At 32.0% G+C, this 72,089-nt stretch overlaps 1 protein-coding gene and 2 non-coding genes across 3 annotated transcripts; 2 read left to right on the forward strand and 1 right to left on the reverse strand.

The window, feature by feature from the left end:
• The first annotated feature begins 18,219 nt into the window (after positions 1–18,219).
• LOC123656957 (tyrosine-protein kinase Drl) lies at positions 18,220–27,248 on the forward strand. The gene is made up of 6 exons (XM_045592597.1): positions 18,220–18,253; positions 19,483–19,610; positions 23,673–24,359; positions 24,449–24,762; positions 25,185–25,481; positions 25,911–27,248. The coding sequence occupies exons 1-6, from the start codon at positions 18,220–18,222 to the stop codon at positions 26,020–26,022; spliced, it is 1,572 nt and encodes a 523-aa protein (XP_045448553.1). The 3' UTR covers positions 26,023–27,248.
• Positions 27,249–31,408: 4,160 nt separating this feature from the next.
• Trnat-agu lies at positions 31,409–31,482 on the reverse strand. Its single transcript has one exon. It is a non-coding gene; the product is annotated as a tRNA-Thr (tRNA).
• A 2,782-nt stretch (positions 31,483–34,264) lies between these two features.
• On the forward strand, positions 34,265–34,346 carry Trnas-aga. The gene has a single exon. It is a non-coding gene; the product is annotated as a tRNA-Ser (tRNA).
• Positions 34,347–72,089: the final 37,743 nt, after the last annotated feature.

Here is a 72,089-nt window from a genome sequence, read left to right on the forward strand (position 1 = left end):
CAAATATTGTAACTTAATACAAACATAAGTAACTTTGAACGTATTTTGCAGTTGCTATTTAAATAATCTCCATTTATATTAGGCATTCAAGAAAGTGATTGATGGAGAAGAAACTTGTCGTACAAGACTTTCTAGTTCTTACTTTCCGGAACCTCATACAGCAGCGATTGCATTTATGGAAGCAACTGATTTCTCTATAATGAATTTTTCAAATAAAAAGAAGGAAGTTTAATAACCCTATGACTTCGCAGTTTGGACGTCCGTCTCTCAGGGCTGTACCTTTGTTATTATTTTGTTAATGACTGGCTACTGCTTCTATGAGTCATATCGTGACGTGTTTACGCTTAAAACATTTGTTCAATAAACAATATTTCTAATATAAAAAAAATCTTGTTTAGTTAAACAAATAAAACAAATTCTTTAGCTTTAACTAAACGGTACATTTTACAAAATCGTAAAGTAATTTGGTTGACTACAATATTCATCATCTAAAGATAAGACCCAAAACGACTGGCGCAAGAAGTGTGACATGTTTATAAGTTGTGACTTTTTGTGCGTTATTGTGAAGCGATTTATTTTTCCTTTCTTTAAACTCGTTAGACTCCTTGAAAGTGTGGACGGTGAGCATGCGGTTGATACGCAGATTGTATGGGAATGAACTATCTTTCTATTTACCCACTGACTTTAATTTAGCACATCGTTTTTCAATAAAACTACATTTTAGCATTTATCAAAATTCATCTTAAGTGTGTAAAAATGTGAAATTGCGATGATATGCGGCTACTATATATAAAACAGATACTAATAATAATAATATAAATATGTACATACATTACATTTGAGATTTATTATTATTAAGGTATTTGTGTTTAAAGCAGAAAAGTTGTTCAGACAACATAGCATTTTAAGAACATTCAATATTTATTACTATTCTACTACCTACTATTTTTTACTTTTACTAATTTATGATTATAGATATATTAAATGCGTCTCAATAAATAAAACTAATACAAGCATTGACAAACCCATATCCAGGTCAGACCGTTCAGCTGAATAAATAGATCTTTATAAATAACGCGAAAGCCACCGTCCAGAGACGGCCAATTTGTTTACAAAGCTGGCTTACCCTCGGCCGTATTAAATTATTTTCAACACTAATTGGTTTTTAAGCTACTTTATTCAGACCATTGTTTGTTATGAGGTAACTTTTTGCCGCTTGATTAAGAATTTTTGTACCTATTTCTCGTAGTATTTTACCTCATGTAGTATTTAATAACTTTTCAATAATATGTCTTGAGATATTCTTTAAATATTAGAAATAATTTGTCAATTTGTCAATTTTTTGTCCCACAGTTTTTATTTTGTATGTTCTTCAATTTAACATCAAGGTTGGCGCCAATGTATAGGAGTAGATGTTTTAAAATTAGTTTACACGTGATCGATAGTTTGGCTCATATAAAATAATGGTACGAGGGTCTTCACTCAATCACGACAACGGTTTCGTGTTAGATGGTCCTGTGCGGCAATTTGCTCGAGAATGGATAGAGACGTCAACGCGACAAAAAGCTTCGATCGATCAGCGACGCTGCGCGCACGCATACGGCATATGTCACGTTTTTGTGTTCGAATGTGAACACGGAGATGTGGGAGTAATGACCGATGAGTGTCTATAGAAATACCTGAAATACGCTTAGGCTTCCTAATGATATTTCCTCTTAACGAAATTTGATTATTGGTTTCAGTTTAAATATCATATTAGAGTAATAAAAAATATTCTTGTTTAAAACATTTCGCATGCCGACCTCAATATTACAAAGGTTACAGCAGTTACTGGGAATAGGTCAGACAAAACCCTACTCTACAAAACTGACGCTGACGGGCTGTCACGCCGTGTCCGTCAGCTGCCACCGGTGACGAGTCAGTTAGAATCCAGTATTCGTAGAACAAAATCTGACAGCCCCCAACAATGATCGATGGGTTTTCAAAAAGAAATTTAAGCGTAACTAAAATAGATATTCGTCATTACTTTCTTATAGCTCTCATTGTTTTAATTTTTGTTTGGGTGTAACGATGTTATAAGCGTGAGATGTCTAGATCAATATACGAAATCTCACGGTCATAACTAACGGTCGTTTTAATAATCCATGAAGTGGTTGTGTCTCTGCGTGACACCGTACCGAGTATAATAATATTTGAACTCCTGTTGTGATGCCACACGTCTGGTATTTTATTTACTGTCACTGTTTATTCAAAGCTCAAAACGTCCCATTAGGGATGATGCTGTGACTAAATTGCTGAGGTATAATTGAATAGGCGGACGGCGCTGCCACGCGACCCCAACGTAGAATGGCAAATAAATGTTTATTTTTATGTGTCTAAACCTACGCTTATTATTAAATAATTCAAAGCACTTATTCACCAGAGATATGGCACTAATATTTAATGTCATAACCGCGCCATGTTTTCACACTCCCCTGCATTATCTAAATTGTTAAATGCACTTAGCAGTTCTGAGTGGAAATTTTATAGCGTCATTTTATTTCATCTTATTTTTGATTAAATGTGTTAAAAAATAATTATTACTTGTTAAAGTTTTTGAAAATTAAATGTAATAAAGTATTGAGAGGGAGTGTAGGAGGAGACCACACACGTGCCTACCGACTCTCCCTACGCAAATATACGATACATGGGCTTTAACCACGCTTGTGGATACCTCCTACTATAGATGCTTATGTAAGTATTCACTTAGCACTTGTGGGTTTAATCAGTATTATACACGGTCTACCGCCATCGAATTCCCTTCTTTTCACTTATTAACATCTCGATAACCTTAAGTACTTTAATGGATCTAAGTAGGTGCTTTGTTTAGATATCTCATCCGATCGCCTAATAAATCCTAACTAGTTTTAGTCGAAATAACATCAATAAACGCTTATAAAAAGTAGTGATACTTCAATAGAAAACTTAACATTAGTAACAATGTTTACTTTTAAAAAGCTTAAATAGAAAATTTTTACACAAAAGTGAACAATGGATTTATTTTGAACTTAAATTCTAATATTGTCATTATTATGGACCATGAAATATGGCGCATTTTTTATCGACCCAACGCGACAATTCAATGTTTAGGGGACAAGGACTAAAATAAACAAACACGATACACAATTGGGAAAATAAAATATACCGGCACAATGTCCGGGCGAACCAGCACGTCATAATAAGGTAGTTGCTTTTGTGCCATTGGCCATAAATTATACTATCCTTTGAGGAGAATGGCGTATCATAAATAATGTCTCAAAATTTGAACGTTCTTTCGAAGGATTTTTGATCCCCGCAGAGAGAATTTTAATGACAGAACGAATTAATCAATAGGATTCAAGTTAAACTGTTTTGCTAAAAGGCCTTAATATACTATAAATATTTTGTATACAAAAAAATCTTCTAAGGTTGTGACGTAAGAAGTTTAAGTTTGAAACATAAATGTGTGCCCTTTTTTTCGAAAATAGATTGTACAGAGCAACTATTCATTTCATATAGAAAATAAATAGAAATAATAATAGTATTATGCCTATGTTAGTTATTAGTCTGGCGCGAACTTAGGGAGGCATATGTCCAGCAGTGGACTGCCATAGGCTGAAGTGAGTGTGAAGTGAGTGTGAAGTGATAGTATTATATGTTACAAGAAGCACAATTTTCAATTTAATAACGTTTCGGTTAAAATTGAAACCCAAGTCGTAGTAAAATGTTGAACTGGAGTCTACATTTTTATAGTTTCTTAAGAAAGCAATTAAAGTTGAGCATTATGATAGTATTGAAGAATTTAACGTGGTCGACGTTGTTACGTCTGAAGTAATGGTTCACTGCACCTCTGAATAAACAAGCCTATTCGAAGTTAAATTTGCTTGCACCGGATATGGCTGCCACTCGAACGAATCCATCATTTAAATCCTTCAATAAAGACTTGGTCGATTTAACTTATAGTCTGAATATAGCAGATAAAGAAACATTTACTACTTTTACTAAATCACAGCGTTATGAGCTTCTAAATAATAATGTTTTATTAGCTACGTCGCAGTCGGAGAGTTGAATGCCTACTGATCTACGGTTTATTGTTGATGTGCAAGTACCGAAGATTTATGAGTTTCCCTTAAGTTTTATTACTGACTTAGCGTCGTAAAATGAATTTAAAAATTCTTATTACTAATTTTTCTTAAATATAAAAACGTGTTATTATTATTAAACTTTATTTTGCCTTTAACGCACATGTCTATAAGACGAAGACCACCTAAATGCACACAGTAAAAAGTTATGTTTATGAAAAAAAAAATAATGTTCAGCATGTGTTTCAAAGTAAATTGATTGTAGGTCTATGAAAACATTTAAAGCGAATTCGCATGTCTCTCAGCGTGAAGTAGAAATGGGTCAAGTCAGGGTTCGGGTGACTTCTCTACCTCCTGGGGCGTCTTCTACTGCCTTGTGTACCCGCATGCTTCTTAATTTACATTTTAAAACTGAGTAAGTATTATGGCCTTTATAAACGAGTTTTAAAGGCAAATTTGACTGCATAACAATAGATATAACGGTATTATTATGTTTTAAGTTGATTGAATTGGATTAAACTTTTATTGTTATGCTTTTCAACGAATCCATATGAAAATAATAGGCGTAAGAAATTTCTCCGAAGTAGATACGTATTGACTTATTTCAAGTAGTGTCTGAACAAACATTGATACTATTTGAGGTCTCCTCACGAGCGTCGCGAACAGTAGAATTTGTTGAATAAGAAAATATACTTTCGGGAAACAGTCGTACAGTACAAATATTGGTTGAATCCGTTCTGAGGTGAGCGTCAACTAATATTTGAGCATACTTGTACTACCGAGGTTATTATTACTAAAGACGATCGCCCATAGTTTTAATGTAACCCGAATTATATTTATGCTTAAAATAAATAAATCCGCTCTGAAAGCGAGTCAGAATGCCCAGCGTTTCCTCGATTTGTAATGTCGCTACATTTCGTTTTCCCGTGATTGGTTCAAGCTTTATTTCTGGTTCAGTTAACATAGCTACGGTCCGCACACCAATAGCTTTAATGGGTAGCTTCGTTTATTTAACCGCTCGTAACTTGATTTGTAACGACCGTGTGGATTTTTAGACATGCTACCGTTTACGTTTATATTGTTTTGGAGAAAATACACATTTTGTTGTCATGATTAAGGTGACGATGAAACAGCAATTAATTTGTTTCTATAGCTACTATGAAAGCAGGTCGAATGGAATAACATCGTTCTAGAATTTATTAATAAAGGATTTTTACTCTCTTTTATTAACTCGATTTAATGGAGTACGAACAAGTTATAATTCGAAATCATATTTCCATTAAATCAGCTATATGTGATTGGATTAAAATTAAAATAATATATAAATGCAAAATTATGATAAAAATAAAAATTATTACATTGTTTCCTAATGTTTGCGCAAATTTCACTCATTACACAAAAACAGCTTTTTCGGATTTTATGGTGGTTTATTAAGTTTGGACGGGAGGACTCCCGTAACGTCGGGCATATAAAAATTTATGAAACCGCGGTAAAATCCGAAGGTTTCAATCTTTGGTTTCAATGTAATAAAAATTATTATATTAAATTATCATTTCAACAGTTGGCCCTGTAATCGGCCGTTAAGGTTTTTTTTAAGGTAGCGCTACATGTTTTGCCTGCTTTTTCATCATATGGCACAATGCCATCAAAAAAAAAAGATTGTAACATACGAAGTGCAGTCTGTCTTACGCGATCGTGATCAGAGCGAAATGCCCTGGCGTGTGGCAGAGTCACGTTTTTACCTGAACAAAAGAAAAGGTCATGAAAGTTAATGCAAATAATGTGCCATACGTCAAGACGGTGAAATAATATTTACAGCTGCAATTTTATGTGCATTATTGGTAAAACTTCTAAATTACATTTCTTATTGTCACATTAAAAATATCGTTAACGATTAAAAATTAAATAATAGTCCCTTTTTAATAATTCACGATTCATGTTAAAGTTTTTGGAATTCAATATAATAGGTATTTTTTTTTCAATTTTCTATTTTTCACTTCGTTAAAATCTAAACTTTTCTTATATTTTATTGTTAATGGCTTGGTTTCTTATAGAATTTTTATTTTTGTTTGTGTCAATCTCTTGTTTATTTTACGAAAGCCACTCCGAAACTGGTCGCTATCATTGAGTATAGTTTGCATCGCGTGACAGTGCCATTTTTATTCAGCTTCGGTGGCGTTGTCGTGACTTACAAGAAGGGAAAGAAGTAAAAAACCGTCAGTCGTGCCTCGTGAACTTTATCTAAATCCCTTAAGTCTAAACTATCCTTAATTATTGAAACGAGCCAACGAGTTGTGTTGTGTTTTAATGCTTCCTATAATAGGCGGTAGTTGTTTGTTTTAAAATAAACGTTAATTATTATCAAAAGATGAAACTCCGAAGATACGGCGTTCTTAATTCTGATTTATAGTCTCCGCACGCTGTTATTATGATGTAGTATTTACGTCTACCATAATAGCCGGATCCTTCTTAAAATTTTAGGTATGTAAGCCATATTTTCAATTAACTCATACTTTTAGGAAATAAAAGCTCCGTTGAGTTACAATAAAGATAAGAAACATTGCAGAAATCTTGGTTTATAACAAGATAAATATTTATACGAGTACATATATCTGCCATCTTGTATGGTAACGGCTAAAATAAATTACTTGTTGCAGATGTTTCATTTGTGATATGACTACAACGTGATTCTGGTTAAGAGGTATTATAGTCGGTTATTTTATGGAAAATGAGATTGGTGTTTGGTTAAGTCGGAGATGGCTTAGACTGATTGAAGGCAATTCAAATTCGAGAGCTTACCCGAAGACGCTTGTTCGGATAATGCGATCAATCTATCTCGCGGTAGTCGCCTCCATGATGGATCGGTGATGGGCTCACGACTCGTTCCGTTGTTGTTTTGCTTTATTGATAATATAAACGCCTGTTCAATCCTATTACAGTCTTGTTATCCTCTATTTTTTGTGGTAATAATAACGCTCATTTTTTGTGGCAAATTTTTTTGTGACTTTTTATAGCTACTAGTAACATAAGTAACAAGTGTATCTTGTATTCATGTATGTATATGTAAACGAAATCGAAAGAAATATTTCAAATCCGTGAAGTTTGTCTCTGATTTAATCGTGAGTCGTAAACATGGACGTTCAATCGGTATTTGGGAATTGACGATAACATACTACTTCGTGCGTAGGCTTCGAATGTACAAGATATAATCTAATAAAGTGTCCCAGTATTGAAGGGTATCTTTTCCAGCTTTCACCGACGCGTCAGCGTTTAACCAATAGGCGTTGTTGTGACAGCCTCCCACGATAAACTCGATGTTTATGCGCGCGCGCCGCCCGCCATGTTTGTTTTATCTGGATCCACTGTTCCTTCGTGTTAATAAATGTCTCTTATTGGAAAAAAATCTTATCGTCCTTTTTTATCGTTCGTAAGTTTTATTTAGACATCGATTATTAATAATGATGGATCCTTCAGGGTCGTAAGATCAAAATTTAAGATCTCCTACGTGTAGGCAGTTTTTACGTTTGTTTGTTTTTTGTGGACGTCAGTTGTGTGGGTCTTTTTATTGGTTTTTCGAACAGGGGACGCGCCGGTTCGTGTCTGTGCTTTATATTCAAAACAGATGCTAACCTATGACGATGACTGGAAATTAATTTAATTTTGTTTTTATTTCTTATTCTTCTTGTTTAAACATTCCTATTGAATTTATAACTTCTAACATTGCCGTGAGACTTTGATTATAAACCAAAGTACATTAAGACTTTTAAGTAAATAATTTCCTATGTGTGTTTATGAATTTTATCTAAATATGTAGTAGTTATAATCCTTTTAATTATTACAAGACACCTGTTAACAGAACACATTCGGTTCTGGTCTACTAAACGCGTATTACGGCTTGTTAGTGCAGCGCGTCGAATCCGTCTAGTTTGGGAACATCGACGGATACGCATTGTGCTTCATTCCATCACGGAAATTAGTTGAAAAGCGTGTAATTATCTAATCAACTATCACTGAAATATATTCTAAATTCATTCACGAATAATGATAACTTGTGAACTCAATATGTACGATTTTTTTATTTTTTTTTTATTTTTGTGTTACCCACACATTAGGAATTCTAAACATTTTTGAATATCATATCAAAAATGTTGTGAACTCAACTCGATCAGAACGATGTAACAACATTTTAATTTAAATTTTATTGTAATACGATGCAGACTCTTGATACGGTGTAGTTACAGGTTCGTATAATATAATATCGTTAGTATATTTACAATTCGTGATATGAAAGGAAGGTAACGCGAGCTCGGCGGGCGTAGCCTCGAGCACAGTCGTTTTCTTACTCTTTTTACCCATTGTTTACTTTACGGGCGATGTTAAATTTTTATGATTTTCATTATAACTGATGGCGGTGTAAATTATTTTCTGAACGCCTGCCAACTCGATAATTCTCGGTTGTGCATGCGATTCCTTACGAATGCTCCTTTATTTATGATACAGGTCGTTTTGGGCGTTCGATTTCATGATTAATACTAGGTCGCGTTTCGTTGCTCTGAGTCATGTATTTCATACATAAATACGGGCTACTTTAATAAAGTTAGATTTATTTTGTCTTTTTATATTTGAGCTACCTTTTTAATAGGAAATCGTAATGAAATTATCGCTATCTCTTAATATAAATATTTTTACACGAATGTTTTATATTATTATCTTAGAAGACTATTTTTGTTCGACAGACAGAGGGTGGGCGTTAACTAGACATAAACAGCGGGTTAAGCTTCGGCGTCAACGTCGAGAGCACTTAAAAACTCTTACAGAACTGCTTTCTTAGAACGATTTAACTTACTTCAAAAACTCTTTTTCCCTTTTAAAGTAAAATATTTTATGAGGTCTCAATGGTAAGTCAATACGTTTCTTAACATTATACGCAAGATTCTTTCTAAAAGAGTAAGTTGAAAACTTTTTATCACGTCCGCTTCTGAAGCGTATAACCTTTCTAAGTTGTAAATCAAACATATAACTTATGCTCCTGTGGACCTTGATGGTTTTACAAATCTGTCGCATAATGTGTACTGATATAACATTTGCTTGACGTTATTTGTCAAGCGTGTTCATATTTTGTTATTAGACATCTCTATTGGACCCAGTTTCTATTTGAATTACTGAAATGCCAGCCACGACTGTTTTCAGAAATACCTTAGTACATGATCAGGGTCATTAAGACTATTACTCTAACGCATGTTCTTGGTAGTGCTTAAGTTTTATTTATTTCTTGGAATGGTGACTGCCGGCGTAAGTAATATTGGTTACTTGCGTACGCTACATGCCGTTTCCGTAATAATATCCAGTTAATATATTTTGTGATTTTTAATTTAGAAGTTACTTATTCTATTAAAAATAGGATATAAACAAGACTTTTGTTCCAACTAGAAAACAGTTATTATAACGTTTTAAGTATGTAATAAAAAATGATAATATTTTTTAAAAATTATCTGTATCTTGTAATATATGCCGAGATTTTTGTAACATATACAATTCTACATTAACTATATCATACGTTCATAGTGGTCTGGACTATATATAATATAAACAGTTTAACTGACAATATCGTTAATTCTATTTACGGTGTACCTAATAAACATCGGTAGCCGGCGCGATAATGTACCGAAATATGTGTTATCGATTGTTGATAAACGGGTCGAAAATAAATCTCGTATCGTAATAAATATGTTTCTTTGATAACAAGTCGTTTTACATGAAGGGCTACCGTGCGATAACCTCGTCAAGATCTCCTTAATCCGACTGCCACTGATAAGCTGGTTCTGCTTGCTCAGTGCACGTGGGTCGACTTCATAATTGGGATTTAACAAGGCAGCAATTCGTGTTTAGGGTGTCTAGTTAATCTACCGTTTGAAAGCGAGTCACGGAAACTTTTTTTTTATTCGTTAACCGTGGAGTAAAATGATGATGAAAGATGCTTTTTTGTTGCTTTCGAAATTTCAAAATAAGAGTTTTTTTTATTCAAAGCACTCGTTTAACTACCGTTTGAATTTAAATACGTTTAACAGATAAAACTAGATTTAATACCTTTGTTACAGCTACAGCGGTGAGGCAATTTAAAAGCAAATTATTTCGAGTAATTAAACGTATCATTTAAACAACATCACACAAAATGACCATACATGCATTTAAAATGAAAACTATATTAATCCAACACTGCATTGCGCCATAATAATTAATTTCGCTTCGTTTAATCGTGTTGATAAACATTAACGATCACGTTGACACCTCCAGCGAGACGGGAACATAACTCCAGCCGACTTCATTTTCATCGTCATGTCGTATATTTCAATACTCCTGCACTCGATTTCGCGTCTTCGTAATTTGAATCTTAAGAACTTACCGATACAAAACTTAAATGATACCTTAAGACGTTGATATAAAATTTAAATTGCGATAACGCTTAGTCGCTCACGCTTCGATGTACAGAGTTCTTAATGTTATTCATAAACATAACAATTAATGCGATGCGAGTTTATTTTGATAGGTTCGTTCGCTCTATAAAATTGGAGTTTAACATCACAGTTCCTGTAATGTTTATCCATTCGCGATGCGATTCAGCGACAGGTGGATTATGTTTGCTTATAAAGAAACACTCGCCCGATACATAAATCCATCGTCGAAGCACTTGATGTGCTGAGTATCGTAAATAGTACGTGTTTGTTTTATTACCATACATTTCGTTTCGTTAGTGCAGATAACGTATTTAGTTGGACTTTCGGTGATTATACGTACGTTTTTTGTTGGGTTCGGATAATTTACGGTTTAAAATAAATATTTACATCTTTCCTATGTGAACTGATCTTAGCCGTAAACCATTGCGAGGTATACCTAAATTTTCCGTCAAGACGGTAATTAATTATGAAATAAGCTGTCGGTTTTCGTTTCGGTGCACATAATTAAGAGTGGCTTTCAATGAACATCTGTGTTCGGTGCGCAAAAAATCAGGGAAGATTCCAACTGTCAAACTAATTCGATGGGATTAGCCGGGCGACGGGAACGCGAGTAAAAAGGAGCATCAATCAACACGGAGCTCGAAGATATTTTTAAACGACACGGCGACACACGAAAGTTTCCCTTTAACCTATTCATTGCTGGTGACGTTCGATTGATATCAACATACTTCTAATTTTATCATCAATGTATACTATACACGGCGTTTAATTTGAAAAAAATCGCTGTAGAGATAAAAGAACTTTTCCTTGACTAATTTATCCGCTCGGTTGGATCCGGTATCACAGTGCAAGTGATTATATAGATTAATCACTCCTTTTCATTTGCATCATTTTATTTCTATTTTTGTATCACTTCAAGGGACACTATCTCATTTGTATTATTAAAATTGAAACGTTTCATTAACTAACTATCCAGGTTGACTTTTATAACTAATCAAATAAAGTTGCTATGGAACAGTTTAGATCGCCGAAATATATGTATGCGCATAACTTTCGAACGTCAGCACTAAATGAAATAATTAGTTTTTAGGTTCATAATTGTCACAAGGATTAAAAGAATCCATTAATTCAAGGAATAAAATGGCGGTAAAAAGTTAGCCGGGTCAGCCCGTATAAGACATTTTTTTTTGTAATGTACCCACTATCTGACTGGTATATAAAATTGTGAGTTTGAAACAATTAAGTAAGTACATCCCCAGTTTTTAGTTGATTTTTAGTACATCAAAATACAAGTTCGTAAAGTAACAATTAAATTGTGCAATTAACTCAGGGGATATTTGTAATTTCATTGCTGTCATTAATAGGGAGGCGCGTAATGGCATGTTGCGACGGTGAGGGATGACGATCATTACACGTATTACCCTCCTCAAGATTTTCCTCTTTTCCCTCCTAAACATTGCTTACATATAGAATAATGTTACTTATATCGATATAAGGTTTCGCATTTTTCACTTGTCTAATATTAAACGGAAACACTTACATAAAATTATATAAATAACATAAGAATTTTATTCTTAATTGAATTATTACTATCTTTCGTTCAATTAAATTTCATTAAAATGATACATTGTTGAAATTGTAAACAAATAACTAATTTACGATTGCACTGATATACAAATTTATAACCAATATCTATACATACAAATTAATAAAATTCTGTGTTAATTCTGTAATAATAAATTCTGTGTCTGTTTGTAATATTAAAATAACTGCTTTTTACTGAATGCACATTCATGTATACGCGTTATACTTACCGAAACAACATTTTTTTAAATTTTTATCTGTCTGTCTGTCTGTTTTTTTCGGTTAATTTCTGAAACGGCTGGAACGATTTTGACGGGACTTTAACTAGCAGATAGTTGATGTAATAAGGAGTAACTTAGGCTACATTTATTTCAAAATTTTATTTAGATAATTGAACAATAACTTTTTGTTAAATTCCACGCGGACAAAGTTGCGGGCACAGCTAGTTAAATAATACAATAACATCATAAATTTCGTTAATATGAATCATTGTAGTAACTGTTTTAGCGATAGCGGCAGTTATTAATTACAATTAAATATAATTACAATAACTTGCATGTGTCTTATCGAATCAACCGTCAAATATCACAATAATAATTGTGTTTTCGCAAACGAAAAAAAAAACTGACTTCAATTACATCGACGAGTAATAAATACAACGTAGATCGACGAAAAAATTGTCAAGTAACTACGCGTTATCAAAGATTACTCAAAAAGTAGTGATCAGATCTCAATAAAATTTATGTGTGACTGCATGATAAATATCAGCTTTTGATTAAATTAAAAATTATCAAAATCGGTACACCCAGTAAAAAGTTATTGCGGATTTTCGAGAGTTTCCCTCGGTTTCTCTAGGATCCCATCATCAGTGCCTAGTTTCTTTATCGTGGTACCAAACTACGGATATATCCTTTCCAACAAAAAAAGAATTATCAAAATCGGTACATACAGTAGAAAGTTATTACGAATTTTCGAGAGCTTTCCTCGATTTCTCTGGGATTTCATCATCAGATCCTAGTTTCGTTATCATGGTACTAAACTAGGGATATCCCCTTTCCAACAAAAAAGAATTATCAAAATTGGTACATCCAGTAGAAAGTTATGCGGTATAATACAACGTAGGTCGACGAAAAAAGCGTCAAGTAAAAACGCATTATTAGATATAACTCGAAAAGTAGTTGTTAGATCTCAAATATATTTAAATGGGATCAATTGGCACACACTATCTTTCGATTAAAAAAAAAAATTGTCGAAATCGGTCCACACGGGCAAAAGTTCTGATGTAACATACATAAAAAAAAATACAGTCGAATTGAGAACCTCCTCCTTTTTTGGAAGTCGGTTAAAAAGGTCAGATCGCATACGTCTCATCCTAATTGTTAAGTAAGCTAAAATATTATATTTATTGCAATATGTAGCATTATATTGTAAAATAGTATTTTATTTTGTATTACTAAATAGCATTAATCTTCTGCTCTAAATAACCTAGACAGTTCGAAACTAGACTAGCATAATCTTTGTATGCTATTATAGATATACTTTGCAGGTAGGTATACATTGTCTCAGATTTCCGAGATTTGATTATATACCTAATTGCGTTATACAACCATTGATGACTGTAATTATGGAGGATTGATTTGGTTAATCTTTGCACCTGTATGAGTTATAAGTGCCATTACAGTCTGATGATGGAGACAAAAGTTAGTCGAGGGAACTCTTTAACTATTTATAGCAATTACCTGCAGTTTGAACTTAATTCGTTTCTATTGATGAGAAATTTGCATATATATGAGTTATAAGTGCCATTTCAGTCTGATGATGGAGACGAAAGATAGTCGAGGGTACTTTTCAACGACTTATAGCAATTACCTGCTGTTTGAACTTAATTCGTTTCTATTGATGAGAACTTTGCACCTATATGAGTTACAAGTGCCATTAAAGTCTGATGATGGAGACGAAAGATAGTTGAGGGAACTTTTCAACGATTTATAGCAATTACCTGATGTGTGATCATCTGTGTCGCAGGACCAGGTTTGATGTATGAGCCCATAAGCACTCGAGGGAATTTCTCAACAATTTACAGCAGTTACCTTTTGCTGTTTGACGACCGCTTTGATATAATGGTGCATGTGCCGTGTCGGCGGCGCCTAAACACCGACGGTCGCGGGTTCTATTCCCGCTCGGAGTGGATATTAATGTTTACACAAATATTTATTTTCGGTCTAGTTGTTAATCCTTGTGGTTCTGGTTCTCCCAACCTAGCCTCGGAGAACACGCTAGGCTGTCAGTCCCGGTTGTTATTAGGTACACCTGATTGCGAACTTTACTCATAGTATGTCGACGCGTTAGCGCAGCGGTCACAGTACCGGCTGTTGCGCTGACGTTAGTGGGTTCAATCCCCAAACTTCAAAATTATAAAATATTTATTTAATCATTTCTGATTAACTAAATCAAAATACGAATTACTTTGTACTAAGTAAATTTATTTTTCACTTTTTAGTTTCCTTTTTGAAGTCGTTTTCTTTTTTGTTAAAAATTATTTTACTATAAGTTTATACCATTTCTTTTATTTTGTTATATTTTGAAACAATAATTTGAAAACAAAATTCAGTTTTAGATATCTGGAATTTTTTATATGATTTTAGGGGTAAACTTAAAATAAATTACGATATACGAAATCATTGAAAATCTTTGTGAGAAATAACTATTTAATGCTTTAATTATAATCGAAGTAACAAACTTTCTAGAAAAGTAGATACTAAAATAATATCAGTCTGTTTCGCACCAGTTCATTTTACTTCTGCCATTTATAAAGGGTTCAGTGACGGGTATTGTGCGGGTAAATCTCGTTAAGAGACAAAAACAGATCCTATTACCATGTTTCCAGGACACTTATTTTCAATGTTTTACTTACACACCTGACTACACCAAGTTTAGATAAATAGTAGAGAAATTTGAACGGTTCAATTGAGTCAACGAATTACTTCACAAACCGTTGAAATGCGGGTACTTTTTTTATCGAAGTAATGTTCCATTACTTTGAAATCGACGAACAATATTCTTTCTAAGTGGAAGCGTGAGTAGCTTTTAGTGTTAAACTTGTGTATTGAGGTTAATGTATCGTCGATAAAGTTAAATTGATTAAAACTCGACGCAAAAGATTTTTGCCACAAATGCTCTGAAAGAAAGATTTTTTTTACAGAAAAATTATAATTTTAAACAAACTTTAATTTTATACAATGAACGAAGAACTACAAGAGTAATGTATTAATAAATAAATAATAATAAACGCTTCACACTCAACGGATCCCCCAGTAGGATTTTCTCCTGTGTTGGAGGTTCGGAAACACACAATACACAAACACAACGCCCAGACCACGACCAACTTCTATATGGTCGATACAAATGTCTGTCGTGAGCGGGAATCGAACCACTGCGCCAACGCGTCGTCGAACATTAACAACGAGTACATATAAAAAAAATCCTTTTCTTATACTTTTAGTTTAAAAATGGTGTAAAACTCTTAACTGAAATTTAAATTAATTTATTTTCTTCGAAGCTAACGCTATAAAGCTATCTTATCTCATAAGTATTTCAGTCTAACCTCATATAGCGTAATATCTGTATAATGTGCTGTTACAAAGCATCAATTGTACAAAATGAAACGCCAGGCTATTTGGCAAGTGTTATTCGCACTTCGATATCTACATGAAATTGGAATCTTGCCGGTGAAAAGTACATACAGCGTTATGCAAATGTGTGATAATAAAAGAAATTCCGTTTTTATATCTTGTAAGTGTTACAGTAGTTATCTTTGATAATAACTGCAAAACGTTTTAACGTTGTTTTCATGAATACTGTTTATTTTACGTATTCAAATTACACAATTTTAGTTGCTTTCGACTTTTAGTGTCGAATCCGTTGTGTTGTGCCAGCGACTTTATTCGATAGTGTTTTATATAAAAAGAGCTATTTCTAATAAATATTTACGATTATTAAGCAGGTATTCAACAAACTGCCTCATAAAAAGTTATTATTATACAAAAAAAAAATCTATGATAACATAACTATAAGATTTTAATTATATATTTCGTTTTTTTTTTTTTTTTTTTAGTATAAATGACCAATGATAATTTATATTGTTAAAGAAATATTTAAACGTGACTCTTTAATACAGTCAATATCGAAGAATTAATTGAATTATTCAAATACTAGGCCGTGTCGGGCATTTTATACGGAAATTAAACAGAAATACTTGAAAAATGTACGTCTATAATTTCTTCAGCATCCCGATGTCGTTGACCCTATGTGAACAATTTGTTAATTCAACGTTCTGTTCGACGCCTTAGAACATTAAGACGATGTGTTCCGGTATCGGCCAATAAAACTGTCGCCATGTAGCGCCTAAATACACGTTTTTATGCACTCTCGAAGATTTTTACGGGACTCGAAATGCTATTCTTAGCACGTTATGTACATTTTTATGATAACCATTATCATTCGCTTATTGGATGTGGTAGCGGTGTAAAATGTTGAACATTTTGTTTAGCGGTTTCCCGGCGTACTCGAGCCGTTGGGTTATTGTGCATTCTCGGTCTATCGTGGAATATCTGGCGCGCATAATGCAGCAGTGCGGAAGAAATAATAAGCGGCACCGTTTTTCGCCCCCCACGAACCCTCGGCGGACTGAAGTGCATAACTCCGCACACCTTTATTTGCCGTCACCTCTGCACTTTGTTTTATTTCTTGAACGCCTCGTCCGCATAATTCCACAATGCCTTCGCTATGCCCTAAAATCCATCCATCGCCTCTGCAAAGGGGACGTTTTCTTTACGAAATATCAGCCGCTTTTGTCCTTTGCTCTATTTTGTTCATTCTTTATAAACGATTTTTTGCACGAATGTAATGAATGCTTTATTCGTAGGTGCGAATGCTGGAATTACGAAGATTTCACGCGGGCGCAATATCCTGAACTCAATGGCCTCTTCGAATGAATATTTTGTCATGGGTTTCGTTTTAGCTATTTCGAGCAAAAGAGGTTGCGATAGGCAACAGAAGTGGTTGCGTTAAAAAATTACGATAGTTTGTATAATGTAAAAAACAGGCGCCATTCGAGCAGCCTTGTTATCTCTGGTTATTTGTCGTATCAAGTGTTTCGTTTTTTTTACCGCCGCTGCATCAAAGGTGCCGCGCACGGTAGCAAACTCCCGAAATTGCTTCTTAATGCAGGACCATCTACGTATGTAAAATCAAAAGATGGATTAGAGTTTGAGGCCGCCATTAAAATTTTTAAGCTGATTTGGATTAAGATTTCAAATAATTTATTATTAAGCTCCAGTTACCTATTAGTTGCGACATCGCAGCATCAGATAAAGATTATTCCGAGGATCCCTAACCGGTTGTGAGCGTTTGTTATGAACTGTCGTACTGCTGCTACCTATTAATTATCAATGTTTGTATATAGTCAGCTCAATAATAAGCTTGAATAGACTCGAGTCTAATGTACGTCGGTTTAACCGTGAAACCAATTTGTCGCTGTAACATAAATAACCTCCCTGTTAACCGAAAATTTTGCTTACAAACTAACGGATGGATATAAGTTACGAATAGGACTCGTAAACGCATAATCGCCCTGATCGTGTACGGAATAAACAAATAACTATTAACGGTGTTAATATTATAAATTGGCTATTTCATTTGCATGTGCCGCGACGACGCCGACGAGCCCAAATTCTACAAACTTGTTTGCAGAGGGCACCCGTAATTTATTATTATAATGTTTAATAATGTGCCATAACCGGAGGAGCGACGGTCCTTAGTCCAAAATAATCAACGGAACCGGTCACAATATTTAAATTGTTAATTTTTTTAATAGAAAATGTATAATAATGTTATTATGTCACAATTTCGTATACGGAATTTATTATCGATTTTTAATACTTTCCACGAATAGATTTCAATAAAACTGGTATTAGTTTCGCTTTGTTAGTATTTATCGTTTTTTAATGGAAATGTTTACATACGTTTTATTTATAATTACCAAATTGGAATACAATTCAAATTTTAACTACCTATATGAAATGAAGAAGTTGATAATAAAGACAAATATTAAAGGTACGTACATATGTCAAAAATATCATTTCATATAATTTTAATGATGTAACACGATATAATCATAACGAGGCATGCTCGTGGTATGACTTGAACGACTTCACAGAAATCATACACTCATATCAGTTCACATTTTAGGTAGAAGTCACGGGTAGAGTCGTTAAAGAGTCTGAATTTGTAACTCGACCACATACTTAATTATGGAAGATTTAACAAGAAAGTCAAACAATTTCGTGGACACGAGCGTTTAAATATTTGTATGTTTTGATGGTAAACAAGTAGATAGTTAGTAGTAATCTGCGGTAGATTACCATATCTTTGTAGTTACGTAGGAACTTCTCGAAGTTGAATTAAAAAGGTTTTTAAGTTCCCATGATTCGTGGGCAGGTGGCGGTAGTCGGCGTCTTTGTGCTTTGATGTCGCCGCCATAAAACGCGTGCGATCTGATCTTTTTTGAACGATATTTTTTTACGTTATTGATGGGTATTGGTTTAATGCCGGTTGTACTTGAATAGATTCGGTTTCGACTTACGGTCAATTTTTTGTACACGCATCGTTGGAGAACATTTTGCATTTTGTAATCGGGTTTAGTTTCATTATTTATTCAAACTCATTTCCTGTTGTAGAGGAAATAATTTATGTTTACAATTGATCCTTTGCTCTTCGGAAATTCTGACATACGTACCTGTGAAACGGTAGCCTAGTATTTGCTCAGTCGTGAGAAATATTCAACTGTTTCTTAGAAAGTATGTACACCTTCAATATATGATCCCATATCCCTAGAATAACCTAACAACCCTAGAATAACCTCTCCTAAAACAAAAAAAGTAATTTATATGTAATTAATATATATGTTATGTACATTACATACCCTTATCCTTTAGTATAGGATTACCCTTTTAGTATAGGTACTATGTTATTTTGATTCTATGAATTACTAGCTACCCGAACTGGCTTCGCACGGTTGCATACATATAAATACATATAAACCTTTCCCTGGAATCACTCTATTTACTAAAGAAAACTGCATTTTGCCTAGTTTTAAAGATCTAACCATACAGACAGCGGCAAGCGACTTTGCTGTAATGAATAGTAATGATTAGACTGAGCCTTTTCTATTAAAATTAAGTTTTTCAAAGTCTGTTTTCAATAAAAAAAAAGAACACAGATTCTCTAAGTCTATTAATGCAATATGTAATAAATAATTAATAAATGTAACTGTTTGTTATCAGGATTAACCGCAGAACTTTTCTACGTGCGAGATGGACAGATCAACTTCTACGCCCTGAACTTTGTAGTCCCCGTGCCGGCGACCATCGGAGAACTACACTTCACTTGGCAGAGCCTTACCAGAAGACCGGTGAGAATAAACTGCATATCCATATGTAAAAGTAGCAATATGATGAATGTTTTTAAGGTTTTTTTTTTATTACCTTTATTAGGGACTTTTATACATATGTACATGACAGTCCTATACTAAACTTATCTATTATAAAACTAACAATTTTAACATTTTTAAATAAACTAAATTATAATACTAAATTATTACTAGATCTTAATTTAAAACTACTAATTACAAACTCTAGTATAAATTTGGCACATTGGGAAGTTGGTTCAGACAACATCTGATTGAACAAGCCGACTTCCAATAAATTGAGGCCTAACTTGGACACCAAGTCTCGTCTGCTCCGTTTGTAACGGACGCATTCCTTCAAAATATGTTGTACGTCTTACTCTCCTCGTCCTCGTCTACTTTTTTCATTAAATATGCGAATTTATTTAGAGGAATGTGTTCGCCCCCTTAGTCTTAGTGCCGTTACAACAAGAGTCCGTCTCATATTCGTCTTAGCAAACCATGGAATACGAGGAGGCTGACACTGGATCGTTTTATACCAAATACCTTTTTCAAGAGAGCGTTCGTCAAAATATTCTTTAAACTTTTTAATAATTTTATGTTTATATTTTGGTAAAATTTCCGAAAAGGTTGGTTTTATGCAAACAATTGTTCCATCGAAGTTTTAAGGTTGTACAGATGAATAGACCTTTTGTCAATTTAAAGCAAAAATTATCGACCACAGACCTAGCAGAAAAAGAAATCTCCAGTTACATATTCCTGACTCAATTATATTTGCTTTTTTTATTATAGTGATCTTCCCTTTCTTAATTCGAATATGATTCCTAAATTATATTTCATATAATTATATTTATTACATAATTATAATTTATTTTCATATAATTATAGTTATTAGTAGCTTAATAACGGTATCCAATTTAATTAAAAACTGTGTCTAAATTTTTATTGCCAATATTTCGATTTCTATACCCAAAAGAAAATGAATGTACGTATAAAATCGCAATAAGCCATAAAAGTCTAGTAAAATTCTTATCTGTATACGAAGTAATATATCACCTAATTACTTTATACCATTTAATGATAAATATCTATTAAGCCTCATTCCAAACACATACACTACCCATAAGTTACGTGACGGAATAGCAAACAGTGTTTTAATACACGCTTAAACCGCAAGCAGTAACGATAGCTATTAACCCCTAACAATAGATTGTATAATGTATATGGCTAAATGGCAACAGTGAGCTAACGGTAGAGGAATTTGTAATACATTAGTTGGTATTTCAATAGTAACGAGTCGACGGCGCCTATTTTCAATTTAACAATGGATTTGAGCACTAAAGGCGTTAGGGTGATCTTATGTTATATGAATGCGAAAATAAAATTACTCGTGTTACGATGAATCAATCCAGTACAAAAAATATTACCTATACAAAAAATATTTTTTGATATTTTGACTATTAATATTAACTAAAAGTAATTTTTGACATTAGTTTTATGTTATTATTTTTGCTATATTTATTATATCTCTGGTTTCATTTATCAGTGATAAATATTAGTTTTAAAAAATAAGTTTCACTAAAACCATTATTTCATTCATCACATCATCATCACATCATCACCTCAGCCTATTGCAGTCCACTACTGGACACAGCCTCCACAAGTTCGAGCCAAAAATGGCGTGAACTCATGTATTTTACCCGTAGTCACCACGCTGGGCAGGCGGGTTGTTTATATAATTATGACTTATTTCAATATTGTAAAGAAAATGTATACGCGCGGATTTAACTAATGGTAATAGGTTGAAAGTAGGTTTTCGCTGATTAATATACATGTTATCGCGCTCGTTTTTTCCGACTGAGTCGTAGAAGTTTCACATTTTATTACCCGGAAGCTCGGTGTGTTCGGTCTAACTAAGTTAGGGATTTTTTCAAACTCGCCTTTAGACGCCATGTTTGTTCGCTAACACCGCTATTCTTATGATAATTTCAGACCTTATTTGAATTTTAGATAGCTTGAATAAGTTCCGATAAGACTAACTTTTTCGTGTCGAAATAGTACCAGGTACTATAATTGTTGAAACTTTCGTCATTTACTCATTTGCATATTTTAGATGTTTCATTCGCCATTCATCAGATGTTTATTGAAATGTTTTTTTTTTCGTGTCAGTGAGATTGGTGCGTATTGACAACTTTTCATAACAATATAAGTAGTTGCGAATATATTTGAATTTAAAATAGCAATTTCGTATACAAAATGAAAATTTAATATAGCTATTTTTTTATTTTTTTCGTAAAAAAACGTACGCCTGCGATGCAAATGTTGTTTGTGCGACAGACGGGCAGTTCGTTTGTGCAGTACAAACGATCAATATACAAATAATATGTGCATTTATTAACTTCACCCGATACGAAATAAAACATGTTGAAGGTTTAAGGGATCAAATCTCACATCCGCTGCGAGACGAAGTCAGCTCAAGGTTAATACTTAAGTATGTGTAGGAAAACGTACCAAGCAATAAAAATATTATTTTAGATATATTTATAACTAGACAATGTATTAAAATGAAGTTTAAGTTAGACAAAGGTTTTAAGTTAAAAAACTTCGTGTAGCAGTTTTGCCTGACAACGGAACTTACAGAAACAGGAAGATTGACGGAAATTTTTGGTTTTAAATAAAAATTCTCTCTCTCTCTCTCTCTGTCTAAAAAGCTGCTGAAATTTATTTTTTTCTCGATATTTTACATGTACAAACAATCGGTGGGTTACAATTTTATTAGGTATATAGTATGTATGGAAATAACATTTTTTTTTTAAATTATATTCCAATCGACTTTTTTAGAACATGCATTTACTATCAAAAAATGTATCTATCTATTTCATTTGTGTTCAAATTAATTTCATTTTTCATAGTTGTGTATTATGTAACAACCCGTTTGTATGTGTTGAAATGTAAGCGTGCTTATCGACTGTAAATATTTTTATTCTTAGTAATTGTAAATCGATACGTAGACCACCTGCGTGTAGTACTGAATTTTCCACATCTCGCTTCGTAGGTACCTACTGTTATATGCAAGAGATAAAATTACTAAACATAATCACTAGCTTAATCGAATATCACAGAGTTACGGTGATTTGACTGGACGTATTGTTATGCTTCCCTTAAGCGTTCTGATTGGAAATAAATCTACCACTATACACGTTTACAGTACCAATATTTAAAAAAATGTCCACAAGTCGAGCATCGTACAGTACGTCCAATCCGAGCGCCGATCTAAGAAGATAATTGTATTCGGCTAGCTCTTTGTTAGGAGGCGGCATCTTTGACCAGTCAGCAAATGTTTATTAAACGGTTACTGGCAGCAATGAGTGGTTACTATTGTCTGAGCGCGCCGACTGCCGAGTGATAATGTTTAATTAGAGACCACGGTGTCGCACCTACGTTTACGAGCCTCCGCATGCCTGCTGAAGGCAAAGGGCCCGCGGCAGATCTGTTTGCCTATTTGTTTTACCATTCATGTGCCGCGCTATGATTAGGTAGATCGTAATGAGGGTGTTGATAACTACATGCGGCTCGTTACGCGGTATAACTTGTGTTTTTATTTCTAACAATGTTTGCTTTTGTGATAACAAGGTATATTTCGTAATATGTTAGTATCTACCGCTTAAATTTCCATCGAAGATGTGGTGGCACAAATTCGATGTTGATGAAAAATTAAGGTTGTTATAGGTTCCGTTTAAGATGGGGTCGTGATCGTGTTGGGTCAGCGACATGATCCGCTTGACATGACCGTGGGTCGCATCTCGTTTAGGTTCGCCCGTCTTTCAATCGCAGTGATACAGTTATGCTGGGCCGTTAGGTATGCACGATCGTTTATTGCCGCCATTTAGGGTAAACATGTCCCCACGTCTGGTTAGGTTTTTGTGTTATTTTTTATTTACCTATACGGATGCTTTGGAATTTTTTTAAACATATTAGGTAATGGTAACTTAGATGTGTTTGTAGACTTATGAGCAATGATATTTTCTTCTTAAGCACTTTAATAGTTTTTTTTTTACTTTGTTATAGTTACCTTACATACTACACGTTGATGTGGGAAAAAACGAAGACGTTCTACACACTCCAACACTTAATATTTCAAGCGTGGGCTTCGTACCGACGGAGCCACAAACGTGGCGAGTGGATTTACCATGTACGGGCACAGTCTCCGCTGAAGTACCAGTAACCATATCTCTCAATGTGTCTACCGGTTCCTCCTCGACCGCCTTACTTTTCCGCAGAAGAAAAATATGTCTTAAAGAAGCGCCCAGACCTGCTGTACGGGTTGACAGTGTACCTAACGCATCGACTTCTGCTGATATTTTCTACGCTGGAGCCGGATGCGCAGGGGGTGCGCTTCTTATTGCCGCTGTCGCCGCTGCTGCGTGTAGGGTTCGAGCGAGAAAGCTTCGTAGAGCACGAAGCGACGAACAAGACGGTCATGCATTTTTACCCGATTCGTCTTGCAAGTCTGCCGCTAGCTACACTAGTTATCGGCGTCCTACTTCCCTACCACCTGTCGCAGCGGAAGAGCGTGCAAGGGACTTACAGCAAAGAATAGCGGAATTAACAATACAGAGGTGCCGAGTAAGATTGCGTTCAGTGGCTATGGAAGGGACTTTTGGTAGAGTATACAAAGGAACGTATGCGGATGAAGAGGGTAGAGAACAGGATGTCCTAGTGAAGACCGTAGCCGAACATGCGTCTCAAGTTCAGGTAAAATAAAACAATCTAATTACATTTTAAGCAATTTTTTCAACTTCCTATAAAATATATCCTCTAATTGTATACATTTTTGTACGTAGGTATCTCTTCTTCTACAAGAAGGATGTATGCTTTATGGACTTCACCACGAGCGCGTCTTGTCTGTGCTCGGGGTCAGCATCGAAGACCAAACTGCGCCATTCCTGCTCTACCCCTGGAGTGGTGGATGGAGAAACTTGAAACAATTCCTCTTAGCTTGTAGAGGAGTAAATTTCGGTGTTGCAAATAACGGACCGCCTCCACCGCCTCTGACGACTCAACACGTTGTGAGAATGGCACTACATGCTTTAGATGGTTTGGCGTATTTACACTCGCAGCACGTACTCCATAAAGATATCGCAGCAAGAAATTGCATGTGAGTATAAAGTCATTAATTTTTATTTTATCGATTGTATCACAACGTGAAGCCAAATCAAGTTTTTAAAGACCGATATTTATTTTAAATTCGTTTTGGTTCTCCTTGGATTGGCGTACTTAATACTTGAATTACGATATAAAAATATAGAGTAGGCATTTGACTAACGAATTGTTTAATTACATCCGAACATTTAAGACGATGACAGTAAAATGAAGAAGCCAAATTCAATATCAAATTCAATTCTTTATTTTTAAATATGTTTATTATTATTATTATTATTATTGACCACAAATCTTAATATTATATTCATTTTGTATCGATACTAAATCAAACAGCACCAAATATTTACCAAGATCGATGTGTCAGATTGAAATGGTAAGTTTACAAAGGTTTTAAATATATATATATTTTGTTGCCAGCGTCGATGAGAATCTCCGAGTGATGATCGCAGATAACGCGTTGTCACGCGACCTTTTCCCCGGCGATTATCATTGCTTGGGCGACAACGAAAACAGGCCGATTAAATGGTTGGCCTTAGAAGCTTTAGCGAAGAAGCAGTTTAGCCCTTCAGCGGATATTTGGGCTCTTGGCGTGTTGCTATGGGAACTCACAACGCTGGCCCACCAGCCATATGCTGAAGTAGATCCTTTTGAAGTAGCAGCTTATCTGCGGGATGGTTACCGGTTGCAACAGCCGGCAAACTGTCCTGATGAATTGTAAGTATTTTTGTTACATCACAACAAGGGTAGGTAATCATAATAAAAATGTTGTTTTAGTAATAGACAATAAATAATAGTGATTGTTATTATGTGACAGTAGTATTTTTTTTAATAAATGTCACATTAAACCATAGTTTAATATAATAAATCATTTATTTGCAAGAAATGTAGTTTTAAATAAATCATTTGTGTATATTATCTTAGTTTGTATCGGATATGTATAATGAAAACGAATATTCTTGTTATTCCATAAATAAATTTGTCTAAATTTCTTAAAACTTTCCTTTAATAATAGTATTTTTTCACATTATTTTGTCTTATAATTTTTAAAATACTAGAAAACATAATGCGGCCAATATAATTAATATAGTATAAATAGCAATTGCAGGCTTAATATATTTTCTTATATTAACATTTTTCCCCTAGATTCGCCGTGATGGCCTACTGCTGGGCAATGTCACCAGACGACCGGCCCACGCTGCCGCAGCTACAAATATTCCTCCGAGACTTCCACACGCAGTTGACGAGATTCGTCTAAGACATTCCCCACACAGAAAATCCAAAGACGACAATAATTTAGTGAAATAGTGAAACAAAAAAAAAAAACTTAGTAGACGCACAAGGCCTCAATGTATGGGCCCTCGTGACATCCTGATTTAAATGTGGTGACGAGTATTGAAATGAAGCGCGGAGATGAAAGAGACTGATTTTATAGTGTTTATTGAATTGTAAATTATACGTGTTTATATCGTCGTCGCATATTTTTATTTCTATTTCTTTAAAATATTCCACAAACAATTAAATTCGAAGCTTTCACAGTATGCAATATTTTTTGCCGCGGAAAAATAAATCAACTTTACGATCGGGTTATCTGTGTCAGTTTCTTAAAACGTTTGGAAGAAATATTACGTAATGTCTACGACTTTTTGTACGTACGGTTAGCGAGAAATAAAATTAAAAATATGTGATGATATATGTGTACTGTAATTATTATTTTCAAACCTCACTACTGCCATATTAGTGTAAAAGATTATATGTAAATATTGTTAGTTAAATCATTTTGAATACGTATATTGAATGTGCCTCGGATTTTATGAAAGATTTAAAATTTTATTATTGTTCCGTTAAAGTATTAAATTTTTCGATTAAGACTGGATTTTGTATCGATTTAATTGTAAAAAATGATATTAAGTAATAATGTATTAAATGATATTATATTTAAAAAAAAAATATTTTCCTTTCGATAAAAATGTTGTCTCTTGATGTAGAGACCTGATAAAAATAGTTGTAAAATAGTGTCTAAAAATCACGAGTTTAAAGAAATATTAAAATTTTAATTTTATTAGGTCTCAATTTCAATTAAATTAAGAAAAAAAAAATAAGCATTCTCATTGGTTTTGAGGTGTGCCAAAGAAGATTATTTTGTGCCAATCTAAATTCTATTTGCGCATTATATATTTCAGCTAATAGTTTACACAATTTATTATGAAAAAAAAAAAAACAAATTATGCAATATCTACAATTATGTAATCGTATCTCGTACAAATTAATTTGATTGTTTATTAATTGTCCAATTGGCTGAAAATGAGATATAACCTCTTGTGATGACTAGACTATTATTTTTAATAATAAAAAATATCGATGACTCATAACAATAAAATATTTCAATTTGTTGATTTTAACAAAATTGAAATCAACTTGTAGGCCTAATATTTTTTTTGTTATGTAAGATTTAACTTGATTATTAAAAGAGATCATAAATAAGGAAGTATTTTTGACTTTGTTTTCAATAGTAAAAAAAAATGGTTTCGATTATTACTATTATCTATATAAGCATAATTGGTTGCAAAAAATGGCGCTAATTTTGTTCATGACGTTGCTTTAAACTTTAAAATAGTATTGTTATTTTGTAAGCACAATAAAGTATTGACGTAATAATAAAATTCAATTATGAGTGATTTTTTTTATATAGATACTAAATAGGAAGCAATATTGCAATCGGCTCATTTTTATAAATATAACCACAGACAAAATTATGTAACTGATTGACGTTTTTGTTACAAGGAATTCGAAGTACAATATAAAATAATTGACGTGAATAGTTGAAAAAGTATATCTTTGTGAGTTATTCTCTTATATATTTTATTAATCCGAACTCAGAATGAATTAGTGGAAAAGATTCGATGTACCGGTCATTTCATGTGTTATCAACTTTCAGTCTAACTGCTGGATATAGGTGTCTACAACTATACTGAAAATTAACGAGTTCCATTGTAATCTTAACAACCGCTCTGCTGTAGTAGTGAGTGTACCGTGTACGTGCCTAAACACCGGCGGTCTGTGGATTCGATTTCCGCTTGGGATGGATTGTTGTATTTGTACAAATATTTGTTTTTGCCCTTGTGGGTCTTCCTATCGTGAGTCGTTAAGCTGTCGGTCCCGGTTAATATCGTACACCTGATAGCGATTGTTACTCATAGCAGGAAATATACCCGTATTGGAGCAGCGTGGTGGATTAAGCTTCGATCCTTCTAGGCGGAAAAAGAGGCCTATGCCCAGAAGTGGGATGCTATACGCTGAATCGTGATCGTAATTGTAATCTACCAGGCTGTACTTCTGAGGATTAACAATCTGGTTCTTCCCTAATATTTTGTCTAAAACAAATAGTTTAGGTAAAGTTTTTTTCTCGTCATAATCATTGTTATTAAATTTTCTTCTGCTTAAGTATTAAACTCAAATTCACTTAATAACGATAGGCTGAAATTTATTTCCTCGAATCGTCTAAATTTTCTAAGTGAAAACGAATTTTTCGATCATTTGTTAATTTTGTCTGTGAGCCACGTAATATAACGTAAGTATTTCATTTGTGTATTTTGTAAAATATTTGATGATCTTACATATATAGAAATTTGTAAATTTGTAAATATCTATTATACAAATGATGTCAATATATGAGTGAAAATATTATGTGGTTTTATTTTTTTATTAACTTAAGACAACACAGAAAAAAAGAGAGATAAAAAAATATTTATCTTTAAATGACGAATGAATGAATGAGTGAAATATACTTTGTTGTATGCTAAAGGTTAACAAAAAATAAAAAGGTTAACAGAAAAAATACTAATAATTAGTATATATAGTATCGGCCGCCTTATCGCCAGTAGCTCTACGTCTCTACAATATTAACAATTAATAATAATGCTGAACAACACTGGTAAGGTACTAGGTACGCATTAATATATTATGATAAAAATAAAAAGCTTGATGACACTAAAAAGCGATAAAAAATTTAACCTTTAAATAAAAAAATATCAAAAATACCATTAATATACATAATATAACCTTAACATAAATTATACGAAACATACCATACATAAAATTATGCATATGTCGTATATGGTATATACTAATATTATAAAGAGGTAGTTTCTTACTTTGTTTGTAAGGAGGTAATCTTCGCAAATACTGATCCGATCATGAAAATTCTTTCACTAACAGAAAGCTACACTATTCAGGAGTGATATAGGCTATATTTTATTGTTATTGGACAAAAAAAAAATCAGTGAAAAATAATAGTATATTATAGTCGTAAGATGAAAACTACTATATATTCGCATCACAAAAATAATAGTTAACGCCTAACGAAGTAGTCACGGGTCGACTAGTATATTATATAACAAATTTAATCAATTAAAAGCAAGCAATCACTGTAATATTCATAATAAAACAAAGCTAAAAATATTTAGAGATTTGGCACGTACCTACTATTGCTAAATGAAGGGAGTCACATAAACTACATTCGTTGTATAGGAATTCGTATAAAAAGGAAGAAGTGTGTTGAGTAATGTTTAAGATTGGTTTATTATCGGGACTAAAGTGAATATCTGTGAGAAACACTTAAGAATCTAATTCTGTTTTTTTACTATAAAGAGGTATTTTAATTCAAAAGGATACAAAAAAGAGGAATGATAGAAAATACTCGCAAACAATTTATTAACTAAGAAAACCATCGGTCGTGGGTTATATATTAAAACAAATTAATTTTTATATCGAACTTTTGAAGCGTTTGATGAGTTATAAGTACATACATAGAATCTAAACAATTGCAACTTAATAATAGTAGTTTAACTTAATATTAGTATAAAAATAGTAGTATTTGTAACTCTTTGTAATTACTTATTTACAAAGATTATGAATAATTTCGGCAATAAATTTGTATTTAATTAATATAATGTAAAATTCTCCAAATCACGAGTTCTGTGGAAAATCTCATCTATTCATAAATCTTTATAGACGACATTAATCTCTACTTAGATAATATAAAAAGGTTTAATAATGTTATAGAATGTTTATGAATGTTTAACTTAAAAAATTATATAAACATAAATATTATTAAAATAAATCTGGGTCAAGTTGCGTAATTCTCTTTTTCTGAAAGTGGTCCACCACATTAATCCCGTAGAAATATGGTAATGATCATATGATGAAAGCCGTAGATTTATGGTAAAACAAACACCTTAATGGCTGTTACTAAATCACATGTGATTCAAGATTGTTTGTCATACATAGTTACTACTTTTGAAACATTCCTCTATTTTTTTTGACACAAAATCGTAACTGTTGAGATATTATAATTATTAATAAAGTTTTTTTTACAAAATATAGACAAATAAATGTGAAACGTATTTTGTGGTTATTTTATAAATATTTGTGTATAATTTATAAATACGTATTTACTTAATTTTAGTATTCGAATTATATTTCATTTTTACTATCCATCAAGCAAAACCCAGTAGTAAACGTCTGTAGTCGTCTTTCTTCAAACGATCGATTTGCCGAAGTTCATAAAATTTCAAAGTTTATCACTGATCTTATTATGAAAATAAGAGTCCAAGACGTGTTTACAGATTATGTAAATTCCACTCAGTCTTATCGTGGACTCAAAATATATAAAGTTAAGCATTATAATGAAAGTGTTATAGAATAATCCAGAATAGCAAACTAAACTACAATAACTAAAAAATGTGTCTATACAAACGCTGCAAGAGTTAATTTTTTACTATTATTTGACACATGTATCACATATTTATATAATTAAAAATTAATCGAAGGAAAGTATGTAATATGTACGTCCAAAACGAACGACTGCACCAAATTAGACAATGCTTTCTTTTTGTTCGTTATTGTCGGGACGAAATTTATATACTTATATAAAAATTTATATACAATATAAATTTTGATGCCTAAAGGAAAAAAAAACATAGTGGTAGCTACTAAGTTCCCCGGGTCAGCTAGTTAAATTATAATTCGATTATGAAAAAAAAACCGCGTAATTTCTTAAATGAATGACAAACGTATTTTAATTTACACTTTTTATTTCCATATATTTTTAAAACATGATATATTGTTATAATTTTATTACGTGAACATGTATTGCGAATTTTGGAATCCCGCTTTTTATTTGATGACTAGCTGACCCGGCAAATGTTGTCTTGCCATATGTATAGCCTGTATAGGGATACCATTATCACCTAGGGTATAAAAAGTAACTTACTACCTATTCTCAGATCTATCAAATATGCGCAACGAATTAGGTACATAAACATCGGTCAAGCTGTTTCGGAGGAGTCATAAAACACTTTGACACGAGATTTTTATAAAGACATAGTTTCACGTGTATATTTGTATATATTTTTATTGTAAAATATATTTTCAATAAAATATTATATTTTCTTAAAACTAATATTATAAAATAATTAATAATATACAACGACATAAATATATTTTATGATACAAAATTACGGAACAATATATAAAAATGTAATTTCGTTTCTTTAATGTTTTTAATAGAAATAATTGCCGATTAGAATAAAAAAATGTATTTATTTATATAAGAAAAAAGAAAATAAAAATGTTATCACACAAGGCCCCGACGAGATTCGAACTCGTGATCTCCTGTTTACTAGACAGGCGCTTTAACCAACTAAGCCACGGCGCCGATGATCGTGAAGTTGAAATTAACAAACACATGATTATTTACAAAAATATAATTATTTTGTAGACAAGTATAGATGTTGACAACAATGTGATTGTTGTAACATATATGTCACACACATCTATTTAAACTTGTCAATCACTGAACTGTCATTTATGATTTTAAATTGTTTTCTTGGAAATTTTAAGAATATAATAAAAATTCAATTCAAAGCAAGTCCTTTGTTGATCAATCTTAGCCCATTCGTAATTTTACGGCTTACAATGAATGAATGAATAGAAGTTAAGGAACAGTGTCCTAAATAAAACGGATATACAGTAAAGACTCATAAAATACTAGGAACGAACTATGTTATTGAGATGTACATTCTTTAATTTCGAGTGTCTCACCCACTAGGCCACTATTGACAAACATTTAAATATTTACAAAAGTATTCTCTGAGCGGGAATCGAACCCGCGCTTATGGTACTTTCACTCAAGTAAGCATACATGAGCGATTTTATCAGTTTGTACGAAAAAATATTGCAACAGCAAGATTAAAATATTTAAATGACTATAAGTAAGTATGTATGTATTTATGTATGTGTTTATGTATATATGTATGTAAATAAGTAAATATATTCAAACGTTTATGTCTCAATTTGTACACCTACACTGACACAATACCATCTCCTCTGCCCCTAGGTTGCCTGGAAGAGATCGCTTTTTAGCGATAAGGCCGCCCTTTGTGCCTGATGATACTCTGTTTAAGTCCATAATATGTATTATTTCTGTTTTGGTGTACAATAAAGTGTATTGTTATGTTAAGTACTTACCGCCAACCCGTATAGGAGCAGCGTGGTGTATTAAGCTCTGATTATTCTCCTACATGGGGAAAGAGGCTTATGCCCAGCAGTGGGATATTACAGGCTGAAGCGTATATACTTATACATACATAATATGTTAATGATAGGAAGTAACTATTTTAATTGGTCATCACTAAAACAAAGTCGCTTCCCGCTGTCTGTATGTTTAGATCTTTAAAACTACGCAACGGATTTTAAAGCGGTTTTCTTAAGTAAATAGAGTGATTCCAGACGAAGGTTTATATGTATAATACATGCATAATATACTAAAAGAGGAGAGTAGGAGATACTTTATAGAGGAATACTGATAGTTTTTGCAACCGTGCGAAGCCGGGGCGGGAAAACAAAAATAGATAACGGAAAAAGACAAAAAACCAGCAAGTATATGCATTGACCACAATTACCTTAAATATGTAATAAAGTAATAAAATAGGTATTTAGTAAAGACTACATTATTACGTCTGCTTATCTTATCGTCTTGATTAATATTCACTGGACGTGCTAAGTAAACGGGCTAAAATTCTTCGATATTTATTGTTTTAATCTACACATTAATTGTTTTTGCTGTTTTACGAAACAAAGAACATTCCTCTGTCGTTAAACATTTAACTGTCTCAACAAATGTTAAGTTGTTAAATATTATATTTGTCAATAAGGTGATTAAAAACAAGTTTTGTTTTACATCTCATTGTGTGAGTAATATGTTGACACACAAGCGTATGCGATTTACAAAACTTCAAAGCTCACTTTTAGCCGACATTAAAAGAAGGAGCAGGTTCTCAATTCATGTGTATTTATATTATTTTATGTATGATTATAGTGCCTTATAATTTATACTGGTGTACCGATTTTTATGATTCGATTTTTGCGTTGCGTTACTTGTAGTGTTAATTTAAATTTTAGTGGAATTTAACTACAAGTTAAAAAAAGAGATTAAGTGTAACTCCCTACAATCCTAATCCTAATCCTTCTCCTACATGGCTGAATCGTGATGAGAAGAAGTTTTTGAGCTATCCTAAAATCATAATAATGCGTATTGTAATTATAATTGTTGATATTTTAAGTTGGTTTTTTGCTTGAGAAGCAACACAAGTATGCTGCTGCCTTTGAGCCCTTATCCCTGAGTCCTATTTACACATAAGAATATATCAATATGTCGAAGGAAATTGCGTTCCACAAAATTACTAGTCCCCGTTCCCAGGCGCTGCGCTGGTGTGAATGTATCAAGTTTTTGCCATCATCACTACTAATTCCAACGGGTTCAATAAAAGTAAGAATGTCGATTACGGCAATAGCTCCTTTAATGAGTTCATTAAAACTGTCAGTTAAGCCTACGTGCACTTTTTCTACAAATATAAGCGAACTAGGTCATTAGAATTTTCTCATGTACAACATTATTACATAGTATAAAACAAAGTTGCTTCCCGCTGTCTTTCTGTCCCTATCTATGCTTAGATCTTTAAAACAACATAACCGATTTTGATGCGGTTTTTTTAAATAGATAGAGTGTTTCAAGAGGAAAGATGTAGTATAATATAGTAGAGATCACTGATAACTTTAGAGGTTTCTACTGTGATGTCGTAAATTAACACATTTTTTCGATTAAGTACATTGCAAATATTTATTTCATATTTTACATTTAGTATCACCATTGCATCCGCACGGAGCCGGGGCGGGTCGCTAGTACTATTATAAAATTCTAAGACTTATTCTATATAGCTTACACAATGAATATTAATAATGTAAACAATAAAATTAAAATAAAAGTAATTAAAAACAACACAACGCAAGGTCGGTTTACCACTTCTAAATATATTCACTACAAAAAACATATTTCTAAGGAACGTTTCCTATAATCTATTTAACACATGTATTTTAATGTATAATTTTTATTAGTAATCCTTAGTTTTAAGAATCGCAATTTCAAAGCATTATTTGCAGCAGTCGTGGCCGAGCGGTTAAGGCGTCTGACTAGAAATCAGATTCCCTCTGGGAGCGTAGGTTCGAATCCTACCGACTGCGAACTTTCTTTTAATTTCAATTTAATTTTATGTCCAATTTATCACATATATCACTATTATCGAGACATTTATATTCTCAAATATCGTTTTATGGTAGTCGTAACCCACTCGTAGATAAAAGGAGAGTTTTATTGCTCGTATGACCAATATTTGAGTACGCCGTTTCAATGCCCCATCATTTGATGTATTCCCATAAAAATCGTTTCATAGAGTACTTAGAAACGAGAGAAAACTTACAATATTTATCGGTACTTAAATTTTATAACATTAATAAAGACGATGCTATTATATTATGTTTAATTAAAATGTTTTGTAGGATTCCATTAATTATATAAAGTGTCTTAAATATATGCCAATATAGCAATAAAATGGAATTTTTTTATGTTATTTTGGATGCGATTATCTAATGATCTACTAAACCGATTTGAGGTATTGTTTTATTTTTTATTAAAGTTATTGATGAAGGTTAAATAGATTGCTCTACAAACGAGATAATTATAAAAAATATATATTGAATGTATGTCAATGTGGGTGTAGTTTTAACAACTTTATTTTTAAATTAATCAATTATTTTGATTGATATTATTACAATTACAGAATTAAAAACATTTGTACTATCAAAAAGTGTTTATGTCGTTTCTAAGCGCTGTCTGTGAATTAATAATGAATATAATATTATTTGCTATTTCTTATTTAAAAAAAAGAAAATGTTTATAATTCAACAATACTCTGTGAACATATAAGTCTATCCCGGCAGTTTTTACCAAAAAAAATCACTGAATATTTAGGACGTTTCTGATAATGAAAAAATTTGTCGTTGCGTTTGCCCCTTCTATATGTAATTCCGTAGCAAGATGCTGTTTTAATCCATACATCTCTTAACAAGAATCTCTAGTGATGGTTTATATTATATTTTTTATAGCACTTTAAAAACATAAGTATAAATAATATTTACAAAAGAAGGTGGCAAGGGCGAACTTATCTATAAGAGAGATCTCTACCAGACTACCCATGGTGGTGAGAAACGATGTTACCGCGAGGCACAGTAGTGCAAGCAACAAGAGCGATAATGTAATGAAAAAAAAAATGTTTAATAACAATAATAAAGCTATAAACTTATTGTGTAAGTGTATATATGTATATTTAAAACTACATAAACATTTTACACATATACATACATACACACATAAAAATATACATTGACTTCGGAGAAAAGATGGTCCCGCAGCTTTTTTCATAAAGCGTAAATTGAAGTGCTTAGTACGTATGTTGAAACACGTTGCCGATTCTATACACAATACCTCCCAGGAGCTCTGGTCACCTTACTCACTACAGAAAAACAACAAAGTTTGAAAGCAGTATTATTTAGCCGTGATCTTCTGTAAGTCGGGATGCTCCAGATTTTGATTTGGACATATCCTGCTGTGCCCTACCTTAGTTATAACTCCTTAACAACGATAATGTTATAATAACAAATATATTGTATTTATAATAATTTTTATAATGTGTATGTTTTTTAAATGTTTCTTTTCTTATTTCGATCTTAGCATACTAAGAGATGAAAGCAAAAGAAAGCTTATTATGCCACATTACATTTAAGAGGATTATATGTACCTATCAAAAAATATACCGGTATCTTTGTGGTGACGCATACCTAAATCCCTCACACAAAGGGTCCAATCCCCTATTTGTTTGTACACAATTAATTATCAGGAGTAATTAGCGGTAAAGTGCCACGTTTTATTATTACACCGGTTTATGTCCGGTAACAAATAACGCTTAATGGCCGATCAATTCGACTGCTTTATTTCACCAACCAATTGTGTTATGTTTTTCTATTTATTGGAAAAATTAATTATAGCCTCGTAATTTTTCTCGGTAATTGTTTTATCGTCTCATTTGTACGGATAAGTTTGTTTTTTATTACTTTTGCTTAATTAAAACTAGAAAAAGTTAAAAACTAAAACCTGACTAAGACAAAAATATTTTAGTACGTCACTTAAGTCCTATAGAGGGCGTCACATTCAATATAATGTGAAATTATATAGCTTATAACTAGTGGACGGTAAAGACACTTCTTATGATACCTTTTTTGTCTAAATATGAAAAGTGTTTGGAAGATGATGAATATACAATTTTACATATGTTCATTTAACATACATAGACTGCTAAAATTGTAAACCTCCTTTTGGTTTTGCCGTAATCAGGTAACAACTAATAGTTTTTTTGGCTCACTTTAGCGGAAACTGCTTACGATCGATGATTCAATTAATGTTTATCCGTCTATTAGTATCTGGATTATCATCTATTTAAATAGAGAATTTTAACACAAACGCTATACGCATTGTTTTAGATAACGTTATTATTTATTTAAATTAAGTTTATTATAAATTTAAATAATGGTAGTAAGCTAAAATAGTACCTACAATTTATATTACTTTACAAAATAATTTGCTATCCTAAGATTATTTGTAATCTATGACTATGAGAGTAAACAATGCTCTTTCTTTTCAGTATAATAGAAAGCCTATGTCTACCGAGACAGTAGAGATTGGCTTAGTTAATTAAATATTGTAATTAACTTAAGGTAAGATAACATTGGGTACATTATTTATTTTTATAAAATACATTATGTCAAAATGTATCCATTTATAAATTGTGTATTTGCTACCATGATTATATTATTATATTATATATAATATTTTATTATAATTATATAAAAACAGACATAAATATTTTAATTTTACTACAAAATACACATAATTTCTAATTCTCTTGGTATAATTGTTGCCGGTACAGTATTATTATTAAATTTAGCCATTAACTTCATGACGAAGCACATTTGAAGATCGTGATAAGCGTTCGTGGCTCTCAAAATTTTCGTACATTGCGGAGAAAATGGAGAAATTCAGAACGGTGGGAATGAAGTTTTGGTTATGTGCTCCGGGGTAGTAATTACTGATCGGATTCTTTGTGGGGAGATATGGCATGCGCGGGGTAGCAGCAACGAAATGAGAATTTTGGTAGGATTAAGCGCCTGAGTTATTTTACCGCGAGATTTAGTTATCTGGAATGTAAAGATAGACTCGATACATGTTTAGTGTTGTTATGTATGTAATTACACTCCTTGTTTAGAGTAGAGAATAGTTATATATAAGTAAAATTATCAACTAATGACACGTATTTCTAGGGAATTAAAAATTGTCGCAACGAAATAATGCTCGCGGTTGATAACATTTTAAAAGATGAAAAAGAAAAAACAATTATCTATAGCGCGATTATAAATTCCAACAATATGCATTTCACGCAGAGAACTCCTTAGAATTGTACTGCTACTAAATATACTCGTAGCAATTACCGACCTATATCAATACTTCCCGTAGTGTCCAAAATTTTTGAGAAGGTAATTTATAATCGTCTTGAAACATATCTAAACTCTATTGATTTTCTTTATCATAAACAATATGGATTCAGGCCCAAATCTAACACACTGTCAGCAACTGTAGATCTAGTTACAAAATTAAAAAATAATATAGATGAAAAAAAAATCGGCATTGGTATTTTTATTGATTTAAAGAAAGCGTTTGATACAGTTTCCCACAAAATTCTCTTAAATAAGATAGGCGATATCGGCATAAAAGGTAAAGCTTTTGAACTGCTTAAATCATATCTCTCCAATCGCTACCAGGTAGTCCAAATTTCAAAATATAAAAGTAGCCCAAAAATAATAACGTGCGGTGTGCCACAAGGGTCAGTTTTGGGCCCGTTGCTCTTTCTAATTTATATTAACTCCCTAAGTAGATTGAGACTCAAAGGTGATCTATCACTATATGCGGATGATACAAGCCTGTTTTATTTCGGTGGCGAAATAGAACCAATCATTCAAGACGCGCAAAGTGATCTTAATATATTAAAAACGTGGTTTCAGTCTAACCTACTAACAATAAACCTATCGAAAACAAACTATGTCATTTTTACAGCAAAAAATAAAATAATACCTAATTTCGCACCTTTGAAAATTGATGATTTTGAAATAAAAAGAGTTACTAGTGAAAAGTATCTAGGGCTAATTTTGGATAATCAACTGACTTGGAAATTACAATTGGAAAAAGTAAAATCAAAGTTAACATCACTTACTGGAGCACTACGCGGAATTGTTCACTGTCTACCACAAAAAGTACGCCACTTTATTTATAACTCTTTGGCAAAGCCGCACATAGACTATTTGATAGAGATCTGGGGATCAGCTGCTAAAACTAATCTTAACACTCTTCAAGTCGCTCAAAACAAACTGGTTAAATTACTATTTCATTACGATTTCCTAACACCTTCAACTAAAATATATAAAGATACGAAAATACTTAACATTGAACAATCATACAAATACTATTCTTGCATACTTATAAGAAAAATTATAAATAAAGATGTACGTAGCACTTTAACTTTTACTAAAAAGAAAAATATACAAACAAAAATGTTGAGAAGTTCTAATGACCTAGTTCTACGCCCACCGAGAACAAATTACGGGAAAAGGAACATTACATATGAAAGTGTACAAATATATAATAAAATGCCCACAGTTATTAAAGAAGCTAAAAGCATCCTGAAGTTTAAAAAATTGCTAAAAAATTATTTACAAAATCTAAAAATATAATAAAAACAATTATCACAACTTCAAACAAAAATTATCATCTAAAATAATGAGTGGAAGTAATAACGTAAATGAAATAAATAAATAATAATTAAGAAATAGGTTGCAAAACAATAAAAAAAAACTACAAATTTATACATAAAAAAAATATACCTACAAAATATCAAAATAAAATTCTTAGTCTGCAAAAAAAAAAAAAAAATATTAAAAAAAAAAAACGTCAATTTAATATTATTTACATATGTATATGTTTAAAAGACCCTCACTTTAAATCAAAGTAATAACGTTAAAATAACTAGGAAATAGGTTACAAAATCTCAATAAAAAATAAATTAATTAATAAATAAAAACCTTAATTATATAATTTTAAAATCACACACATACGAGTAAATATATATTTCGCCTGGCCGCATCTAGTTTAACATTTGAAGATCTATGTATTTGTTTGTGTTTTGTCGCTTGCTGCTTTTGTTGCTTTTTTTTTTAATGCATAGTGACCGGTCTTACCATTGATGTAATGCGTTTCTACCCACTTTTTGGTTTTTGTAACGATATTGTATAATGAACTTTGTTTATTACCGACACGCTCGGCTAGAATTATTGTAAACTTGTAGATATTTAAAAATGTATTCTTTCTAATGTATTTCTCATATAAGTGAATTGTTAATTCTTATGAGAATAAATATCTTTGACCTGACCTGAAGTTCACCATCAGTTTACATATTTCTCGTAGATGTCGAGTAAACCGGTTGTATTATTATTATAATGTCCTTATTGTTATTTCTTGTACGACATGATAAAAACATTATAATAGCCTATACTTAGCGCGATATGACTGGTAAGAGCGTAACATTTGCTAAAAATGCCAACCCTTCAAAGGGCTATCAATACTCAACGCTCCAAATATTATCATAAACAATAATTTTAGAATACACTTACCTCCTAAACCTGTTCTAATGATTTTTAAGACAATATTAACATAAAATGATCGGAATTTAATCTTCTCCGATTTAGAATGAATAGAATTGATTCCGGGAGCAGTGCGGAGCGCATGTAGCCCCGAGGGACAGACGGATAGACTGCACCGTCAAACAAAACAAATGAATTGGAATTAAATTGTCGCTGGTAATCCCATTTGGGAAGACTGCAAAGGAGTTTACTTGATTACTTTGCGGGGACACTTTTTACATTTGTTATCCTAAGTTTAAAATTTTAAATTCCAAAATTTTAATCATCAACACAAGTAAAAGCCTAGTAGTCAGAGAATCGTTACTATAGATCCTATAGTAAAAAAGGTTATAATGATTTAATTTGTTACACTTAATTTATGCAAAATGTAAAAGATGAAATAAGTATAACTTTAAAAAAAAAGTATTAAGATATGAGGCGATGGAATAGCGTTCTGGAATAAGAACTTAACTTTCTTCTATATGGCGTGGAGAGTTTTGAAGAGAAGGAAATTTCGTAGACTTTTCATTTCTGTTCCGTTCTAAACAAAGAAAATTTCAAATGATACACGACAAAAAGCCTATTAAAGTAAAAACATTTTTAGCTCTAATTGCATGTTTAAGTGACAAAGAATACAAAAGAAAAATTTTCGACTTATCCGCGATTCGGTTCAAATGTTACAACAACGTAAACAAGAAATTAAGAACTCGACTTGTGAACGCTTAAATTTCTCTACGATAAGTTTTAAAACGATAAATTATAAAGTTCAACGTTGAGCGAGAAAAACAATGAGGAAAATGGGGTATGGAATCGTATAAAATTCTCTTACTTTGGTGGTTCGGTGGGAAGTACGGGGGGGGGGGGTGGGGGGGTGTTACATAATCTGTCGTCACGGATGATTGATGTCAGGCACGTCACAGTGTGCGTTACGTGATACGGTAAAACGCTGGATTTATACTTGTATAATGTGACAACATATTAGAAGAATTTTTCAGGATATTGGAATCGTATAAGCTTGTCTTTTGTAATCTTTATAAAAACTGTTATAATATTTAATAGTACTAGTAACTGTTTGATGGCTCATAACTTGAAATAAACTCTAAGTAAACGTTCATACTTTCAAATTCACATTGAAAACCATACATTCTTTTGTTTTTCAAAACATTTTAAATAAAGAAATTGCAGCAATTAGCCGATTACTAAAATAATAATAATTTTACATTTAAATTTAATGTAAAACTAATTAAGTTTCAGACTAAAAGAGTAAATCCTTGAAATAAAATATAGAAACATAATATAAAATACCAACAATAGTCGTTTATTTTTTGTTTATAGGTTTTAATGTTATAAGCTATTATAATAATCATCTTTCTACGGCGAATAGAAGGAAGAGTAGAATTACAAAATAAAAAAGAGGGTTTAAAAGTTTCTTGATAATTCCAAAAAATATAATACAAAACTTCCGCGTGCTTCTTTGCCCTTTGTCTCGTATTAAAATATAACCTATGTCCTATAATCTAATGTATATGTGTATATATTCTCCTGGTAAAAGACTTTTAAAATCGATATAGTTTTTTTTTGTTTTAGTTTTACCATTTAGCATTATTTAACAATGCAAATACCGAAATCCTTTGTCTTTTGAACATTAGTCTATATTTTAACATAAGCTGAAACAGTTGCGATGATTAATAAGGGAGTAACTAAATTAACATAAGGAAAGTTATAAAAACTATTTGCAGAATTGTAAACGATATTTTGAATTAAGATGAGTCTACAGTCGCGACGCTGTGATGGATTGCGCCAGCATCAGGTGCGGCAATCAATCATTCTTGGTTTTAATCAATTTATCCAGCCATCTATAAAATTGTATGAGATTTATTATTTCTTGTCCCTTTCGTGGCTAAGCGATAATCTAAAGTGTTAATTCATATGATGGATCGTTGTAAACGATATCTACTTTTACTGAGGTAGGTCACTTATCCAACTCAAAATTTGGAGCAGCCCTACTGGGGAAGCTTGACCTTGAAAGTCCAGTTGAACAACACTGCTTACAATCAGTTCTGTGTTCCTCGTGATGAGTAAAGTGACCAGAGCTCCTAGGGTGATTGGGTGTAGGGTTGGCTACGAGCTTTCGATGCTTCTGGTGTTTTATGTATCTATAATCTACGGCAATCGCTTATCATTACGCTTAGCCGTACGCTTATTTGGCGACTTATTTTTATAAAAAAAAACCATATGCACGATGCATTAGCATTTGAATGCTAGGCAAAGTTTATAGAGACAATGGTTTAATTATAAATAACTGATATAGTATATAACTGTACTGTAAGTAGGGGGTCCTACGGATGTTTACTACAGAGAAAGGCTGGAACTCAAGCATGCTGTTCTTTTCGCAAACATACTTGACCAATGAATTCTCTTGAAGAATTCAGGTATCCCTGTGAATATGCAAAAATGAAGAACACATTATTGAAACATGCAGGATTTTTTAAATTTTGCGCCAAAGATGCGTTGAATTTTTAACAAATTTTACATTTCAAAAGTGAAGTATATTCTTAGACTACTTTATAATTGTACACCGTTTACAACGTCACCGTTATACTTTTCAAAAAAAAAATGTTTTAATCAGCAACAACTGGCGAGCGTTTTGTATTGATCTAAGTCAATTAACTTCATCTTCACTCTTCTGTTTTCCTTCTCCTGCATGGAGAAAGAGGCCTATGCCCAGTTGTGGGATATTACAGGCTGAAGCGTGAACTAACTTCAATGAGTAGCGATATACATTAAAAATAATTTAGTATAAGGATAGCATTCGCCATAGCTATCATAATACTCGTCGATTATTTGTAAAAGGAAGTAAAGATATCATATTCATGTTAGTAATATAAGCAAAATACACGCGTCCATGGACAAACTCGTAGCGGTAACCTTAGAAAAACCAATCAACTTGTTTTACAAAAAAGTTATTGAATCCAGCCAAAATTGTTTTATAGTTTGCACGAATACGTTTTATACATAACTTGCCTTATAGAAGAAAAATGGTTTTTCAGTAAGTTAGTTTTAATGGGTTCTATCAACTTAGTCTATATGATCAATTTTAATAAATTATTAAGTTGGACTTTATATTACAACTAGCTGTGCCCGCGGCTTCGCCCGCGTTGTAATCAGTGTGTCACAAAGTGTTCCCGGTAAACTTCCAGTGAAAATCTCATCAACATCGGCTTAGCCGTTCCGTAAACTTTCCTCTTAAAGCCCTCTCTACATTGGTGAAACCGCATGAAAATCCGTTCAGTAGATTTTGAGGGAATCGATCACATACACTTTTGGGGACTTTGTTTTTTAATACACTAACCGTCGCCCGCGACTACGTCCGCGTGGTTATGAAGTTATGCATTACTATTACTATAAAGATTTTTAACGCAAATTATTTTTTATTTCAGTCACTTGAAATGCTTATCACACTGTGTAACTTTTTAAAAGGCACAATTTAGTATAATTTAATAATTATTTTTATAAAACCTCTCTATACACCACATTTTTAGTTTTATTTTCAAGCTGCAGTATAAATAATCTATTAGGCGAACTTATAGCTGCTGTATATGTTTCATACAAACTATCAACCCCAATTAAACCCCCTTAGCGTGGAATATCGCAAAATCCGTTCTTAGCGGACGTCTACTAACTATAATCTACCTCCTTGCCAAATTTCATCTCCATCCTGGATAGATAGACCATCGAGCGGTTTTCGAGTTCTTGTGATGAGTGAGTCAGTGACCTTCCTCTTTTATATATATATAGATTACGACGCATTATTTGGACACCTCCTCACTATCTATAGAGCATACATTTTAAATTTCAAGTCTCTTACTTCAAAAACATAACACTTTCATACAAACTTCCAACTCCCGTTTAACCCCTTAGAGGCCGAGTTTCATAAAATCCGTTCTTAACGGATGTTTACGTCTTATAAGGAGCCTACCTGCTAAATTTCAAGTTTGCGGCAATTATAGTTTCGGAGATTTCGTGATGAATGAGTCAAACTACCATCCCCCGTTTTAACCCCAAAAGGGAGTTGATTTCTAAATATACATTATTTGAACACCTTCTCACCATCTCTAGAGCATACATTTTAAATATCAAGCATCTTAATTCAAAAACATAGAACTTTCATACAAACTTCCAACCCCCGTTTTACCCCCTTAGGGCTCGAGTTTCGTAAAATCCGTTCTTAGCGGATGTCTATGCTCTATAAAGAACCTATCTGCCAAATTTCAAGTTTGTAGGTGTTATAGTTTCGGAGATTTCGTGATGAATGACCTTTCGCTTTTATATATATTATAGATTATATAGATGAATAATGGGCTCTACATACGAGTATACACAAATGTTCTAACTTCTATATAAGCAAAAAAACCATCACAGAACTGTTAGTACAAACCCACGTGTAGAACTTTCGAAGGCAACAAATTGGACCCTTCTTTATGGTGTTGATATCACGACCAGTTTTGTGTAAACGAAAATAAAGAAATGATGTATTTGATAAACAAAATATTGCAGTACGAATTTCGCCTCGCTAGCTAGTTGTCAATATATTTTTTCGCATACAAATTAATGTTCATTCTTGTGTTTAATGGAATGTATCTTTTACAATACTGTACGTATAATAAATTGTTAAATAAATAAATTTTGTTTTTAATACTACCCTTTTCTCGTAAAAATTGTTCAACAGCAACTTTCATAGTCATCCATTATCACCACATTTGCTCGAATATAAAGGTGACACTTCATTTTACTTCACCCAGCCCTTTTGTAAGGTTCCCTCTAAGTTTGCATAATAAATGTTCGCTTCTGTGCTCTTCATGCCCCTCTGAATATTCGCCGGATTAAGGAAAGGGTTATTGGAAAGCTTTACACACAATTCCGATGTTTTCAAAAGGTAAGCAATCTTGTATTCAAGACGACGATATATCCTCGATATTGGGTCTTATTGTGCTCTTATTATATTATACATTTCCTTTATATATATGCTCGTAATAATACAATAAGTATATAAGGCAGACAAGGCCACATGATTATTTTTTCCTAGCAATAATGTTACGAAACTTTAAAGCGATTTTTGTTAAAATATAATAAAACTGACATGTTTGACAAAAGACTGTTCTTCTATATGGGGAAGCAGTGAACTTTAATCCGCCAGGATTAAGCTTATCAGGCGTTTAAGATAAGACAGTCGGGAACAACGACACGAGAAGGTGCAACAAAGTATTTAAGCCTATAAAAAACTATACTTACAAAGTCAATATGCCACTTTGTTATAGAATAAATATGTTGTCATACAGACAGACGCAGTCGATTGTTCTTAAAGTAGCTACTCGTGTTTCAGGCAGCTAGCGACTGATATATAAATGCCTAATACCTGTGTTAATACTACATCCCGTCTGAAGTTAATAAGATAAGAAACAAAGTGCTTATTTAACCGACTTCAAAAAAGGAGGAGGTTACTTATATACATACATACGGACATATCATTATTATATATGTTCGGTGATAATTTCGTCGTTTATGAACCGATTTTGATTCTTTTTTTGTTGGAAAGGAGATATTATAAGTGTGGTACCATGATAAGGCAACTAGGATCTGATGAATCCCAGAGAAATCGAGGGAAACCCTCGAAAATTGTAGTAAAGACTAGTGCGTTTGTTAATTCTTTTCGTCTACTTACGTCGTACTACTTGTCGATGTAATTGAAGTCGGTATTTTTCGTTTGCGAGCAAACACAATTATTATTTTAGTAACTGCCGACGTATAAGATGGATGTTATAATTTTGAATTAAAATTGTAAAGTGTGAAATTTAATTTTTTATCCATTTCACAGCTTAGAAATTTTACGTTTCTTTTTCTGCGATGAGCGTCCATTTTCTATTCACTGGGACTCGTTAACCTAAATACCTACATAGAACTCGGGCACGGTAAATGTTCTTGTAATCACGACGAGTAGTCAGAGATTTTTCCTAATGAATTTTTTTAATATATAACTGAAACCTAGATTTTATACTTCGCAAGGGATTGAATTTTAGTTTTAACATTTGTATATTTGCTGTATACGTTCTGTTGTTATATTTTTTTATTATTCTCAATTTATTGCAAAATCATGTTTCATCTCTCTCTCATCATTCAATCATGCAAATCAATTTTAAGCGATTTAAATATATTTTTTTATACTTAATTGATTATTAAAATTTAATTTTGAAGTCAAATTATTACGGTACGTTTTTCCTGTTCAAATAATTGTGTTTGCTCGCAAAGTCGACTCAGTTAAATCGATAAGTAATACAACATAGGTAGACAAAAAATAATAAATACGCTTTATCAAAAATTACTCAAAAAGTAATCTTTAGATCTCGGTCAAATTTAAATGGCACCACAAGACACGTATCAGCTTTCGATTAAAATAAGAATCATCAAATCGGTTAACCCAGTGAAAAGTCATGCGGTATAATACAACGTAGGTCGACGAAAAATAAATAGTCAGAAAAATATGCAAACAAATATTATTACATAAAAAATATTATTACGTATAGCTTGAAAAGTACTAAAATTAAAATGGGACCATCTGACATGCACCATTTTTCGATTAAAACAAAACATCGAAATCTTTTCATCCAGTAGAAAGTTTTGAGGTAACATTCCTACATAGATTCACTCAGGTATGGTACGTATACTTTTGTTATAAAAACGTACATTTTTATACTTAGTACAAAATGTAGCACTCACAGCATGCACTTTGAGACTCTCGGTCCAGAGTTCGAAGTTACTCGTAATTTCGTGTGCTTAGCGACAGCATGGCTTACTGCGACGCGTAATTTCCTGAAACTTGCAAGTCTACAGCTGACACTTAAGCTCGTACTTTGTATTATGTTCCACGAAAAGTGTCTTAAATGTATTTACATAGAGTAAACTAGCTTTCTACTTGCAGCTGCGTCCGTGTAGATTGCGCTATTTTGGCTTTTCTGTTTTTTCCACTTAAAAACAATTCTACTGTTAAAAGATTTTTCAAAATCAACTGAGGTAGGGCACAGCAGGAATTTCCTGCTCAAAATATGGAGCAGCCCGACTGGGGTAGTACCTCGACCTTACAGAAGATCACAGCAAAATAATACTGTTTTCAATCAGTATTGTGTTCCTGTTGGTGAGTAAGGTGACCAGAGCTCCGGGGGGATTGGGGATTGGGTCGGCAACGCGCTTGCGATGCTTCTGGTGTTGCAGGTGTCTATAAGCTACGGTAATCGCTTACCATCAGGTGAGCCGTACGCTTGTTTGACAACCTAGTGACATAAAAAAAAAATCGGTCAGAAATATTTCGTCTTAATAAAAAATTAAAAAAATACTAAGATATTTTTATTATTATAGAGAAGCTAAAAATTACTGATGCCTGACCTCTGGGTCAGTAACAACTTAGAAGTATGTTATTTTATTTGATCAAGTCTTTACAGATAGTGTGGTAGGTGTATATGTTGCAGTCAGAACTCTTAACCAGTCAAAAGTACTATTGACTAGCGAAATCAGTCAAAAGTACTTTTGACTGGACAAGTTGGTCAAAAGTAGTTTTGACTGAAAATTATTGGTTATTAGTACTTTTGACTGCAAATTCGCGGTTAAAAATACTTTTGACTGACGCTCTCCGTCAAAAGTAGTTTTAACTGCAAAAAAACGTCAGTCAAAAGCACTATTAACTCGTTGGATGTGAATAAATTTAGTCAAATGATCCTGATAAACCATAATAAATTTATGCCCGCGATCTTCTTGCGACTGCATGTCAATCAGATCGACTTGGCGACAGCGACTGTTCATTTCAGTGTGCAGGATCAGTTTCTAAACCTGATCCATCCTTTTCTTGCTTTTCTTCCTTTGGCATACTTCGAACTTTGATAAATATATATTAATCATTTCTTTTGTAACATTAGCGTACTTTTTTGCCGTTTCATTCTTAAGTCTATCGCGACCAACATGTCCTATAGAAATATGAGCAGCATCAATAATGTCGTAGATTTCCTCAGCTGGCAAAAATATTTGACAGGTGCTGTGTTTGTAACTAATTTTTTTATACCACAAACTTCAATGTGTTAAAGCGTTGTAGTCAACTGTACTGTAATGGTGTTTCCTTTTCATTAACTTTCGCGTCTTCCACATCCATTGCAAACTTTTCAAATTTTTCTTTTGTCATCACATTGAAATAACTATCTTTCATATCTTCCATCGCTAAAATTCTTTGCAAAAAGCCTTCTTTCTTTTCGTAGTCACTCATTTTTGTTCTAATATCAGCACGTTCTCCACTAATAATTAGTAATATAAAAGTTTATATGTGCGTTTGTCGTTATTTTTATCGACCACCATAACTTTTTAAGAGTGTTGACTGATACAACCAGTCAAAACCACTTTTGACGGAATCATTTAGTCAAAAGTACTTTTAACCAGCTCCATTGGGCAAAAGTACTTTTAACTGTTATTTTAGTCAAAAGTATTATTGACTAAAGCAAACGGTCAAAAGTACTTCTGACTGATTTTGCTAGTCAATAGTGCTTTTGACTGGTTAAGAGTTTTGACTGCAACATATACATAGAAAAGATGGTATTGCTTGTATTTGTTCCTATACCTACAATAAAAACAAATTAAAGGACATTTTTCTCAAACAAATATGGAAAATGTATTCATAAATAGTTGATTTAGATTATTAAATTACTCCTATAAAGTAATTGGCGTGTTCAAATCAATTCTGTTTGACGAATAAATTTATTCAGCTCTCGAAAATCACAGAGAAAGTTTCAAGGGTTAAATAGCGAATAATTATTAAACAAGGCCCGCTTATCGACTTCATGAGTACCGGCTTAAACGAAATATTGCGGTCCTAGCTCCGTAGTCGCTTTCCCGTAAATAATTTTGAAATTACTTATTTCACTTCCTTTTTAACCGACTTCCAAAAAAGGAGGAGGTTCTCAATTCGACTGTATTTTTTTTTTTTTTATGTATGTTACATCAGAACTTTTGACCGGGTAGACCGATTTCGACAAATTTTGTTTTAATCGAAAGGTGGTGTGTGCCAATTGGTCCCATTTAAATTTATTTGAGATCTAACAACTACTTTTCGAGTTATATCTAATAATGCGTTTTTACTTGACGCTTTTTTCGTCGACCTACGTTGTATTATACCGCATAACTTTCTACTGGATGTACCGATTTTGATAATTCTTTTTTTGTTAGAAAGGGGATATCCCTAGTTTGGTACCGTGATAAGGAAACCAGGATCTGATGATGGGATCCTAGAGAAATCGAGGGAAACTCTCGAAAATCCGTAATAACTTTTTACTGGGTGTACCGATTTTGATAATTTTTAATTTAATCGAAAGCTGATGTTTATCATGTGGTCACATATAAATTTTATCGAGATCTAATAACTTCTTTTTGAGTAATCTTTGATAACGCGTAGTTACTTGACAATTTTTTCGTCGATCTACGTTGTATTACTACGATGTAATTGAAGTCGGTTTTTTTTTTCGTTTGCGAGCAAACACAATTATTTTCTGCGTAGCATTTTTATTTTATTTTTTAATTTTATCACTTTGTCTTATTTTAGGGATTTAGTCTTGTAGACGTAAATTTTTTATCGTCGAAGTTTCTCTTATTCTCAATTATGTTTTGATTTTTATTCAAAGTTCGTTTACCTGGTTGTTACTGATTTTCATTATTATTATTTTAAACTAGCAACTCGCCCCGGCTCCGCACGGGTCTTTAAAAAAAAAACAAAATTCATTAATATAAAAAAATATAATATCACGGAGTATATTTTGTGGTCTGTGTATAATATAGTCTAGTCACCCGGGGATGGTGTAGCTTCTCAACAGTAAAAGAGTTTTTCAAATAGGTTCAGTAGTTTCGGGGCCTATTTAATGCAAAAAAACAAACAATGAAATATTTCCTCTTTAATATAATTCTTTAATATGGCTAAATTTTTTTACTATAAAAAAGGCTTTTTCAGGGTGGAATTGAATAATATATTTGGTATTATTATTAAAATATTAATAATATATTAAATTATTAATAACATATTAGATTCCAGCCAACTGCTGGCTTTGAAATACTCAGGCCGAAGACGGGGAGCAGCGTCTTCGGTGTAACAAAGCACAGTCCCAGCGTGGTGACTATGGGCAAAACACTTAAGTTTACGCCATTTTTTTGCAATAACTTGTGGAGGCCTATGTCCAGCAGTGGACTCTGATGGGAAATGATTATATGCTGAATATATTCGAGGGATATTGGAATTGAAAATATATAGTCGAGGGTTCAACTTCCATTTACGACAAATATTGCTTCACATATCTTTTTCGACGTAATAACCATAATTTCAATAAATCTTAATAGTACCAACTACTAGATGCATAGAAAACCGCGTAAGAAATCTAGTAAATACTAATTACATTTTAACTAGAAGAAAGCATAACTCATAATTTCATTCAATGAAACCATGATACCACTTAAGCGAGCGACCGCTAACTGGAGAACAGCTTATGACTTATGATAGTATGTACTCGTAAATTGGTGTCAAAATGCCACTGGTATGATTAGGTCAGTGACCTGAGTTCGTGTTTAAGAGTAATGGGATCGCAATTACTTTAATCACCTTCGGGGTCTGGCTGGCTAGATAGTAGGCACAGTTTTTACCGACTTCTAAATTAAGGAATATTTTTTAGGCTTCATTTTTTATTTTTTGTATGTACGTTTGTATGTATTACGTTTATTTAGTAGTGTGTAAGACTATTTCATAGTAACATGGTCATGTTCGTATAATGAACTCTGGAAATAGTTAGGTTTCCCTAATGATTGTTTATAAATCATAAGTGATTTAAAATTGCTCCCGATAGTAACTTTGCAAAATTACAAACTACATAACAACTCTCTAGTTAATTTGCAAATTAAATTAAATTATGTTCCTTCCTGACTGATTAGACAAGGTTGTAATTGCACATTCTATCTAGTATTTAGTAGTAGGACCTCTTGTTAAATTTGGTTTTCATATACGAGTACGTAGGCGTATAAAACTTCTGTAAAACTATTTTATAAATAAATAGAAATGAATGAAAATTATCATGCAAGTGTAAAAACCGAAACAAATGAATTAATATATTTTATAAGCTTGTTTTAGTAAATCGAATGTATTCTTGTATGTGACTTATTATTTTAATATTGGATTTTATCGATCTCAAATAATTTTAACACGAGTTAAGTTGTTATTTTGTTTTAAAATTCTCTATTTTCTTTAAAAAAATTCCATCAATAATCCGCACAACTGAAATCGACCATACACCACACATTTATACAGAACGGACGGTTAAATAGATTCTACATTATTAGATTTTTTAAAATTATAACATTTCACTTTAATTACAATTCAAATTTGTTCTAGAACCAAAATTAATATCTATGTAATTAAGTTATTAAATAACTTAATTACATAGATATTAATTTTAAATAAAATATACTTAAATGTTTGCGTGATAATAACATTACATTTTGGTTCATAGAACCTATAAAAACTTACCTTATTATTTATTATTACTTACCTTATTATTATTTATTGCCTAATGATAAAAATAATATTGGGTACTCCCATGTATAACCTAAAAACAGTTTTAGCTATTGTTTCTCGACAATAAATCTTAAAATAGATATAATGCCACAAAATTTTATTAATAGAAGAAAAATATAGCTAAGGCTTTCTGCGTTACGATTAGGATGCAGGCCGCGTCGCGAGTATCGAGCGACAACCAAGATAAGTCCCAGTCTTCCGACTGTTGCCGTCTTTCCACTAAATATTACCAGATGTTGTAACATACGAACAATCACTATATTGGAAAATATTACATTTATTATAATTGTATCTACTTATAATTTACAATAATTATTAAAATGAATATTTTAATATAATATCATAGATAAAAGTTGTAGGATTCATATTTATTACTCTTTTACACAAAAAAATTGCATGAAACTAATACTGAGATAGTTAGAGATAGCTGGAGATCTAGAATTGATTTTTTATACCGATATTCTCACGGAAATGAAAGTTGTTCAGGTAAAACCGTGAAGTGAAGCTAGTTCTCTAAACGAATATAACTTAATACCCTTACATACAGTGTCCGTATCATTTAATTCTTCCTTTTTAACCGACTTCCAAAAAAGGAGGAGGTTCTCAAGTCTCTTCAGAGTTCTTTTTTTAATGTATGTTACTTCAGAATTTTTGATTGGGTGGACCGATTTCGACAATTTTTTTTTAAATCGAAAGATGGTGTATGTCATTTGGTCTCATTTAAATTTATTTGAGATCTAACAACTACTTTTCGAGTTATATCTAATAATGCGTTTTTACTTGACACTTGTTTCGTCGACCTACGTTGTATTATACCGCATTACTTTCTACTGGATGAACCGATTTTGTTAATTCTTTTTTTGTTGGAAAATAGATATCCCTAGTTTGGTACCACGATAAGGAAACCAGGATTTGATGATGGTATCCCAGAGAAATCGAGGGAAACTCTCGGAAATCCGCAATAACTTTTTACTGGGTGTAGGTGTACCGATTTTGATAATTTTTAATTTAATCGAAAGCTGATGTTCATGTGGTTACATATAAATTTTATCGAGATCTGATAAATGCTTTTTGAGTAATCTTTGATAACGCGTAGTTACTTGACAATTTTTTCGTCGATCTACGTTGTATTACTACGATGTAATTGAAGTCGGTTTTTTTTTTCGTTTGCGAGCAAACACAATTATTTTCTGCGTAGCATTTTTATTTTATTTTTTAATTTTATCACTTTGTCTTATTTTAGGGATTTAGTCTTGTAGACGTAAATTTTTTATCGTCGAAGTTTCTCTTAAAAAAATATTTTTCTATTAATGAAGAAATAATAAATTAAATCGTTAAGAACTTACTATCTTTAAAATTATTATTAGAGATATACAATTTTTTAAGTTTATCTACTGAAGTGGCTAGTTTTTTGATGCTGGTCACACACTTAACTATAGATATTAATAAACATTTTAAATCACATAATCGCTAATCACCGCCAATTAATCTACTTCACGTATAGGCATCAATGTACTAATCAAGCGGGTAATGCAATTTGTCTATTAAATTGGATATCGATGTTTTAATTAATATATGCAGCGAGTCGTCAGTAGGCTCATCTATATTCAAATTGAAGAACGGTTGCAGCGGATTTGATTAAAGTCATATTATAACATGGCGTTTAATACGAACGCCTAAGTAATTCGATTTGTGATGGATAATTATAAATCAATGTAATGTAAAACTAGTAAATTTGTGTAAATATTAGAAAAAATGAATCGTTAATTGATTGACTGGTAATAATTTTTTTCAAACGTACGTATACGCCATTATTGTTTGTTTGTATTAATGTACTTATCGCTATTGAATTGTGTTTGTTGATATACAAATATACAATTGATTCTCTTATATTGAATATCTATGAAAGATACGGCATAAGTCCTCTTAGTCGAAAACTGTGTGATTATTTTTATTATTCCGTTACGTCGCCAACAATTAACTACAGTACCAACATTTTTTCGCTATGTGATTAATATTGTACTGTCACAAAAGTGTGAAAAATATTTAGTATTTTTTAACATAGTTGCATATTATCAAGCGTTGTATCAACGTGTAGCACACTGCAAATATCATGCAGCGTACAATACAGAACATACGGTTGTTTTCCACAAAATTATGGTTGTAGACGTAAACTGTAAGTAAGAAGGAAGAATTTGAGTTTATTTTTAGTTGAAGTAGAAGTTTCTTGTCGAATTTTTATTGACATTCGGTCACTGCTTTGCTTCTAAAACACATAGGTTCTATTAATAGTAGTCTAAATTATATGTCATAAAGAAATTTAAAAAATAAATCAGAAAAGAATGGTATGCAGAAAAACAGTATTTTTTAATTTTGCTTGTCATTACGCCGAAACTTCTGAATGGATTTGTATGACACTTGATATGATCAGAGTTTAACTACTAGGTAACTGCAGGTAAGATACTGCACTTTTTATGTCAAAATTCAATGCAGTACCCTTAAGATATGAAATGTACAATCAAATTATCATGATAATTAAACAAAAATACTTAGATTGATGAATGATTGATGACATTAAAATCAGTACCATTGACGAAGTAAATACGTTTGTCGTATAACAATGAAACTGTTACATTTATCGTTACAATGGGGTTCGTTACAGCACCTCATTGGATTTACTATGAACGCAGAACACACTCGGATGCAGAACAATGCGTGCTAGTGCTATCGTGGCAAAAATATTTATTTTATTCCGCTACTCAACGCCCACTGCGTAACATAAAAATATATTCTTGGCGGGAATGGACGCGTAGGCGTCATACGTTTGCTATTTTATTACAATTCAGGGACATTATTATTATTTTTATTACTTTTTATTCTATTTACATTTTAAACAAATCACACATGTTTAATAAAATTATATCTATACAAATAAATAAAATTGGAGAGTCTGTTTGTAATATTAAAATAATCGCATTTTACATAATATGAAATATGGATGTATACACGCCACATATACCTAAATAGCATTTTATACAATTTTTGTCTGTCTGTCTGTTTGTTCCGGCTAATCTTTGAAACGGCTGGACCTATTTGGACGGGACTTTAATTGACAGATAGCTGATGTTATAAGGAGTAACTTAGGCTACTTTTATCTTAGAAAAATTTCTAATATTATACCTATATATTTTATATATTTTATAACGCTGCGAACTGAAAAATAAATTTTTTGTTAATTACCACGCGGACTGAGTCGCAGGCACAGCTAGTACTATGGTACTTTTTAATTTTTTTAAATTTTTATTATGATAAAAATTTATGCTTCTGTTTTAATTCTACTGTTTACTATTAAATATATATTTTAGTGAAATAAAGGTTTCACTCAAGGTGGAAGCTCAATACGTGGTTACACTATAATTATAGAACAGATTTATAAATACGAATTAAGTCTAAATATAAATATATAGGCCATTTGTTTCCTCAAATTAACCCTCATGAATCTGCGTTGCATAGCTAGTATTTTTATAGAAGAAAATTAAAATATAAAAAAAAATCGTTACATATATTTAAGATATAAATTATGTTAGCATGAATTAATGTCCGCCGCGTCAGCTAGTCAACTAATATAACGGATAACTTAATTACAGTTGGAAACATTCAACATAATCAATTTTACTCTTGGGCCCGCACATTCGTAATTCTAACTAAATTTATTTAAGCGGAGAGATTCATAATTTGATTTTAACACGATAAAAGACCTTGCCTCCAACTAAATTCAGTGTAAATAATATGAACCCGGCATTGTTTGCGTCCGTAATGTGATTCGAGCCCATCCGATTGCAATTTGTAATAATTTTAATGCAAAAGTAATGCTCGCGGGGCACGCATTGTGTTAAACCTACCCTCAGTTACTCTATTGTAGTCGAGTGTTACAATAATTGCGATCTTATTTATTGGCACTCCGCGGGGGACAAGCTACATGCTACATGTCCATGTTGGTCACATGTTCGTTTCGAATAAATTTATTCTGTTAAATAAATAAAGTCACGAACTAAAATACCGTGAGACGCGAATTAAAAATGTATACCACATGTTACAAATATTATTTATGTCTGTATAATTGTCTCTGTAACGGTTCTGGAATAGTCTGGCGTGGCGAGCGCGTTTTAAATCATATTAATTGCTTCAGGATACGAAACAAATTCACGGCTAGTTTGTTTTAAATACAGGCTGAATTATGTATTTAAATTATAGCTAAAATATACATTTCTAGATATTTGATTTTGTTATAACGGTTTACATATATACATATACTCGTACACATCGGGACTATTCACAGTTGGTGTAGTTTATTAGTCTGTAAATAACTCCCTAGGTACAATCTTCTTCTCTCAAGAAGAAGAGAAGGTTCGAACTGATTTTGAGTCCACTATGAATTTGTAAACACATACTGGAGTCACATGTCTTTCATGACATCAACATGTCACATGTTCATGATTTCAATCAAATTTACTACTATAAAAAGTCAGCGACTTTTGAAATAGCAAATTTAAGATAAGATACTTCAAAATTCGGACTGATATTATGATTTATATTATGTTCATTCTTATTTAGCATAATTTAGGCCATCGGTTATTTTGTCAATATTTTGATAAAGAACCATTATTGGTTACAACAAAAAACTGGCATTTGACGTTCTCAAAAATACGAAATGAGCTGTAGTATAGTGTAGTAGTAGTGTGTGTGTAAATTTCTACCTTGTTGCAGATCTTAACGATAGCGTAAGCTGTTGTTAGATGGCAGTGTGATTGTGAGTGGGTTGTTTTGCCTGGAGTCAGAGTGAATGTTATCTAATATTCAATATTTTATAACGTCAGTAAAACTTTGTAAGCAGGGTTTAACCTGCATTGGCACGACATTATTTAATCACAACGGTTGAACGCCTCGACTATGAATATCAATTTTATTTCTGCATTGAAATTTCAATTTCAATTTAATAGATTCATTGATCATTCTCCAAATTTGTAATTTAATCAGACTCCAACCCTTGCAGCTTAAATCGGTTTCGTGTATAATATTTTTCGTTAGAATGTCAACGAATGAAATGGCTTCGTGTCAAATTCAAACTTTTCAAAGCGCGTTAATCCTCTATTACTGTGAATAGCTTTGTCGGGGTCGCCATATGTCTTCTTACAACTCTGCCCGACAAAGAACTAGCTGTCGTCACAGGTTTAATGCACAATAGTGGATTTTACTGCATTTGATGATGTATTTAATATCACAGGGACCGTGATTCTTTGTTACAAATATCGATTGGTGTGAAATAAGAGAAATAATGTTTTGTTAGCTAACGTGAGCACGGACCATGTTCCTCGCTAACGACTCTTTTGTGAAATACGATTCTTACAATTCATATTTTATCGATATGCATTTATTATTTACCGTAGTGTTGAGTTTAGATTAGATACTAGTTTAACAAAAGCAAAAATGAATTCGTTGGTCTCTTTATTGTAGGGTATATAGTAACATTAAAATTAAGGCATAATTTTGATGTTAGTATAAGACCCAATAAATGCAGTAAGCGTTTAGCTTTTAACCTTGGGGCAGAAACGTAATTAAACATGTGTGCTTTGGATATTACAAACTTTTCCTTTGTTTATTTGCAGCACCAAATCTTAGAGCCTACCAAAGCTTTAGCGTATTTAGAAAGTTAGGCCATAAAATAACCTAGATATATGATTTATTTGAATTACTTCGATTTATTTGGATGTTTTTGCGCATAAAATTCTTTTTATAAGGCTCCAGTCCAACGGGGCCGTAAAATAAAGGTCGGAGTTTGACTGATAGCACTATATCTTGTGAATTACCCTCAATACGTCAGCGTTTTTCGAAACGATTCTACCTCTACCTATAAAGTTCTCGACCTCTTTGTGCAAACATGTTTTTTAGCTATTATTTTTACTTCTAGGCTGGAAATAGAAAACTATATTTTACAAACTACAAGTTTTATGTAGAACTATTTTTTTGCTTAATATTATGCCTCTATAAGATAGCAAGTAAGTCTAAAAACTAAAATAATATTCATAGTATAAGGAAGAATATACCTTTACGTTAAATAATTCTAGTTTATTTCGATTGCAGTTTCATATATCAAGGATCCATCTCGTACCCATCATACCCTCGCCTGTTTAACATACATATATATTCTACCCTATCGCTACCATGTGACGTGACTACGTATTTATTATTTTATTGAACATATAAGTTTTATACGTGAGAAACATGGAGCGATAGTTCGGAAATCATTATTTTTCAAGCTTTTGTTTTGTTTAAATTTAACAGAAGTTCATATGTAAAAAAAATAAAGCCTAAAAAATTTTCTGTATAGCCTTAAAAAATATAGCCTTAAAAAATATACTAATATAAGCCGTTAAATAATCTCATATACAAATTGCTCGTGTCACAATGTTAGTTACCATACTCCTTCGAAACGGCTGGACCGATTTTTAAGAAATTTTGTGTGCATATCGGGCAAGTCTGAGAATCGGCCAACATCTATTTTTCATACCCCTAAATTATAAGGTGGGGGGGATTAAGGAGTTTCATATCATATATGGCAAAACAACGTTTGCGGGGTCAGCTAGTTTTACATAAATTGGTCACGGTCAAATTAAATGTAATATTCGTTCTTCTATCAAATATAAGATAATTTCTTTAAGCAGCTTGACTAGCTCGTTATGTTGGCGCTGTTTGCAGTGACCCCTGCTCTCTGCTTTAAAGGTTGTGGTTTCAATTCCCGTCATGTGGTGTGATGTGAAGTGAAAATATATGTGGAGTTTAATATGTGTAGTTTGTTTGTATATTTATCTAAAATGATAGGTTACTAAGTTCTAGGAATAAGCGACTGTGTGTGTATGTTCAAGATATTTATTTATTTTAGATAATTTTAAAGAGTTAAAATAAAATATATATATTTATGTGATTTTAATCTATATTTAAAAAAATAATAATTAGAAAACCGTAGTAAACTCCAGTTTCATGTCATATTGTGCACTGGGGAAATAAAGTTTTTCCACGTTCTAGTTTTTCTTAGTTGAAGTGGCGCGTGCCGTAAGTCGTGCAGGAATGAGTTTTCGCTCAAGAGATTGTATATGGGTTAAAATAACTTGGACATTAAAAATGTTTGCAATTTATGAACATTAAGCTTTCTAGATAAAAGAACTATATTTTGCATTTTAAATATATTATTTCTCTAACTTGTTAAAGTTATACAAAGAAGTTAGAGTAACATTAACTGCGTATTAAATTGTGATCTTATTACGGTATTCCTAATTTCGTTATTTATAGCGCTATGAGATGACGCAAAATTTTCAGCACGGAGGGTTCCCCACTAAATCATGAGCGTGGGTCGTTAATTGTGAAAAATAATATTTTCCTCGAAAGCCTCGTAAGCGACCCAAATTTAGCTGTGAAAGGAATTTTTAATACATTTAATGAACTAGGGGAAAGCTTACGGGTTCTTTGTTGATTAATTCGGTAATAATATTCTGCTATAAATATCTTTTTTTTTCCTTTGTTGGACACGTAATTTTTCTTTTTTATAAGGAATTATTTTATTTTTAGGTGTTATTATGTTATTGTGCTTGAAAAGTAACTTGTAGGTTTATAAATCCATTAGACACGACTTTTTTTACTGAAATTAAACCGATTTTAATGACGAAATTTATCAAAGTCCCTTTGTGTTCATGCAAATGTATGTAAATATCTCAACTTTGAGTAAAGGCTGTAACCATTAGAGAGATAGATTGGAGCATAGTCTTTCATGCTGTTTCTGTACACATTGTTTTGCAGACAGTCAGAAATTTACATAAGACGCTACGACGTTTTTTCTCAATTCGAGACACATAATGAATTTTATTATTAAATAATTAAAGACTTACTAATGCTGGCTAAAATATTAGAAATCACTCCATTTCGGTGTCAACATATTATTTTCACTGGGAAGTTTCACTATACTTTGATTGCAATATTTATATGAGATTGTTTATAATTGTCTTTTATATGACAGATTTTAATGCTGTATAAAATATTCTGCAGTTGCGATTTATTATTCTAATATTCAGCGTAAAAAAGTTCTATGAAATCGAACAGATGAAAATTTTCAAAATACGGTGTCTGTAGGCTTTGATGATGACAAAGAATTTCAACTTTCATTTGCACTATAAATAAATAAATATTTTATAATATACACATACGGTCGTCTGTTCCTATGGTAAGCAACTTAATGCTTGTGTTACAGCTAACAGGCAACAGTTATAACTATTTTTTTAATAAATATACATAGAAATAAAACATATATAAATATTAAACCCAGACTCAGGCGGTAATCGAACCTGCAACCCGGGGCACATAAAGCAGGGCTAGGCACTACAAACTGCGCTAACGGGCTAGTCAAATAGCATAACTTGCACTATAGGCTTTTCTCGTAGCATTTATAATATTATAAACAATAATTTGAGGTCAAATCTTGTTTAAAAATAAATAAAATTTGGAATGTATAAATAATTTCAGCGCCTTTTTTGCATACTTAGTATTTTTTCCCTAAAATTGAATTACGACCAAACGGAAAGTGTACATTAAAGGGAAGTAAACCAAGAACTTTAATTCACAAATTTTGGTATCTGAGATAACAAATTTAGAATACGACTTACTTTGGTACCTTTTCCTCTTTTCAGGTCGGTTTTAAAATGCTACTCGGTTATTACTCTACAAATATTTAGAACAAGTCTCATATTAAATCATTGTTAAGTAGAACTGTCAAAGTTTTTACTCTAAAGTTTTTTTTTTTGGATGATGTACATCGTGTATGCTTACGAGTTTAATACAATATATTGATTCCAACGTGTTTTTTTTTTTAAATTTTATTTGTAAGCTCATTCAAAATCATTATCGGAGTTATAACGCTTCGAATAAATTCTGTCTTATCGAGTAAAACAATCATTCATAAGAAATTGTAGTACGCAACCTGTGTATCAAAATACATTAATCTAGCCTTGTATCTCTTGAGATATTTGAAAATACAAACAAATTTGAATTTTGTGCCTTTGGTATAAGAGTATATCTATGAAATATGACATTCTTGCTCGAAAAGCCGCATGGTGCCAAAGTCACAACGGGTGGTACGTCGTATTTGCATATGTTTTGTTTTAAAGTTTAAATCAAATATGTTCTCAGAATGAGTGCCTATATGACAGCGGACGTATAAATTTGATTTTGGTAATGTCGTGTTTCTCATTTTAATAACAGGCTAGACGTTGCTTCTTTTTAATAAATTATATTAGTATTTACATATTAATGATAATTTTATTGACGGCGTCTTTGTTCTTAATCCAAATTGATTCCATATACATTAGAGCTAGAATTTATTATGTTAAATAGGAATATAAAAATGGCAAAATCTTTTTGACCAGTTTAATTAAAATTCTATATTCTTCTCATATATCATAGAAAATAATTTACTACGAGTACATGCGCCTCATGAAATATTTAATACATACAAGTGAAGTGGCATTAAACTCTTGTTCAAACTTTTTAGTCTACTAAATTGAGGAATTGGTTCGATATCCAGTTCTATTAAGGATGAATTTGAAAAATAAAGTTGCAATTATAATGTCAATATCAATGTTTCGATTTGTAATTTTAAAAATAAAGTTGTAATTATAATATCGGGCTAATTTTGTGTAAAGAAAAAAGAAAGAGAGATTTGTTTGTCTTGTTTCTTATTTCGTTAAAAAATACTACCAATTATATGTATCTATATTCGTTTTGTCCTTAATCTTCACAGATTCTTCTTTCTTAGCTGTTCGTTGGGCTTTTCCATTTAAAAGTCAAGGAATGACTAAAATCTTTTAAATATGGAATTAATTATTTTAGAATACGAGTATTTAGCCATTGCCTATCAAACGAAAACATATTTGTACATAAAAGCGTCTTAGCAAAATCCTATAAAACAAGCTTGTATTCATTGTAACTCCCGTCAAATTATTGTTAAGTATTCACGTTTTTTCACACGAATTTTATTTCGAAAGTAAACATTATGAAAAGAAAATTTGTATTGTTTCGTTTATTTCAAGTATAAGGAAATACAGAGCATATTCCGGTCCATTTTATTGTTCGTGCAAATGTTTTAGTTTAAGATTAAGTTAACGAGGCCGGGTACTGAGTAACCGCAGATGTATTGGCCAGTAAAATTCCCTTCCGCAAACCGACCCACACAATATTACACGTACACAGTATTTATGTGTGTACCGTGAGATTGTGTTGAAGAGAAAAGATCTTTGTGTATACAAACGCTTAATCCTGTTCAGGTGTTAAGGTTCCTATTGATATTATCATCTTAGAGACTACATTTATTTTATAAGTGTTCGTTGTTAACAAAAACGTTAAAAACAGATGTTTTGGTCCAAACCTTCTAAGCGTATTAACAATTGCTGCAATAATTTTTATTACAGTTAATAAGCAAACGCAATTGTTATAGAATCGTTTGTTTTTGTTTTGTATTTGTCTAAAATAGTAACTTTATAATTTGAAGTCGCGTGTAATCTTATTTTAATATAATATTTTATTAAAATTAATGAAACAGTAAGGTATTTTGAAGAGCCGGTTGTTAGTTATTACAAATGTCATTTTACAATATTTGGTTTCATATAAGTATGTTTAGAATATAGGAATTTACACGTTTCGTCGATAAGGTATTTGCCGTGCTATATATGCGTCCCCTGTTTGCTTCTGGAATTCATCATATTTACGTAGCACTCCGTTATTTCTTAGAAACGTATTACTTGTAACAGGAAGGGCTTGACGACTGATCGTCAAACTAAACAACATATTTCTAATTGTTGCGACAAACTCTTCATAACATAATCTAATAATTACGTAAATCTATTTTTAGTTAAAATTTTTAATGTTTAAATTTTGTAAAATTTTAAATTTTGTCATGTAATATAAAATTTATGGAAGTAAACCTTAATCGAGGCATTAATTACACTTAACCAGTATGGATATTTCTGTATCTTTATATAAGGTAATTTATTATCGAAAAACTGGTGTTTATAATATTCTAAGGCTATTACGAAATTCCCACTTATATTTGTAAGTAGCACCTGTTTTGCTTCTTAGATTTCTAAGAAGCAAAACAGGTGCTACTTACAAATACGAATATACTTTATTGTACACTAAGGGAAGAAATTTATAAATCGAAAAGGAAAACCTAAATATGTACAAAAGGCGGTCTTATCGCTAAAAGAGCGATCTCTTCCAGACCACCTCTAGCATGAAAAGCACATGAGAAAGAATTAGACGGCATGGAGGTGTAAATACTTATATAGACATAGATATACATATTACACACACACACACACACATACACATACATACACAAATCTATAGTATATAGACACATCTATAGTATATACACACATACACATACATACACAAATCTATATACTATAGATTTGTGTATGTATGTGTATGTGTGTGTAGTATATCGAATGAATAGAATATTTTTGGTTTTACTTTTTGGTAGCCGTTCTATGTACATATATATTCGTTTTTGCATGACAAAATTTTTGGGATATTTTAAGAGAGACACTTGAAGACATAATATAAAAATAATACACAAATATTGTTGCGGTAAGTAATCAGTAAAAACCATAAACTATCTTAACGACGAGCGCTCGTGGCTGCATCGTGACGTGACGACGGACACGATTAGTTTGACGTGCTCCAGTCAACTCATTTTTCAACTTTAAAACAGCGGTTAACCTGAGGTTGTATATTAACGCCGTGAAATATTGTTATAGTTTTCAACAATTTTAAAACATATAATTTTACTCCTATTAACATTTTGTTTTGAAACTATCTTTACCAGCGGGTTTTCAAAAAATCAAAAACTTTTTTATATATTTTACAATACCTTTAAATGACTTTTCTTTACATATAAAACCTAATTTAATAGAAACTTAATCTCAGATTTGCACTCTCTACGTCTCTACATTACCTTGGCTGTATTTCATAAATTTTGACTAACACGTAGGCACATGTGGATGTAAAACTGGTTTCCCATCCAAGCAATGATGTTCTAGTAAAGTTTATTTGAATATCATTGCATCCAAGACTTAGATTGCCGTCTTAATTCTGAGTGTAATATTCATACGTTATGTTCATAAAATGACGACTAATATCGTCTGTTACCTAACTGATAGAAATTAAGTTGCCTACCTAAGGAGCAGACGATCGTGTAAACTATATAAAAAAATACTCACTAAAGTCCCATACTATGTATTCCTAGTACTGCAATATACATAGTTATAATTACAGGATTTCCCCAAGTTCTATCTTATCGCAGGCGAACAGACACCGAAGATGTCGTTGTCGTCAGTCGATCTGTCCGTCAGCGCGGCAATCTGGTGACCTGTAAATGTGTCTGCGCTCGCGTTACAGTTTCCGAAGCTATTTACATTTGCTCTGCCTTCCTCGCTTTCGCCACCGCCATATTGTTTTTTGATATCTGCGTCAAACTGTTTCCTTTTTTTAATTGTGTTGGTGACTGTGGTAGGTAATTTTTAGCAGCTTTGTATGACTGTATGTATGAGCCTGCCTGATAGTAAACGGTAGCCTGCCACACAAGGACCATCACAAATGCCCCCCCGCCCCTCATAAAAACATCACATCTCCAGGAGCTTTGGATACCCTAAACACCAACGGATATAGAACTATTTGCCAGAAGTATTCATTTATTTATTAAATACTTTATTGCACATTTAAGGACATTAAGAAAAGTAACAATATTGTAACTTAAAAAAATGCAAAATCAGTCTTATAACAAACAGTTATCCCATACAGACAATTCCTATTAATAGAGAAAATATTGATAACACAAGCTCTAAAGTATGAAAATTATTTAGTTAAACTACATATTATATACAATACTCATAAATAAAGTGAACTAAACAAACACTAGACATGCTATTGCTGTCACACTTTTTTGTATAAATAGTATATATATATATATATATATATATATATATATATATGTATGTATATACAATTAAAAAAAAACATTAATATATAATAATATCAATAGTTTGCTTTCTGCAATTTTGTGATTTACTAGAACGTTATGAATTCTTGAAAATCGTTCGTTGATATGATGCAAAGTCGAGGGTAAAAGCTAGCCAATCTACTCATCTGAAATTCGTCCATCTCAAATCCCTAAGTGAATTAACGTTGAAAGTCGGTGACCCAGCAGGAAAATTGGGTTCCAAGAAACATTAGTTCCATCATGTGATATATTACGCTATTTCCTTTTACAGAAATTGGGTTACTATTTCTACTATTCGACTATTTCCTTAATGGTAAATACTATTCGACAACATCGTATCTCGTGTACTGTTATGAATATATTTATGGCAATAGTAAACAAAGGAAAATCGAAGTGAGACTTAACCGTGCGTGAATTATATTTAGTATTGGAATTTGAGTTGAAGATATTCCTGTTATCTTTGTATAATAAATTACCAATGTATCACCGAAATGTTTGTACGACGCATAATTTTCGAACGATTGGGCCCAAGTCCTCCAATCCAATCCTTTATTTTGTATTCGTTATTGTCATGACAATGATTCTATAATTAAAATAATGGTGTTTGCTTGCAAAGGAAAAAAACCGACTTCAATTACATCGACATGTAATATAACGTAGACGAAAAAATAGTAAAGTATTTACTTGGAAAAATAGTCAAGTATTTACTTACGCGGTATCAAAGATAACTCAAAAAGTAGTAATCAGATCCCGATGACATTTAAATGTGACCACATGGTAAACATCAGCTTTCGATTAAATTAAAAATCATAAAAATCGGTACACCCAGTAAAAAGTTATGCGGTATAATACAACGTAGGTCGATGAAAAAATAGTCAAGTAAAAACGCATTATTAGATATAACTCGAAAAGTAGTTGTTAGATCTCAAATAAATTTAAATGGGACCAAACGACACGCACCATCTTTCGATTAATTTTTTTTTGTCGAAATCGGTCCACTCAGTCAAAAGTTGTGTAGTAACATACATAAAAAAAAATACAATCGAATTTAGAATCTCCTCCTTTTTTGGGTGTCGGTTAAAAAATGGATATAGTTACAATGAAACAATAGCGATACGAAGTTCGCCGGGTTACCTAATACTTACATTACATCAAGTACATTTGTGATATTTTCTTTTTATTTAATTTCGGTTACCGAAATTTGTTTTGTTCAAATGTCAAATAAACCATCGTCATGACGTATCATGTTACGCACTATGGCGAAAAAAAAACACCGCATTCAAAAACTTTAGTGCAAAAATGACTTGACGAACACTAAATCTTTGAAATATCATCGAAATGCTATTTGGATATCTAATCGCGGTCTCTTTGTGCAATTTCCATTCTACGATGTGGCTTTAAATTAAATTGAAAACTTCTTTCATTCCTGAATCATACTTTCTGTACAAAGATTGTCCATAGATATAATAAATTAAAAGTAAGACCATGCCAAGCGCTATTTTAGACATACATTATTTACATTGTTGTAACGATTATTATATCGGTTCTAGTAGTTTTACCCTCGATGATATTTATGGCTATTGTAGCTAAATAAATTTAAAATAAATGTTAAAATTAGTGCTGCGATTTCAGAATTTATAATTTTCAAAAGAGTTTCCTCTTTATACATTAGTATAGTTGTCATATGTCTGATTTTATGTGAAATTGTTCTAGTAAAGTGTTATTAGATTAGCTTCACAAACAAAGAATTGATTACATCATGCTCCTCCTCACTAGAATAATAAGTAGATGATGGTCAAGTACCAGAAAACTATATATCGCTGGAAGGGTCTGATTGTAACCATGGTAACCAAGTTGTGCGCATGATCAGATTCGATTATTTGTATTCCATAAGTAAATACTAAAAATTCTTTATTTTTTTTTTGTGATTTTGTGAACTTTAGTTACGAATATTAAACACTTGTAATTGACAAGGCCTATGTATATAAATAAAATAAAAACTAATCGCCTAAATATATTAACACTCATAACTTCCGAGCGCCTGTACCAAATTGAATTTTTTTTTGTCAATGACAAGGACTTCATATAAAAGAAAAACGATATATTCACTAACAAAATTTATATGGTGAAATCTATATCTATACTAATAAATGGACCCGTTTTTTTGTTCAGTTATACGGCGAAAACTACTGAACCGATCGGAGTAATACTTATACCATAAGATGCAGCGTGATTCGGAAAAGCTTTCAGTATATGATAATATGTTGCTGATTACTTATCGTGAAAAAAAAATATGGACGATAGAGATCGCTAGTAATAATATGTTTGGCGATACGAAGTTCGTCTGGTCATCTAGTCGTATTATTAATTACGAGAATTATAGAACTATTTAGTTTGTAAATGATTTATATGTAAGTGCTTTCTTACTGTACGAGTACATGAGTCTGTTATGGTTGCATTGAATTCAATCTATAAAATACTCAATAATATAACTGCTTGAAATGTATTTTTATATTAAATAAATAAAGAAAAATTTATATTTTATACGATCCAACTACTGTTATCTGTTATCTGTCCTATTTGAACAGTTCTTTAAGCGCCAGCAAATGTGTTTATCAAGTGAGGTTATTGACAAATTGTCATATTACAATTTAAATTGTTACTTGACTAAGTACTCTATTAAATGCTTAAGTAAGTGAACTCGCAAGCATCATCTAGCTCATTCTGTGTACAATTACAACACTAATAGACTTCTATAAATTAAGTTAAATGCTACTAACTTATCCCGCTATAATCGTTGGAGATATCTCAAGGGCTGTGACGTCTTATCGTACCGGGAAGATATTCGCAATGGCATGATAAAATTGAAATCTCCCCCGAATAACGCAATCTAGGAAATATGAGGGGTTCATATCGTTATAGTGCTGCTGCCGGCTACCCGACAAATAGCTGGATTATGCTAAACTCTCGTATCTACGGACCTTTACATTTATTGAATCATGTATATATGTATATACATATACGGGTATATTATGATTTAAATGGCATAAAACATTTTCCTATTTTCATTTAAAAATATGTTTTTAATAAAAACAACATTCAAATGCCGTTTTATTATGTAAACAAAGATTGTTAAAAAATATTCAGTTGATTAAGTTTTATAAATTGTTTTGTTATAAACAGCTAGAATGATTGATCGTGCTTTTAACCTCGTAAGTCCCCACGTACTTGTACAAGTACAAATTAACGATAACAGTTCAGACCTGAGATTTGTACTACATAGATGGAGTAACTGCCTAATGTACTTACCCAAGTACAAATGAGGGATTGCTCATTTACCGGGTAGTTTTTTTACAGCGCCAATACTGCTACTGTTATTATAGTTCTTTACTCTGTAGTCAATTCCGTCATGTTAGACAGGTTAGGTCAACTGTCAGTGTTAGTGTCACTTTTTAGCAAGATGACCACGCTGTCGGCTCGTCGGCTAAGACGAGGTAAGATTATGTGTTTATATCAATTAAATCATTTGTTTTTTCTATTGTTTTTGAAATGAAATAGTACTTTTAAATTATGAATATTGTAAAACAAGCAATATTTGTAAGAAAACTATATATTTAGAGTGGTTCCTGGTCAGTCAAAATAATTTGTACTTGACATGGTACGTTAGGCGTTTGTTACATAAATAACTGTTTATAATTTGTACTTGAGGTGGTACATTCGGTCTATATAACTACTGTTTTTTTTCGTATTTGTAGCTTTCGACGAAATACAAATAGCAGAACTTCTTAATAATTCGGAGTTTGAAGACTCGGATGATGAAGATGTGTCTGACCTGACCTCCCTGACCTAACCTAAACCTGTCCTCGGAATCTGAAGGTGGAGAAATAGAAATCGCTGTAAGTGGAGGTGGATCTACTCGTCGTACTCAAAGTGCTCGTGACCAACGAGTTGGACGTGGCCGTGGTAGAAGTACAAGCTCAAGGGCACGACATACGGACATATAGTGCCTGTACCATCAAAAATGCGACTCTTATATGGCAATATCCACTTACCGGAACATCTTCAACAAGAAATTGTTACAGGGCCTTTCATCAATAAGAGAATTAATAATAAGCAATAAAAACCATATCTTGCCGACTTTAGTTTATAAAAATATTGATCTCGTATACTTACTTGACTGTGATTTTGAAATAAGATGTCAATTAAACTAGCATGTAAGGAAGATTGTTTTGTCCTCTATCCTATTTCGATAATTAGAATAGTGATACTGTTATCCTCTGGTTTATAAAAGTAAATTATGCTAATATTGTCTTTCAGGGAGTATCTTATAAATGTTGCTAGAAGAAAAATATTGTTTATGTTGTAATAAAATAAAATATATACTAGTAAGTGATTTTTAGAACAAAAATAATATTTAATTTTGATACGAAATAAAAACTTTTAACTTTTTTATATTATTTTATTATACTGTGTTAAAACCTAATGTACTCCCACAAGTACAAAATATTTTTATTTATTTCCTTTTTAAGAAGGTGCTATACATCACAAACATACCGTAAAAAATACACACAACGAACCCTCACTTCAAAAGTTGCCTAAAATGGACATAATTTTGTCTCGGTCTGAAGCATTATTGTTAGTTTGTACTTGGTATAGTACAGCCGGCAGATATGACTACTGGTGTTAATAAAACACAGGACTTACGAGGTTAAATAAATTCTGTAAAATGTGCGGAGGTTAATAAGCACTCCAACTTAAGTAAAGCGCGTTTCAGATTTCAACTTCATAAATTACATTTTTGGACGTCCTTTAAAAAGAAGAAAAATTATTTTAAGAAAAATTACTGGCTTTATACAATAAAGCTGCAATACTTCTCCTACATGATAAATGGCCTAGGCCCTATTTAATATACATATATTATTACAGGTTTAATTCAAGTAGTGTTTTCACTGGACAATTTCATAATTCATTATGACATAATTTTATTTTGTAAACAGTTCTTATGGTCTAAAAAGTAAAAAATGGGAATATAATTGGATAATTTCGGACGTTTACTGAAACTTCACGCGTAGTATAGGAATAATTCATAATGCAAGATAACGTCTGTCGTATCAGCTAGTACAAAATAAATTAATATATTTTGTCTATATATCTCTCCTATCTGTCTCACATTGTAGCCTTATGTGTATTTAACTAAATAATACAATAATTAATTGAACACTTTCAACTAAAACTCATCGTAACCCTTCGTAATTCTCATAAATGTAATTATATCAATGTGGGTTTCACATTTGTTCACTAGTTAAACATTGTTTATTATAGCGATAGGCGTTGTCTACACATGTATACATAAATCAAACTATTTAAACAATTTTCCCCTTCCGCTAGTCACGGAACCGTACACCATATCCGTTTTGACACCATTGTGATTGCCGTGGGAGTTCCTATTCATGATTAGGATATAAAAATGAATAAATTATTATGATACTATCTCCTTTTTTCCTTGTAATTTGTATGGACATGGAGCGAGGCAGATACATATGAGTAGCTTTGTTTGAGAGCTATGTAAAGTATTATTGATGGGACAGAAGTTGCTCAGTCAAATTAGGAAGTTGTCGTGGACGATTGAATATTGATGTCAATTTGGATGAGTTAATATAATCTTTTGATATAGTACCAACACTTTTTTTATTTTTGTTTTTCTAATTATGTATTTCCGAAAAAGTTTTTCAAATTGTTTTCGTTATATTTTAACAAATTTAAATTGGTCTCATTTTAAACATAATTAATTGCAGTCGATTGCCCTAAATTTTAAAATATTGTTAGGTAAACTGTGAAAAATTAATTTGGCATTATCAGTAAGTTAAGTAACTGGAATTAATTTAGATTAATAAGACATTATTATACTTAAAAAGACATTTGATTTTTAAAAGCTTGTATGTATATATTTATTTCATGTATACTTAATTTACATAATACTAACTTATGTTTTAATTAACATTACATAGGTACATTGTTTATATAAGCAACCATCACTTAACAATTTTTATAAATACAAACAACCACATCCGTTTATTACTTAGCTCTTGAAAGCTTGATAGAATGATTAACAATAATTTATAGTGTCAGAATCCAATGCCGCTCATAATCGCAGGAGAATGGTCCGTAAATAATTGCGTTATTGATGCTCACGCGCATACAAAACACGTGCTAAAAGCGATACTATTAACACGTTGTATTTTCATATTGATAATCATTTATTTAAGCTTTATTTACGGTTTGTATTCATAAACCTGTTCAATATGGTATAAGATTAGAATTGTTTAAGATATGTGTTGTGTGTGTCTGTTTATTAATTTATTATGATTTATGTGTTATTGTAATAGGTACAGTATTATGATTTTAATAATACATATACGTACATATGTAAAAACTGTCTGTGATGTGTGTGATTTTCCGAATAAACGTGTTTTCTTTCTTTCTATATATATACTTACATTGCAAGTTACATAAAAGCTTTTAATTATAAAAATAAATTAAACAACATGAAGACGTCGATTACTCATATGTATATTTTTTCTTTCCCTTTTAGCGTTCCATACGCAAAGGGAGCAAGCGAAACCCCATTACAAAGATTTTTCTGACCATCCATCCTTTCGTCTGTCCGAGGGCTGTCTTGAAATAGTAATAGACTGACAATTTTCTTAGTGTACGTGATTTGGCAATCGAATGAACATAGAAAAGTTTAAAATTTAAGATTTTTTAGATGTTCTTAAAAATATTGTATCTTAAATATTTTCATTTTAAAATTTATCATGTCACCATTTCGCGTGCTTCCTTCCTTCTTCTTCTTCCTTCCATGACAGTTTTTTTGTGTTTACTAACTCAAATGGTTTCTGATTTTCAATCTCATTTTGATAAAATTTTTGTTTAATCTTTTCATTCAATCTTTTTAAAGCACAACTGTATCTGTAAATATATCATTACTTTAAGTTTCAAATACTTTCCTCAATTAAACTTTAATTTATCTCTTATTTTGTGCATGTCATGTATAAATTAAAAAAGAATCAAAACTCCACAGACAATTAGACAAACGTTTAAATTGTTATGACGCGATCGCTTCACGCCAATTACACGCGATTCAACTAAATGATTGGACTCGGAATCGGGTTCGATACGCCCTCGCCGAATCGTGTTTGGTATTTCGTAGTCAAGAACTACGTCTTGTTTTCAAAGTTATTAAAACTTTTACAATTTTTTTACATTAGCAGGCTCTAAAAACTAGACAACTGAAGCCTGACTTCAGAACAGCGTTTGTTTATTCTGATTATGACAGGAAGCATATTTATGCTGATAACACAAGGATTTTATTGTATCTGAATTGTGTATGATAAAGTTTCAT

Source organism: Melitaea cinxia, chromosome 1 (genome assembly GCF_905220565.1).
Source record: "Melitaea cinxia chromosome 1, ilMelCinx1.1, whole genome shotgun sequence".
NCBI lineage: Eukaryota > Metazoa > Arthropoda > Insecta > Lepidoptera > Nymphalidae > Melitaea > Melitaea cinxia.

What these genes read in the sequence shown, in the direction of transcription:
- LOC123656957 (XM_045592597.1), top strand. Translation starts at nt 18,220, where the DNA reads ATGAAGAAGTTGATAATAAAGACAAATATTAAAG. An exon ending in AGAGCCTTACCAGAAGACCG is followed by an intron (nt 19,611 to 23,672) that starts GTGAGAATAAAC and finishes ACTTTGTTATAG; the next exon opens with TTACCTTACATACTACACGT. An exon ending in AACATGCGTCTCAAGTTCAG is followed by an intron (nt 24,360 to 24,448) that starts GTAAAATAAAAC and finishes TTTTGTACGTAG; the next exon opens with GTATCTCTTCTTCTACAAGA.